This window comes from Lynx canadensis, chromosome A2, assembly GCF_007474595.2.
Source record: "Lynx canadensis isolate LIC74 chromosome A2, mLynCan4.pri.v2, whole genome shotgun sequence".
Lineage (NCBI taxonomy): Eukaryota > Metazoa > Chordata > Mammalia > Carnivora > Felidae > Lynx > Lynx canadensis.
The window spans coordinates 50,113,748-50,175,675 of record NC_044304.2 but is presented as its reverse complement, the minus strand read 5'-3'; the positions used below and the strand labels follow the sequence as shown (position 1 = coordinate 50,175,675).

At 48.4% G+C, this 61,928-nt stretch overlaps 1 protein-coding gene across 5 annotated transcripts; it reads left to right on the top strand.

Moving 5' to 3' along the window:
• Nucleotides 1-31,783: 31,783 nt before the first annotated feature.
• Nucleotides 31,784-60,021, top strand: SSUH2 (ssu-2 homolog). Of its 5 annotated transcripts, none has more exons than XM_030307297.1 (12): nucleotides 31,784-31,882; nucleotides 42,690-42,788; nucleotides 43,168-43,249; nucleotides 44,835-44,967; nucleotides 46,224-46,284; nucleotides 47,360-47,484; nucleotides 48,995-49,057; nucleotides 50,752-50,837; nucleotides 51,955-52,047; nucleotides 52,589-52,694; nucleotides 54,757-54,864; nucleotides 59,362-60,021. In XM_030307297.1, the coding sequence occupies exons 1-12, from the start codon at nucleotides 31,855-31,857 to the stop codon at nucleotides 59,506-59,508; spliced, it is 1,131 nt and encodes a 376-aa protein (XP_030163157.1). In that variant the 5' UTR covers nucleotides 31,784-31,854; the 3' UTR covers nucleotides 59,509-60,021. The 5 variants fall into 5 exon arrangements, with proteins under 5 accessions (XP_030163157.1, XP_030163156.1, XP_030163155.1 ...); XM_030307296.1 differs by lacking the exon at nucleotides 31,784-31,882 and adding an exon at nucleotides 39,296-39,875 and having other exon boundaries at nucleotides 44,838-44,967; XM_030307295.1 differs by lacking the exon at nucleotides 31,784-31,882 and adding an exon at nucleotides 39,296-39,875.
• Nucleotides 60,022-61,928: the final 1,907 nt, after the last annotated feature.

The window sequence follows — 61,928 nt, the reverse complement described above, 5'->3', positions numbered from 1 at the left end:
ACTGCCGAGTTAGAGTAGGGTGGACACACTTTTCAAGCCTGCCTGCTTGCTACTACTGAAAGTACCCCCATTCTACACCGTGGCTCCACTTTTGAATTTACTTTGAAATAAGGGGATCACATGTCACTGTACCTGTTTTACAGAAGAGGAAACTGAGGCCCAAAGCGACTTTCCCAGGGTCATCCAGCAAGAGGGAGGCAGAGTTGGGGCAAGAGCCCAGGCTGCTGATGCTTGGCCCAAGACCTTCCAGGGTGCATGCTGATTGATCTAAATCACTCTCACTCTCCTGCTGCTATGTTACTTCCTCAAAGATACCATCTCATCACTCACCAAAGCACCCAGCCAATAAGCTTTGATTTTCAGAGCTACCACTCTTAAATTCCTGTTTCTCCCACAGATGTAATGTTCATGTAGAACTAGCCCTAAAATGGGTTTCTCACATTCATAGCTATCCATCCCAAGCGCCGTGGTGAAATCGAAGGTGGGGGACTCCTCCAGTGGACAATGTGCACACAGCTGGAGAGGAGTCATGTTGACTGGGGAGGCTGGTGTGGGTTAGGGATGCTTACTTAGGCCGTCTGATTCAGTAGTTGACATGTTTGCTTCTTCCACTCCCTCCAGGTTGAAATCATGCAAAGGGTGTGATCACATCTTTTGCAGAGTCTCTTGTGCTCAAATCTTGTCCCTTGTCATGGAGATGATATTAACTTGGAGCCTGTCTCCACCAACCCTAGGGAAGTCTAAACCCTTGCTCCCAAATTATAACTCCAGGTTTCCTATTTGATAGCGTGACCAGGTAGTGTCTGTTTTGTGGTTTTCCTTTTTCTGTTTTAGAACAAAGCTTCTCTAACTTGCATTGATCACTAAGCAAACTCTCCAAACAATCCTACAGGCCGGCTACATGATTAAGTGCAATGTGGAGCATTATCTTGCTTCTGTGAGCTGGCAGGCCCAGCTCTGTCCCTACTCTTGTGCTGTCTCCCCACACAGCATAAATTTCTAAAGCTCTCTCACATGCTAACAAATTTAATCATTGAGATTGCCTATGAGGCAGGTAGGACAGGGACTAAAATCTTCACTTGATATGTGAGTGGGGGGTTTAGAGGGCTAAGAAATTTCCCTGAGTCTCAGGCTATGAGTGGAGCCCAGGACTGGGTGAGTAGCAAGGGGTCATGGCTGGCTTACCATTGACTGGGGCAAGTTCAGCCTTTGCTGAAGTTCCCAAACCTCCAGGCCACAGGGCTGTCTGGTTGGAAGATCAGCTCCTGCTCCTATGTGCTCCTCCCTTTGGGGATGCCCCAGCCCATTTATACCTCTAAATATGACCTTGAGTGTTAGAGAAGGATCAGAGTGCTGCAACCAGTGGTTGGCGACTTAGGGCTCTGCCCTTAGCCCTGTCTCCATGCTGCCTGCTGTGTGTCCTCAGGCAGGTCATTTCACCCCTAGGCACCTTGGGCAGTCAACATCTGGCTCAATCTTGTGCTAAATGAACTTGTGCTTTGGATCATTCTTGGCCCCCAGATTGCCTTGGTTTATGACTCTTTTGCTTTTAATAGCTGTTCCCTTTCTTTCCTCATTGTCAGCTGCCACTTCTTGTTACTATGAGCTACTTTTCCAATTTCTTCCCCCTCTTAATTCATTATTTCTCATTCTTTGTGATCTGGAATATTAGATAACTAACCTGCTTAAAATTGAGTCTCTAATATAAGTCCTAGCTATGGATGAGGGCTTTGGTGCATGAACTTGGTGATTACAATAACTTTGACTATGCCCAGGCCCTTTTGGCTTTTTTCTATATCCTTTCATATCTACAAACAAGTAAATACCTTCACTCTATGGACAATGACTTCAGGTCCTGACTCTTGGTGGTGGGCTATTAAGAAGCAGTAGCTATTGTAGCCAAGATCATAGGTCATGGATGCCACTGAAAGGGGACCAACGGTATTAATCCCAGAACTAGAGAGTTTAAAAGGGAGTATTCCAATTATCCAGTGTTCACATGCACATTTAAAAAAATCCAAATTTAAACATTTTTTAAAAGATCATCACAATTATTTATAATGACAAAAAGAAATAAATTAAGGTACACATATATTTACAATGGAATGCTGTAGAACAATGATAATATGTAAAGAATTTCTGATAATGTGGGAAACTGCTAATTACACAAAGCCAACTGAAAAAACACAAGTGAGGAAATTGTTAATATAAGATGATCTTGAACATCATCGAGAAAAAATTATTTGCACAAAGGACAGGAAAGCTATACCAAGTGATTATAAGTTTGATGACTGCAGGAACCCATGCTTGATAGAAATGGGTGGCTCAGAGCAGGTGTAAACAGTAGGGAGTGGTGAGTACTGAGGCAAATTGGGGATAAAAGGGGCTTTGGGCCAACTGTTGCCATGTATTGCTAGCTCTTTAAATTTTTAAAGGCAAGCTGGAAATCATGGTATTTATGTGACACTTTGATAAATAGCCATAATCTTATCTGTAACTATGAAATGCTGCACAATTGCTATGTGCTAATGCTCTGTTAAGCGCTTTGTATGCATTATACCTTTCTGAGCCTAATTCCTCATTTAAAAAAAAAGGGAGAATTATATTCTTTATCTCAAAATGTCCTTGTGAGGGTTTCAGAAAATCTAAGGAACGTGTAGAACAGAACCCAATAAACAGCAGTGCCCTTTGTAGTTCTGGGCTGGGTTTCAGCATTGGTAGAAGCTATTAAATTTCACCTGTTCCCATGAATTCAAGGAGACTGAATGGATGGTGAGGATGAATAGAACAGATTACCTATTCAAAATATCTCATTTCCTCCTTTCTAATGCTTACTCAAAATATGTAATTTTTCCTTTCTTGGTGTCTTAAAAGGAGGACGCTCATTCTATTCCCTGAAATGGTTTAGGAATGGGAAGTAAACTCCAGTCCACTGTCCTGCTTTGCTCCAGGTACACCCTGAGAACAATCGAGCCCCACCCACTGTTTTCTGTGGCCGCTGTGTGGCACCTGAGGCTTTTTTATGCATGTGGCTTCTACTTGTTTTTCTTAAAAAAATTTTTTTAACGTTTATTTATTTTTTGAGAGAGATTGACAGACTGTGAGCAGGGGAGGGGCAGAGAGAGGAAGACACAGAATCCGAAGCAGGCTCCAGGCTCTGAGCTGTCAGCATGGAGCCTGACGCAGGGCTTGAACCCATGAACCATGAGATCATGACCTGAGCTGAAGTCGGGCGCTCAACCGACTGAGCCACCCAGGCGCCCCTAAGATGGAGATTTTTAAAAGCCAAGTTCTGGTGTAGGCACTTGACACACATTAGCTCTGTAACTCTCATGGCAACCGTGAAAGGTGGATAATATTACCTTTTTACATATGAGGAAAATAGGCTCAGAGAGGGGAACTAATTTTTCCCACATCACACAGTGACTAAGTGGGAAGACTGAGATCCAGTGCCAGGACTGACTGGTGCCAAATAAATGTAGATTTTCTGTGGTTGCCACAATAAAATATCAAAAACAATTATTTTGGTGACATCGTCCTGTAAGTCAGAATATGCTCTACCTTTGCCCAAAAGAAATCGGCATAAGGGCCCACAAATCTGCCTTTTTTTTCTTCCAAATTTTTATTTAAATTTAAAATAAATTTTATTTAATAAATTATTTATTTTTATTTTATTATATATTTATTATTTATAAATTTAAAGTTTATTTGAAAAGTTAACATATAGTGTAATATTGGCTTCAGGAGTAGAATTTAGTGATTCATCACTTACATGTACCACCCAGTGCTCATCCCAACAAGTGCCTTCCTTAATGCCCCTCACCCCTGCCCACCTCCCTTCATCAACCCTCAGTTGTCTATTGTTAAGAGTCTCTTCTGGTTTGCTTCCCTCTTTCTCTTTTTTTCCCCTTCCCATATGTTCCTCTGTTTTGTTTCCTAAATTCCACATATGAATGAAATCATATGGTATTTGTCTTTCTCTGACTTATTTCACTTAACATAATACACTCTAGTTCCATCCACATCCTTGCAAATGGCAAGGTTTCATTATTTGTGATGGCTGAGTAATATTTCACTACATATACCACATCTTCTTTATCCATTCATCTGTCGATGGACACTTGGGCTCTTTCCACAGTTTGGCTATTGTTGATAGTTCTGCTATAAACATTGGGGTGCATATACCCCTTTGATTCTGTATTTTTGTATCCTTTGAGTAAATACCTAATAGTGCAATTGCTAGTTCTATTTTTAACTTTTTGAGGACCCTCCATGCTGTTTTCCGCAGTGGCTGCACCAGTTTGCATTCCCATCAGCAGTGCAACGGTGTTCCCCTTTCTCCACATCCTCACCAACATCTGTTGTTTTCTGTGTTATTAATTTTAGCCATTCTGATATGTGTGAGGCAGTATGTGGTTTTGATTTGTATTTCCCTGATGATGAGTGATGTTGAGCATCTTTTCATGTGTCTGTTGGCCATCGGGATGTCTTCTTTGGGAAAATGCCTATTCATGTCTTCTGCCCATTTCTTCACTGGATTATTTGTTTTTTGGGTGTTGAATTTAATAAGTTCTTTATACAAATCTGCCTTTATGCTCCATTAAGCGGTGAGATGGAATCACAGGCTGCCACTGTCTGTGTATAGGAAGACAAACAAGAATTGATCTCAAAGATTGCTGGATTCCTGGGACTGCTCTGCCCCCCACAGGTCATCACTAACGCTATTCGTCACCCTGAAAGTGCAACCAGTCCCTCTCCTCATTGTTGTGTTCCTCCCCTCTTTTCTTGGGGTGCTGCTTGCTGACTACGGCAGAAAATCCTCCTTTTCTCTAAATTCATATGGCTTGTATCAAGTATGGATGCACGTTGATTGCAAAGAATTGGGTGTAATTTCTTTGAGATGGGTTATGTGTAAAAATACTAACAATGCAACCATATAGCCCTCTTGACTTGACCTTTGCGTCAAATATAGTGTGGCAGTAATGAAGATACTGACATATTTGCAGCTTCCCTGCTATCTTGAAGTGTCCCTTGTTACTTGCTTTAGACTGTGGTGATGGAGCTCATGCTACCAAGTGGGTAGGAACATTTGCAGGAGCCAGCAAGGTTGAATTGGTTTCCATTGGAAAGGAAGGGAAGGAGCCACAGGGAATGGAATAAACTTAGTAGATTTAGAGGGCTGGAATATAGTGGAGAGACAGAGGAAAGTTTTTTGAGCAGGGAGAGACCCGGAAATAAATCAGGATCCATATGTTTTGTTGGACATCCTACAACAGAATGTCTCTTTGGAGCCTTTTTTTTTTTTTAATTTGTTTTTAACGTTTATTTATTTTTGAGACAGAGAGATACAGAGCATGAACGGGGGAGGGTCAGAGAGAGGGAGACACAGAATCTGAAATAGGCTCCAGGCTCTGAGCTGTCAGCACAGAGCCTGACACAGGGCTCGAACTCACGGACCGTGAAATCATGACCTGAGCTGAAGTTGGCCGCTTAACCAACTGAGCCACCCAGGTGCCCCTCTTTGGAGCCTTTTAAAGAGAGTTCTATAAAGGTTAAATCAGTAAATATTTACCTTCATCCCTACAATAACCCATTTTTTTTAAAACAGTCAAAAAACAAAGGGAAAACCTCAATAAATGTGTGTGTGTGTGTGTGTGTGTGTGTGTGTGTATAAAATGAGCAAAAAGAACCCATAAAATTAACACTGAACTGGTCAGTTCAAGGGGTGGGATGTTTGGGGAGTAAAGGCTAAATTTTTTCTCTATATCTCCTATTCAGTTTGACTTCTTATAATAATCATGTACTACTTAAGAACAGTTAAAAAAATAATAATTGTAGACTTACAGGAGAGTTGCAAAGAGAATTCTGAGATTGCCTTCATTCAGCTTTCCATAATGATAGCATGGTACATTTGTCCAAAACTAAGAATCAACACTGGCACAAGACAATGAAGTAGATTACAGACTTGGACTTTATTCGGATTTCCCCATAATGTCCTTACTCTGTTCTAGGATCCCATCCAGGGTCCTGAGTTATTCAACCATCATGTCTCCTTGGTCTTGTCCAATGTGGGATAGTTTCTCAGTCTTGTCTTTTATGACCTTGACAGTTTTCAAGAGTACTGGCCAGGTATTTTGTAGAGTGCCACTCAATTTGAGTCATAGGATATTTTCTTATGGTTAGATAGACTGAGGTTGTGGATTTGGGGGAAGAATGCCGGCAGCTGAGGTGCCCTTCTCAGTGTGTAGCATTAGTTACATGACATGGGTATGTCTGTAACTGCCACTGTTTACCATCATGTGGTGTCTGACAGATTTTGCACCAGCAAGTTGCCATTTCCCCTTTCCTAATAAAGAAATACTTGGAAGGAGGATTCTTTGAGGTTATCAAATACCTTGTTTCTCCTTGAACTATTCCCCACGAATGTTAGTATTCACTGGTGGATCTGGCATCAGTTATCATTATACTACTCAGATGGTGGTTTTCTATTTTTCCCTTCCCATTCTATTTGTTAGGAATCCTCCTGTCAGGAAGAGTTACCACTTCTCCCTTGTTTGCTTGTTTGTAGGTGTTTGTTTTTAAATTTTTCTTTCAGTGTTTATTTATTTTGGAGAGAGAGAGGCAGAGCGCTAGCAGGGGAGGGGCAGAGAGAGAAGGAGACACAGAATATGAAGCAGGCTTCAGGCTCCGAGCTGTCAGCACAGAGCCTGATGCAGGGCTCAAACCCACAAACCGTGAGATCATGACCTGAGCTGAAGTCGGACACTCAACCGACTGAGCCACCCAGGCACCCCTGTTTGTAGGTGTTTTTATTAAAACACTGGAACGGGACAGGCAGGAAGAGCTGCCCTCCCCTATTTATTTACTTATTTAATCGTTTAAAAATATTGGGCTCATGGATATTTCTTTTACTAATTTTTAATTAATTTAATTTATTTGGGGGTCCTAATAAAATATCATAGCTACTTATTTTATTGCTCACATTGTTCCAGCTTTGGCTAATGGGAGCTCTTTCAAGTCAGTTCTTGTGTCCTTTTGACATGATGTATGGCTTTTATCATTTAAACAGTGCAAATAAGTACAAATAATTAAAATTGCTGTTCACTGCTTTTTATTATCTTCTGCTGCTGTTTATTTGAATGGGAGAGGATGCTGAGATAGCCGTGAGGCAGCCTTGCCTTTACTTGAGTTACACAGACAAACCTTTAACAGATGGTGGATTATTTTTTCTTTCTTTTGTATCACAAGGTGCAATTCTCTTTGGCATTTGAGGCTGGATTGTACTCGAATTGAAAATCAGGACTCTAGGTTATGAACATCCGAATTCATTGGTTTTTTTTTTAATCACAAAGAATGACAAGCACTTCATGTTGAAGAGACTCATGAAAACCATGAACTCTGAGTGTTGCCAAAACTTCACATGGAGAGAAAATTACAAATCAATTCCAGAGTATTGTTTTGTCTGATTTGACAGTGAAAGGCAGAGAAGATGAGAAAATCAAATTTCAAGGTTAATTCATTACTAGTAAAGGAAAGCTGTGCTCACTGCTTGTTTATGCATGTTGCATTGGAGAGCCTGGGAGATGAGCCCTGAGGCTGACGATGTCTTTGAAGCACTGGTCAAAATTCTTTGAGGGTAATGAGCTTAAATAAAGAGAGAAAAAAAAAGTGGGTGTCCAATGATGCTATTTCAGCAATGCCTGGTTCAAGATCAGCATTTGGGACAAAACTCCAAGAGAAGATTTAACATTTTGAGGATGCCTTATCACTGCCAAGCATTGGATTGAACAATTCTGTGAGGGCAGCTCCATCTAGCTACCAAGATAGCCAGTGCATGGAAAATAGCATGTTAAAACATCAGGTCATTTCCCTTTTTTGTGTGAAGATTTGGGAACTGATCCCAGAATCCTGAGGTTTGTAGGGAAGTTAACCTGGCTGGGATCTGTCATTCTATTTGGGGGATACCTGGTGAAAGACTTTTTCAAACTTTCAAACATGTTAACTCTCCACATACCTTGGTACAGCAAACATTCTCAGTGCTTCACCTGGAGCCCTTGGGTCTCTTTTCCAGGTTTGAGCACTCATGTCACAGTTTCTTTGTGCTTTGCTTCCATGACTTGTACCTGCTATTTTCTTCCAGGGCCACCCTTGGGCAGGTGCAGGGAGCCTAAGTGCCTCTGGGAGCTTGTAGCCCCTGGGAGTTTGTAGACAGTGACTGTAGGGCTGGGTATGAAAGTCTTTCTCCCTTGTGTTGGGGTGGGGGCAAATTTGGGGTGTAACTCATCCTCCAGAGTTCCCCAAGGGACCAGGCCATAGTTGGGACCTTGAAAGGCCTCATTGCCTATCCTCACTCCATTACATGTTTCTTCTTAATAAATACCTTGAACATGCATCCTCACCTAGGGTCTACTTCTTGGGAGCCTGACTTAAGATACTTGGCATACTTAACAGATACATTTGAAGCTTTGAATACAGTAATCATGCAACTTTAAGAGATAAGCACCCACCTCATTTGTCAGTATTTTGTATGTCAAGAAATTATAGCCAAAGTTTATAGATACATTATATTGGTGTTAATTTTTCTTTTGAGTGTTTGGATTGGGTGATATTCTTGCCTTCAAGGAAAAAAAAATATTTCATCTAATGTGTCTGGGTGAATTCAGGATATACGCTTTTTTCTGCCTGGTATTGTGGCTGAAAAGCACATTTATAACTTTGTAAGGAACCCCTTTCTCATAAGTGCTGTCTTTGTCAGATCTCTTACAGGTGTTATTGGAAGTCAAACTTGATTTAGTGGCCAAGACACCTTATATCAGATTGACTTTAAACACTTGCAGGAGTAAATTATTTCTCTCATTTCCTAAAAAAAAGTAAGCATTGGTTGTAAATTATTTTCCATTTTCATCAAGTATGCAAAAAAAAAGGTATGCAACAGCCTTGATGTTGAAAATGATCTTGGGTTTATTTTAGCTGCCATTCTTGACTAAAGAGAGAAAAGCTGGTAGGCAAGTAGATTGATACCATGTGAATAAATAAAGATTTGGTTTCCCTTGCAGAGAAAACCAAATTATTTTCATCTACAATTGCCATAGTCTTGCTTTGTTTTTAGTGATGATATTTGATCTGTTTATACCTTCCAGATGACATTAAAGGAAACCGGTGTTTTTTGTTTGTTTTTTGGCTTAATGGCAAGGAGAGAAGCATTGAAGGTTGTAAGAAAGAACTCCTGTGGGCATCTCTCCAGTCTTGCCCTGCTCTGACATCCTTTGATAATAAGATCCTCTTTTTTCTTAGCTAAGATTTGTCTCTGAGTCAGAATGCCCTTCCCCCCAATTAGGGGATGCTGTGGAAGTTCCATTAAACTTTGGTTTCAAGCCCAAGCACTGAGGAGAAGAGATTGCACAGTGAAGTCCCTCCTGTTTCAACAGACATTACCAGTAAACACTGCCATCTTTGCCTCTTGTGGTTCCCTCCAGTGGGGAACTTAGTAGATGAGCATGGTCCTAATTATCAACTCATTCTCCCTGCCTCCTTTCATCCCTGCCCCTCCTTCACTCCTTTTTTCCTTCACCCCCTTTTCCTCTCTTCATCTTCCCTCTCTTCCAATGGCTTTCCCTCCTTGATTTATTTTTCTTTCTTCCTCTTTTCCCTGCCCCCGCCTCTTTCTGTTGTGGCAACTGAAATGCACCCATACCGGAGTGATTGCAGTCAGCTTCTTACCCTTTTGACAAGAAACATTCCAGAGAATTGACACAAAAGACCCCCTACAACTGGACATTAAAGCAGAATATCTGCAGAAAAATGGTAGACAGTGGGGTGGGTGTAGATGGCAGGGACCCTGTGTGAGGACTGTTCTTTTTTTTTTTTTAATTTTTTTTTCAACGTTTATTTATTTTTGGGACAGAGAGAGACAGAGCATGAACGGGGGAGGGGCAGAGAGAGAGGGAGACACAGAATCAGAAACAGGCTCCAGGCTCTGAGCCATCAGCCCAGGGCCCGACGCGGGGCTCGAACTCACGGACCGCGAGATCGTGACCTGGCTGAAGTCGGACGCTTAACCGACTGCGCCACCCAGGCACCCCGTGTGAGGACTGTTCTTAAAGAAGGCACTTGTAAAGGTGGGGTCGTAGGTGCTAGATGCTAGAGAGAGTACAAGCTCAGTGTTTTTGTGATCCTCTTTCAGATAAGACTTGCAGGAATCCAAAGATGTCTTTCTTGAGGAATGTTCAAGAGTCAAATGGATGTTGATGTAATAACCAGTGCAGGTTGTCTTCTAGACGGTTTAATCTGCTGCTCTGTGAGATGGGAACAGTGGTCTTGGCTCCTTTCCATATGTTAGAAATATTATGAGGACTGATGGCATGGGAGGTCTAGGAGGGCATCATGGTGAGGAGGCCAGAGGCCTGGACTGAGGAGCCAGGACACTTGGGTTTTAGTCCCAGCTTTGCTATTTCTTGGTTTGTCATTATCAGTATGCAAATAGCTTCTGAAGATCTCAATTTCCTCATGGTGAAATGGGAAAGCTGGGTGTCTCAAAATGGGATGCATTTCCTCAATTCAAAGCTACCTCGCCCCCACCCCACTGGCACTCTTGGCTATGTGTTTCTCAAAAGCAGGGCTTACCATAGAATCTGGCAAGAAGCAGTTACTTGGAAATGTTGTTGAATGAAGGGATGAATAGTCACAGTTGGGGAGCCTGAGTATGGTTGTACACAGGTCCAAGGGAAGGGGGACACCACTCATGAAGGCTATGATGGGAATCATGTCCCTGCAGTTGGGGAACATGGTGGCCTGCTTCCAGTGGACAAGCATTCAGTGACTGGAGTTGCCAAGATGAGTGTGAGGCTCTTGGAAGATGTAACGTACCTTATGCCCCTGGGCCTAGTTTCATTTCCTGGGAGCTGCCAAACAACCCACGTGGGTCTTCATCTCTCTCACCTTACAGAAACACAGGCCCGTGAACGCCTTCTGGAATAGCAGCAGTCATGGGACTCCATGACCTGCAAAGAGCCTCCGGCGGGACAGCCAAATGAGCAGACCCCTTTTATTGATAAGCCAGAAGAATTTATGAAATAATCCGACTCTTCAGTTCCTTCTGTTAGAAGCTGTATTTTGGAAGTTAAAGGGTCAAAGAATCCCTCACTTTCTAACCGAGGAAAAAATTAATAGCCTCGTCAGAAAGCAAATCCTTTTTTTTTTTTTACCGAGTACATTTAAAAGAAAACTAAATTTTCTTAGAAAATACATAATAATTAATTTTAATTAAATGTTTCAATGTCTATAATTTAGTTTTGAGAAAGAGGCAGAGTGTGACTGGGGGAGGGGCAGAGAGAGAGGGAGTCACAGATTCTGAAAGCAGGCTCCAGGCTCTGCGCTGTCAGCATGTAGCCCAATGCGGGGCTCAAACTCATAAACTGCAAGATAATGACCTGAACCGAAGTTGGACACTTAACCGACTGAGCCACCCAGGCGTCCCAGTAATTAATTTTTCTATAAATTAATCTGTGTGTCTTTTCCATAAGTTCATCTGGGTCCATCGGTGTGGTACCCATGGAAGCCTCTCTCTGGGAAACCCTCTTAAAGCAAGGCCTCCTGCAGAATTTTGTATTGAGGCTTAGTTGATCAGTTAACAAATTCATAGCGCCCCCTGGTGGAAGTCGCTGCTCTAATTGACCATGGGATTCTTGGATTTGGCTGAATGGGAACTAGAGCATTCCCAGTCACACTGCTGTGGTTCCCGCTCCCCCTCCGCCCCCACCTTCTTAATTTTCTCTGCATTTTTACGTCCTTTTTGTGTTCATTTCTCACAAAGTCACGGTGATGCTATCAGAGAACAAAGGATAGGGGTACAGAGGCCTGGACCCAGAATTAGCATTCATTGAAGGTACTTTCTCAGACTCGGCATGTGCCATTGCTATTCTGAGGCCTTCCATTCCTCTGTCAAACGTGAGGGAGAAGGTGATTTCCAAGGCTCTTTGTAGCAGTGTAATGCAGTTTGTTAAAGCTTGGGCTTTGGGGTCAGGCTGGTCTGGGTTTTCGGCTGAGCTTGGAACTTGAGGCAAATTACTTCATCTCCATGACCTTTAGCTTCTGATTTGTACAGTGGAGCTGATGATAATGGCAGTCTTGGGGGTTATGTTGAGCGTCAAACAGGAGCATCTTTGCAGAGGCCTGGCTCAGGGCCTGGCATGTTCATTAGCACACTCAGTGGCTATCTTCATTAATGCCCTCGTGATCCTCCAAAGGTTTGGTCCATGGGATGGCTACGGAAGGGAGCAGATCAATCTCTAACTGAGAGCTGAAATAGTGGCACGGATGTTGTCTCAGTACACATTTTGCATTTGGAAAGATTCCCAAATGATTTCGTTTATACCTGTTTTTCAGTGGGCAATAATTGGTCCCAAGCCAGCACCCCCAGAGCCTGGGGCCATCCTCAGCCACGTGGATTTCATCAAGTCCTGTCTGTGAATGAAAAGGCAGGACGGAGACCAGAGTCAATGGTGGAGGAAATTATATCCTGCCTGAGTGCACAGTCGGAGCCTGGGGAAGGGAGGTGGGTGGGTAATAATGTTTTCTCCTTTCACAGCCATGATTCTGCTCCCTGTTCAGGAGCTGGGCCAGGCCATTCTGGTCCATGCGCTCAGCCTTCTCCTTGTGCACACCTGTTCCTTTTTCCTTCTTTCTTTTTTGCTAATACATGGAGCACTTACTGTGTGTCAGCCTGAGTACCTCACAGGAATGTATTCATTTCATCCTCCCAGCCACCCTGTGAGCTAGTTACTGTTACTAAGCCCCTTTTTACAGATGGGGAAAGTGAGGCTCAAAAGTGAATTCCATGACTTGCCATGGCCACCCAGCTGGTAAGAGGCAAGGTTGGACCAGAGCAGGCTTCTCTGGGTCTTCACACTCTACTGCCTTTTCTTGATCCTGTCTCCACCTCCTGTGTGTGTCTGAGAGCCAGACCAGTCAGGTTCTTTATTACCTGGAAACTCTCTCCCAGTATGGATTATAATATCACCATGAATCCTGGCATCCACTGGAAGAGAACCACCAAGAGGGACCAGGTTGGGGCTCTGACTGGATACTCAGCTGTGATGTTTGTTATTAGGAGGGCAGAATGAGACCAAAGATGTGTGTGTCATATTCATTGGGTACCCGCCAGGTTCTGTTGTGGGCCAGTTCTCCATGGGCCTCTGGTGTTTCTGCATGGTTTGCCAGCAGAGGCCCTGTTTGTGCTTTATTTGGAAGTATCTTTTCCAGGATGTTTGTACAGTAGACATCCTTGAGAGACAGAGCTAGTGTCTTCCTCTGGAACAGATTACTTACTAGCCACTATAAAATATTTGGGTTTCTTAAGCATGGTGGTGCTCTCCTGTAATGCAACCCATGGCATGAATGGGGGTTACCTGGCCCTCTTTATGTGGTCCTGTGGGAATTGGAGCTCTGGGAACTGGGGCAAAAATGCTGATTGTCTGGCTACCACTATTTGTGGAAGTAATAAAGTCCTTTGTCTCTGATCCAGGAATCTTGTGTCTTCTGCCAGCAGCCATGAAACTGGCATGCTAATTGAGGCGCCTGGGTGGCTCAGTCTGTTAAGCGTCCGACTTCTGCTCAGGTCATGATCTCGCAGTTCATGAGTTTGAACCCCAAATTGGGCTCTCTGCTGACAGCTCAGAGCCTGCAGCCTGCTTTGGATTCTGTGTCTCCCCCTGTCTCTTTTCCTCTCCTGCTTGCTCTCTCTCTCTCTCCCTCTCTCTTTTGAAGATAAAAAAAAAAAAAAACTGGTATGCTAACCTGTCAGCTTGCAGGTAGGGTATGCTTCACAGTTCTTGAGAGATTTTAGGTTCATTAGTTGGAGGAGGCAAAGATTTAGGGTTTCAGAGATGAGTCAGCCACAGCCTCTGTCCTTAAAGAGGTGGAGAGTAAAAGACACATGAGAGAATGATACAGGTCCTAGAAGGTGAATGCTTTCTGAGTAGAGAAGGGAAAGACTCTTGGGGACACCACCTGTGAGTGTGGCCTGAAGGAGGCGTGGGATTTTGATGGGTTCAGAAGCTGGGCAAGGGAGTTCCAGGCAGAGGGAACAGAAGGAGCAAAGGCACAGAGGTGTGAAGGCCAAGGGTGGGTTCAGGGGATAGCAATCATTCCAAGTGTGCTTGAGGCAGGGACGCTGGGCTGGATGCTTTGTCGGTCCCTCTGGAGTCACCTCCACCCTCTCTCCCTGGCTGTCTGCTCTGGTTGGGTTGGTCCATGGGAGGTACCAGCAGAAGATCAGCAGGTAGAAGAAATGTGAGGTCAGGGTGTGGCTCCTCTTTGCTCCCTGCCTGTGAGGTTACCTTGGGCCACTCGTGCCCATCGACAAGGTTGCTGTTCCTCTTTGGGGCCTTTACCCAAGTCTCTGCTTCTAGATTTTTACAGACTTTCCCTGTCCTCACCCTTTCAGGTCTAGTGGGTTGTGATAGCTCTGTTACCACTAGCCAGGTGACCACACGGAAACTACCTGCCTCTTTCTGTGTGCTTGTCCCTATTAAAATAAACACTTGTTGCATGATTCTGACTCAAGTGAGCCAGGCTGCCCTGTTGGGACCTGACTAATACAGTGGCTGACAGGGGCTGAGATGTGGGGTCAGCCTCTGGAAGGAGTACCGAAAACCTGTAAGATTGGTCTAATGTCACCTAATGAGCCTGCTCCATTCTTCCTGTGAGACCCAACTCAGGTGTCCCGTCCCTGGCAAGACTCCCAGGATCTCCATGCCTCCCCTTCCAGGGCACTGACCCACTAACTCTGTTTCACTTTCCTGTCTCTATCCCCTCTGACTGTGGGTATCTAACTGACTTCTGTGTCATTCATTCAGTGAATGAATAAATATGTGGGTGGATGATGCCTGGAGAGAGGGATGAATATGATCCTGTGCCATGGAAGGTTTGGGGACCGGGGAGTGATGTGAACAGCCAGAAGCACAGACATAGCCCCTGACCTCCAACAGCTTCTAGCCCAAAAGGTGAAATACAGCATGGATGTGTGAAGTCTCTAATCTTAAAAGGCCACATCTGCAGAGGTACTCCAGGCACTCATACAGTGGGATAGGAGGTCAGACAGGAGGGAGCTCACTCTGCTCTGGGCAGGGAGATCAGGGAAGGCTGCCTGGAGGAGGTGAGGTGGAGCTGGCCACCAAAAAATGGTGTCTCAGTCTGCTCAGGCTGCTATAACAAAAACATAGACTGGGTGGCTTAAACAATTGATATTTATTTCTCACAGTTCTGGACGGTGGAAAGTCCAAGATCAAGGCACTTGCAGATCTGGTGAGACCCATGGCAGAGAGCAGAGAGAGGAAGTTGTGGTGTCTCTTATAAGGGCATTAATACTATGGCCAAATCAGTTTCCAAAGGCCCTACCTCCTAACACCATGTTGTTGGGGGTTAGGATTTTAACCTGTGAATTTTGGAGAGATACAAACTAGGTAGGAGGGGCCAGACTTCAAGTGGCCTTGAAGGCCACACTAAGGAGTTTGGAATTTACCTTGAAGGTGCCAGAAAGCCAGTGAAAATACCCCAGTGGGGTTTCTTACTTAAAACAAAAGGGAAAACCAATGGAAGAATCATGTTTTCTTTTAGTAAGGCATCAGGAGAAGTGTCTGTAGGAAAGAACATAGATTTCAGAGTCAGGTAGCCCTGGGCTTGAATCCCAGCCTCCCTGCTTGCTACCTGTGTGACTGTTTTTTTTTTTTTTTAATATATGAAATTTATTGTCAAATTGGTTTCCATACAACACCCAGTGCTCATCCCAAAAAATGCCCTCTTCAATACCCATCACCTCCCCTCCCCTCCCTCCCACCCCCCCATCAACCCTCAGTTTGTTCTCAGTTTTTAAGAGTCTCTTATGCTTTGTCTCTCTCCCACTCTAACCTCTTTTTTTTTCCTTCCCCTCCCCCATGGGTTTCTGTTAAGTTTCTCAGGATCCACATAAGAGTGAAACCATATGGTATCTGTCTTTCTCTGTATGGCTTATTTCACTTAGCATCACACTCTCCAGTTCCATCCACGTTGCTACAAAAGGCCATATTTCATTCTTTCTCATTGCCACGTAGTACCCCATTGTATATATAAACCACAGTTTCTTTATCCATTCATCAGTTGATGGACATTTAGGCTCGTTCCACAATTTGGCTATTGTTGAAAGTGCTGCTATATACATTGGGGTACAAGTGCCCCTCTGCATTAGCACTCCTGTATCCCTTGGGTAAATTCCTAGCAGTGCTACTGCTGTGTCATAGGGTAGGTCTATTTTTAATTTTTTGAGGAACGTCCACACTGTTTTCCAGAGCGGCTGCACCAGTTTGCATTCCGACCAACAGTGCAAGAGGGTTCCCGTTTCTCCACATCCTCGCCAGCATCTATAGTCTCCTGATTTGTTCATTTTGGCCACTCTGACGGGCGTGAGGTGGTATCTGAGTGTGGTTTTGATTTGTATTTCCCTGATGAGGAGCAACGTTGAGCATCTTTTCATGTGCCTGTTGGCCATCTGGATGTCTTCTTTAGAGAAGTGTCTATTCATGTTTTCTGCCCATTTCTTCACGGATTATTGGTTTTTCGGGTGTGGAGTTTGGTGAGCTCTTTATAGATTTTGGATACTAGCCCTTTGTCCGATATGTCATTTGCAAATATCTTTTTCCATTCCGTTGGTTGCCTTTTAGTTTTGTTGATTGTTTCCTTTGCTGTGCAGAAACTTTTTATCTTCATGAGGTCCCAATAGTTCATTTTTGCTACCTGTGTGACTTTGGACAAGTTACTTCACCTCTCTGAGCCTCAATTTCCTTTTCTAGAGAATGGGGCTTGTAATAGGTACCTCCTGGGGCTGCTGTGAATGGATGATCAAATGAAGGCAGCATGACTGTCCTACTGCTTTTTGTATGGTAAGTGCTCTAATATTATCGTCATTATTAATTAGTATTCCTACTGCAGCCTTTTGGGTTTTTTGTTTGAGAGAACTTGGCCTTGAGGGTCACGTGCATTGTCTGTGGTGGTGTTGGCAGCTGTGTTTGTGGGTAACAGAAGGAGGAATCATGCAGCCACGGAGCTTTTTTTTTCTTTCTTTTTTTTTTTTCTTTTTGGCCTGAAAGAATGAGATAGTGGAATATTAATACCGCTATCTGGGGGCTTGACGCTGGGGCCTGGCGGGGGCTTGTTTTTACAGCCTGAAATAGTCTGGCATTTGCCTTTCCAGCCGGCAGGCTGCCAGGCCCAGGAGTGTGTAACCACCCAGCCTAACAAAGCAAAACTATTTTTACCTTGGGGGGGCCCAAGAATGCAGCCCCACCCCGCCCGGCGGCCTGAGTCAGTCGCCAGCAAAGGCTGGTCTCCTGTAGGCGGCAAAGGGAAGCAAACAGCTGGGTCCCTGGGGGACCAGTGTCCCTGGCAGGCAGGCCAGGTGTCCCAGAGAGTCCTGGAGTGCCCCGCCCCCCGCCTTCTTCTCTCAGCTGGGAACTAGGAGACCAGAATTCTCACTCAGAGAGTTTCTGAAGTCATCGCACAAGAAGCAATAGGGTTTAGTTTAATCCTCTACTAGGATCTGCATAAATGCAGTACTGCTAACAGTAATGACCCACTGTCTGAGATTCTACTGGATGTCGGACACTGTGCTGCCTACTTTACATGCACCATCTCCTAACGTCGTACCTCTGTGAGGAATGGCCCCATTTTTCAGATATGGAAACTGAGGCTCAGGGAGGTTAAGTGACTTGCTCAGGGTTAACCAGCTGGGAAGTGGTTTGGCCTCAGACTTATTGGCTGCACCCTGGATGCCCCTGTCCAGGCAGGAGAACAAGAACAGGGAGGAGTCAGGGGGCCTGCCTTGGTCCTGATGTTACCCTTGACCTGGACAGTGAATCTGTGGCTTCTTCATGCCTTGGAGTTCCTATGGGGGTAATCATGCCTGTGCTCCTGACCATGAAAACAAGGAGGATGGAAACAAGGCCTATGAAAACAAGGAGGATGGAAAGAGACTTTGGAGAGCCACAACAGCATATTAATGCCAGCCCATGATGCCCACACACTCGAGGTTGAGTTGTCACCACACCAATTCTCCCCTGAGTAAGGGGGAGGTGAGGGGTCAGAATCCTGCAGAGCTGAATCCTCCGCAGGTTACCTTAGAGGAAGCTTATGTTCCCTGCTTCTCTCCCTGCCCCTGTCCCCACCTCTCTCTGTATAATTCTCCTCTCTCTCTTCCTTCCTTCTGTACTCACCTCTTGGTAGGATGTAGCAGAAAGAGCCTGGTTGATGTAGCAGAAAGAGCCTGGTCTTTGGAGTCTACCTTTGTTCCCTCCTCTTCTCCATCTGTCTAACTCTCCCTGTCCTCCAGTGTCCAGCTCCAGCCCCACCTACTCCAGAAAGCCTTCCCTGACTTCCTTTGCTGCCCAGAGCAGTGTGGGGGTACTTTTCATCTGACCTCCTGTCTCACCTCCTCTATCTGTAAATACGGGGTCTCTCGGGCGAATTGGATTGTCAATGTTAGAGACATTTCAAGGGTCCAAGCCAAGCCTTCCCAACTGGATCAAAAACTTCTTGAGGGTAGGGGCTGAATCTTGTGCTTGTCTACATCACTTTCTATCCCTCCCCTGCCCTCAGATCTTCGGTGACATCCTCCTGTACACAGGATCCAGTATCCATCCGCCCACCCATTCAGCAAATACTCAAGTGCAATGTTAAGGGTGTGGCGACACAGTGGCCAGGACCCAGAAGTCTGGCTAAGGAGGGAAGCAGTCACAGCTACCACGGGATGGTAAATCCTATGAAGGAGGAGGCAGAAAGGTTTGGGGCACCAGAGAAATCCATAGTCAGGTCATGGCTCTGCCACTTCCCAGCTGGGGGAGCTTGGGTCAAGTCTGTTCCCTCCCTGTGCCTCAGTTTCCCCATCTACAAAGTGGAGACAGTCATAATTCGCGGTCACAAGGTTGTAGTGAGGACTAGATGAGACGGTGTGTGTCAGGCACCTGGCCCTTTCCCCTTTCTATCACACTTCTACTCAGGCAGGGCGACTTTGTGGAAAGGCTGTTTCTGCACCTCTGGGTACCTGTTGCTGGTTGTGGGGAGCTTGGAGCCTGGGAGTTGAAATGATCAGGTTGTGTACCAGTTTGGTCCTAAATATGCTCTGAATCACCCTTCCAATCAGTCGACCCTTTTCGTTTCTCTCCTGCCTCTGGTCTGTACCGTACATTTTGGTAAGGGGGCAGTTTCTAGCAGTCTGCCTTCCCTGGTCCAGCCTCCAGCCTCACCCCGCGAGCGGACAAACCACAGCCCAGAGAAAGGGCACAGAGCCAGCCAGGTCACATTTAATGTTTGGATCCAAACTCTGGTTCAACTGATTGCTTTTGTTCTCCTGATGGCAAGATTGCATGGGGCCTGACTGCTCGTATCCCCTGACCGCCCTCCCCCCCAGATTTCCAAAGGACCCCCACCCCTCCCCTGGCCTGCACACACTATTCCAAGAGGTCTCATTTCCCATGTGTAGTCGGAATACAAATACTAGAACTTGTCCTGGGCCAGACCTTTTGTTCCCTTTCCTGCAGACTTGTTGATGGGAAAATTAGCTGTTTAGTAGGAGACAAAAAAAGAGGGAGGGTGTGTTGCCAGATTTGGGGTTTCTCGGTCCTGAGCCTAAATACGAAGCTTTTTGAGTTGTGTGTTCTGCTTGCACTCTGTCTTTCTCGTAAAATCTTATTTCCTTGACCATTGTTGAAGTGGGACACATATTATGATTAAAAACAAAAACAAAACCTTGTTTTCATAGCAGCAAAGGCTTATATTTAGTTAGAAAAATATCCTTTTGAAATTCAATTTCCCCTGCTCCCCGGTGGTGCAAGGGGAAGGAAAAAAGTGGAGAAATCTGAAACATTTCCCTGGTGTCCTGAACTTGAAAAAGAGCAGAGTGGGCTTTCCGAATCCAGGTCTGTGTCTGTTTCCCTCCCCCGGCCCCAACGTGCGCCAGAGATCCAGATCTTCGGCTTCAGAAACCATCAAGAGTTACCTCGGAAAAACGCTGTGTGGTTCTGAGGCTGTATGAGTAGGCTGCCTGATTTGCTGTGAACAAAAAAAATGGGCAGTGTTTTTTCTCCACGCAGTCAGCTTGAAATGTCAGTCAGGAAACCTGCCTGAGGCGTGTTGGGGATTCTAAGGAGTTTGCGTGTATAACTAACTCCAAGGGAATATTTTCAATGTAAAGACAGGTAGTGTGGACTGATGGGGCAGGTGGGGCAAGTCAGGGAGGATGTCCCTGGCACTACCTCTGCTACCCACTCACTGTGACCTTGAGGTGGACACTCAGTGTGACCTTGAAGAGAGCATTCACTTAGTGTGACCTTGGGAAGCCCATTCATTGTGACCGTCAGAGACCGTTCACTGTTAACTTGGGGAGACCATTCAGTGTAACATTGGAGGGACTGCTCACTGTGACTTTGGGGAGACCATTCATTCATGTCACCCACTGTGAACCTGGGGAAGTCCTGGACTGAAACACTGAGGTGTTCACATTTTCCCCTGAGCCCAGCATCTGTCCGTAAAATGAGGCAGTTATAGCACTTCTGTTTTTCCTAATCTACCCTGTGGAAAAATGCATACATGTGCAGGCATGTGTCAAGGACTTTTTTTTTTTTTTTTGTAAATCACGATGCTTTTTGTAATTGCAAAAAATAGGAAACAATTTGGGAGTCCATCAAGAGAAGCGTGGTTGTTGGGGTGCCTGGGTGGCTCAGTCGGTTAAGCGTCCGACTTCAGCCAGGTCACGATCTCGCGGTCCGTGAGTTTGAGCCCCGCGTTGGGCTCTGGGATGATGGCTCAGAGCCTGGAACCTGCTCCCGATTCTGTGTCTCCCTCTCTCTCTGCCCCTCCCCCATTCATGCTCTGTCTCAAAAATAAACGTTAAAAAAAAAAAAAGAGAGAGAGAGAGAGAGAAGCGTGGTTGAATACATCACAGCACATTCCTACCATGGAAAGCTGTGACATATTGGAAATGGATTGGGCTGGGATGCCATGGGCATTTCCCACAAACGTAATGTTGAATGAAAGAAGCCAGGCACAAGAGAGGCTTGCCGTGCTCTACGCTATAGCTGCCCCCCTGTCGTGCCCTCCCCGCCTCAAATCCAGCCACTATAGCCTTAACCAGGGCTTGGTATAATGCCATGGTAGTTGGGGGTGGTGCCTTGAGGAGGTGATTAGCATTAGATGAGGTCATAAGGGTGGGGGCCCCCATCATGGGATTAGTGCCCTTATAAGACCAGAGAGCACCCTTGCACTTGCTCTCCGCGCCCCCGCCCCTCACCATGTGAAGACACAGCGAGTAGCTGGCTGTCTGCAAGCCAAGGAAAGCACTCTCCCAGAGCCCACCATGCTGGCGCCCTGATCTCAGACTTTCAGCCTCCAGAAGGGTGAGCAAATAAACTTCTCTTGTTTAAGCCACCTGCCTATTGTCATGGCAACGCCAGCTGGCTAATGTAAGTACCTAGTATAAGAAGTTCAACAACTTCCAAGTATATCAAGCTTAACAACATACAAAACCAAGCTGTGGCCAAGTTAAGGGAGCAGTTACCCTTGGGGCAGGGGCAGGGCCAGGGGTAGGGGGTGAGTACTGGAGAGAGGCTTTGGGATCTGGTTGTGTTCTGTCCTTGATCTTACTGTTGATCACACGAGTGCCTTTACCTTGTGAAAAGTTATCATTCATGCTTGATATTTGTGCATTTTTATGATATGTGTTATATTTCGGTAAAATTTACAAGAGAAAAGAACTCATCCAAAAAAAAAAAAAGAATGATTTTCAATAAAAAGAAAGGCTCATGACTCATATTTCAGTCATTCTCTGTGATTGGTATCTACCCCAGTGCCTGGACTCATAAGTGTACAGTAAAAGAAAAATTTGCTACAAAATTTACAAAAATGAACAGAGTAAAAACAGAAAGCTATGTGATACATTTTGTGTTTACTAAAAGGTATGAAGTAATATTTATAATATAATCTCATTTATGGTTTAAAAAATTCTAAGTGTATGTACAGAGATGTGCAGATCTAGATATAAATTTTTACATGGACATTTTAGCTGGGGAGTCACTAATTTTTAACTTTTAATCTTTTGTGGGTTTGATTTTTTTTCACAGCATTAAGGTATTTCTTTAGTAGATATAAAAAAGAATAGTGATGAGAAACAAAAGGGGAAAGGAAGTGAACAGTTTGGAGCAGATGATGTCTGAGATGTCATGGAGCAGATGATGTCCCCTCTTCACGCTTTGGGGTCTATGATTAATGTACACCTTTGCACCCAGCAATACTGATGGTTTCCGTTGTGTGGCACTGAATCTCCATTTATGTGTGTGTGCATGTGTGCGTGTGCGTGTGTGTGTGTGTGTGTGTGTGTGTGTGTGTGTTTAATCTAGATCCAAGGCATTCAGCCTTGTCCATTCATGTAGCTGTTGTTCTGCGTTTTTGCTGTACATTCTTTCTGTAAGTCAAGTTTGACATCTGGAAGCAAGGTGTAATGGATGTGCCGTAGGATGGCCATTCAGGGAGCAATTCCCAGCCCGCGCCCCTCCCACCTCAGGAGATGCCAGTCACAAGCTCATATCCATCACTATGCTCATATCCATATCCACCCTGTGGAGAGTGGTGTGGAAATATGGGGGAGAGAACAATTGGTTCTGCCCAGGGAAATCAGGGAGGGCCTCCCGCAGGAGAAGGCATCTGGAAGTGGTCCTTGGAGGATAAGTAGGAGTTTGACAGCAGATAATTGAGGAGGAGGATGTTCCAAGTGAAGGGTACGGCACACGCAAAGGCTTGGGGTCATGATGGCTTGGATGTTGGGGGCAGGTAGGAGGGTAGTGTGACCAAGAACTCATGACATGGGTCAGTAGAAAGTGTGAGGGTTAAGGCTGGGAAAGCTGGGAGCCACACCGAAGATTTGGACTTCATGGTGATGATAATAGGGACCCATAGATGGTCTGAAGCAGAAGATTTATGCACATTGAAATGAGGCAGGAGGGAGCTTTTGATCCTTCTGTTCTTTTCTCTCTCTTACCCTCCCTTCTAGAGAGGGAGCCTCTGACCAGTAGGAATAAAGACAGTCTTGGTAGACATTATAAGTTGGCAGGATTATGTTGGGAGAGGCAGTTGACACAAAGGTTTGCCGCCTTGTGGATGTTTTATGTGGAGGAATGGAGGGCCGGTGAAGCCATGCACATTCTGAGTCCAGAAGCTACGCCTGTGACTCAGGGAGACCTTGAGACCCTGGGGTGAGTGTGAACAGGTGGAGCAGAGGCAGGAGAGCAGAGAGAAGGGGCCCACGTGGGCTCCGTATGGTGAAGACTCACCGGGAGAAAAGAGTGTCCCCTTGTAGCATCCTGTGGACGCTGAGTGTGCTCATGCTTGGCTGGTCATCGATTCCCCCCACTGTGACCTGGCCGTGGCTGGTCCCCGCAGAGCACGTGCGGGGTTGGAGCTCCTCCCCCTGGGCACTGACGCTGCGCAGCAGGTGAGAGGAGGCGGGGCACAGCGTGGGGGCTGGTGGGGGAGGGACAGAACCGGGCAGTCCCTGCAAAGATTCTGGAGAGATCGGCAGGAGGCATCCACAGTGAGGAGAGGCAGGAATTGAGGATAACTAGAGGGTTCCAGTTTGTGGCTGGCGGCGGTTGTGCGGTGGGCCAAACAGAGGCCAAGGAAGGGAGGGGCTGGCCAGGGAGGAAGGTAATTATTCAGAGTCATGGCAGCACATCTAGCATAGGGCTGTGTCTCCAACTGACAACAGACAGGAGGCCCAACATCAGGGCAGAGAGGAGAAATCATTTCCGCCATTTTTGCCTTCACTGGGAGGCCCCTTAATGGGGCTATGTCTGTTATCACTTGTGGCTCCAGTACCCATCAAGGTCTCTACAGGGAGTTAAAGCTTGTTGATGATGATGATGAGTGAAAAAATGCCCACTTCCTAGTCCCAATCAGCTCCTAGCTCCCTGTGTGGCCTTCAGAAGTCACTTCACATCTGGGGACCTCAGTGCAAAGCATGAAGCACATCTTTCCTAGAAGAAATCCTAGACTATGACTTGCCGCTCACTGCCATGTGACCGTGGGCAAATCCCTTCCCTTAGCCTGGCCTCAGTTTCCCCATGTGTTCGGTGAGGAGGTAGGGCAAGGGGATTTCAGAGGTGCCAGCACAAGTTCATGACCCATGATGATGACCCCCTCCTGGCTGCTTCCCTTCCTTGCTGGGTGGTGGAGGGAGGCACAGGCTGGACCCTGAAGCACTGATGACAGAAGCATCCCTCTGTGTCCGAGTGCTGGGGATTAGTGCTGTCCCCAGACCTGGGAAGGCTGGTGGTGCCTCACAAAGCAAACTGAATTTGTGGTTGAAAATTTAAGTGACCAAGAGGACTGGCCTTTTCAAATTCCAAATTGGGTTTGGAGACCAACAGATTGGATTAGTAGGAAGGGACGGAGAAATGGACAGATAGCTCCATGTGTGTGGACTAGCTGGTGGGCAGCCTTGCTCAGAATGAGATGAGCATTTCTGACTTTTGCTGAAAACAGACCACTCTGTTCTCCTTGCCTGCCAGGAACCAGGAATGAAAACCTCCCCCAGTTTTTAGCCCAGATAGGACAACAGCCAGGCCACAGAAACTGGTCCTCGGCTGTATCTGAAGCAGTCTGGCTGGTCATCACCTTGGTCCTGCTGAAGAGCCCTGTGAGTTACGTCTTTTAGAGTCATGCCACAGACTGGATCTTGAGCTGTCATCAGCCAGTTTTCCGGCCCCATGGGGACAGAGCTTTCCTTATTTCCAGCTTCTGGAAGCCTTAGTTCAGCATTTGAGCCTCAGGGTCAAGTGAATTCTCTCCTGCCGTCCCTTAATGAGGCGCTCAGAGACTGGGCTCTTCTGTTGTTGAAAATGTGAAAGTCTAAAAACAGAAACTGATATTTAAAAAAATTTTTTTTTAGTTTATTTTTGAGAGAAAGAGAGAGAACAGGGGAGGGGCAGAGAGAAAGAGGGAGAGAGAGAATCTCAAGCAGGGTCTGCTGTGTCAGCACAGAGCCCCACATGGGGCCTGAACTCATGAACCGTGAGATCATGACCTGAGCAGAAATCAAGAGTCAGAAGCTCAACTGACTGAGACACCAGGGTGCCTCTGATATTTAAAAATTATTCATGGCTCTCTCTCTCTCTCTCTCTCTCTCTCTCCCTTTCTCCCTCCCCAGATGATGGAACAAACTCATCTTTGGAGAAATCTGCTCAGAAGTCCAGAAATAGGATGATAAAGTCCCTTCATGATAATGGAGACTGTGATTTCCCCAGCTGGGTTCTGGGAAGTCAGTCTGCCTGGTTCTAGAGACCTACAGACAGGGCCTCGCTAATGTCCATGAGGGGAGGGGTGAGGAGCCGAGGCCTAGAGGAGGTGAAGGAAGGGGAGAGCATCAGACCAGGGTGGCACAAGTGTGTACCCAGCATATTAGTGCAATGGTGAGCATTCCTTGGCCACTTCCAGAAAGACCTGGGCGGGATGCTTGTTGAAGTGTGACTTTCCTGTTGTCAAGGTGACAGAGGTTCAGACGATTATCACTCAGCCAGAAAAGGGCAGGGTGGAAGGGTGACCTTCTAGAAGGCCGAAGAATTTCAGGAATCGCTCCTCCATTGTTTTCCTAGTCAGCGAGGAAGAACACCAGGTAGCCAGACTTCCAGGGACCAAGCTGTTTTCTGATGGGAAGACCACATCACGGTGGTCACCTTCCCCCCAGCTTCTTACAGTGACACATCACAATGCGCACAAGTGTTCGTAGTTTCTACCTTAGGGCCTTAGTGCCAACAGATCTTGCTCGAATCCTGGGTTTACTGCATGTGAGCTGTGTGACCTTAGTTAAGTCACTCACCTTCTCTGAGTCCCTTTTTTTTTTTATCTATAAAGAGAATATTATCTACCTTATGGGTTGTTGTGAGGGTTTAGGCGGGAAAGCACCCATGAAAGCGTACCCCTTCATCGCTGTCATTTGGGAGGCATCAGAAGACCTCAGTGTCACTGTCTCTGCAGTCAGGTGCCTGTGACTTGAACCCAAAGGGATGTGCCAGCTTCCCTGGCTTTCAGGGAGAGGGGGGTGCTTGGGTGCAGCGTTCCAGGAACCTCCCGCTTGGGCAGACTTCTTATTTGTGTCAAGACCATTCTCTTCCACTCCATCCTTGGTTCCGGCCGTGGGCACTGCTGGTCTCCATCCAGCCAGCCTGCAGATAAGCCAGGAACAATGTTATCGCAGCTGCCAGGCCCTTTGGGCAGAATTCCTTTGTTGGGCAGTCTTGGCTCCTGCGGGGGGTTCTGGGTGGATCCGGGTTTAGACAAAGTGCTGAGAGGGTCTGGGGCAGGGCCTGGCTCCTAGTAGATGCTCAGTGAGTGTTCACTGGATGACTAAGTGATGGAGAGCCCTATCAGATGGGGGGCGAGACCTTCATCTGGAAAGGGCAAGACTGGTTTTGGAACCAGTGCTCGAGTGTCACCGTGTGGCAGGGGGGCAAGGCAGGACGGGAGTTAGGAGGCCCCAGGCTGCCTCCTGACTTTGTGGTCCTGGACAGCGCACTTCATCTCTGCAAGCCTTTTGAAAACATAAATAAGATGTTTTCTTATTATGTTAACATAAATCTGCTTCTGGGCATATACCCAAAAGGTCTGAAGGCAGGGTCTTGAAGAGATATTTGCACACCACCCCTGTTCACAGCAGTGTGATTCACAGTAGCCCAGAGGTAGAAGCAACCCGGATGTCTGTCAGTGGGTGAACGGATAAAGGAAACGTGGTCTGTACATACAAAGGAACATTATTCAGCCTTAAAAAGGCAGAAAACTCTACTATGTGCTACCGTGTAGATGAACCTTGGTGAAATGAGTCAGGCACAAGAGGACAAATACTTTATGATTCCGCCCTATATCTGACGTACCGGGGTCCTCAAATTCCTAGAGACAGAAAGTAGAACGGTGGTCACCAGGGGTTGGCGCAGAGGGGAATGAGGAGTTGGTGTTCGAAGGGGACAGAATTTCAGCTGAACATGAAGGAAAAGTTCTCAATATGGATGGTGGTGATGGTTGTAGAGTGTGAATATACTTCATGGCACTGAACCATACACTTAAAAATGGTAAATGGGGTAGATTCCCTGTTACGAGAAGTTTTCCACAATAACCTTTTTAAAGTGCTTTACGACCATCACCACCATTGTGACAATACCTTGTCTTGACTGGAGTTGAGCCTTTGCGCTTGCCTACCTGTAAAAAATGGCCGCATCCTGAATAATTTAAAATTCTGGGTGAACTCCTGATGCCATCAACTCGTCAGCAGATGGTTACGCATCTGTATTTGAGTGTCCTAGGGTTACTCAGCCTGGGGCTGCCACCAACTGAGGCAACAGCTGTAACTCTAAAATGCTTTCCCAATTCTCATTGTGGTTATTGCTCTCACCCCCATAGCACTGGTGCCCTTGAAGGAGGAAAATGAAAACCCATGGGTTGATAAGAGAATGACCCCTCTACAGTACCTAGCTCACTCTTATGTCTTCATCTTGAGCCCAAGAAAGTGCCCCATCCCCCCCATGAAAAGAAAAATCTAAGACAGATGGTGAGGTAATCACATTAAACATGTAGTGGTTGTATCTTAAAATGACTCTTGTATGAAAGAAGTTGGGATGCTGGATTTACCCTGAGTGGGTTCCTTATGTCGGTGTTTTTAAAAATGTAGGCAACCTGAATTGGACTTACTTGGGGCTCTGGTAAAAAGAGACACACAATCCAGGGTTCTACCTCACACATACTTGATGCGGATTTCTGGGGGTGGAGCCTGGGAATTTATATTATTTACAGACCATTTCCTACCGACTAAACTAAGAAACGAGCCCAGGGCCAGCCCAAGTGAGTTTATTAGGAAGCCTGGGAGACACAGCAGAGACCCCATTTTGGTGGGAGAAAAACAGTGGTGGCCAGCAGGGGCCTGAGGTTTAGTAGTAGGGAATTGGCAAGCAGGGGGCTTGGCTAAACCGATAGTTTCTGATAATTTCTTTAGTCTCAGAAGACGCAGCTTCTGCTCCCTTTTTCTTAGAATCTACAGATGGTAGTTTCTTTCTCTCTCTCTCTCTCTTTTTTTTTTTAACATTTGGAGAGAGAGAAAAAAAATAAAACAGAGTGTGACTGGGGGAGGGGCAGAGAGAGAGAGGGAGACACAGAATCCAAAGCAGGCTCCAGGCTCCAAGCTGTCAGCAGCACAGAATCCGATGCGGGGCTTGAACTCACAAACCGGGAGACCATGACCTCAACTGAAGTCGGACCCTTAACCAAGTGAGCCACCCAGGCCCCCAGAGATGGTAGTTTCGATAGACGTACTGTATGCTAGGAAGGCAAAGCTGTATTCAGAGTATCTGTTTGTTTCAGAAGAGCAAAGCGCTACTCCTTCCATGATGGAAGTGGTTAAATGTAATCAACTGGCCACCAGCCAGCTGGCTAATCACCTCAGAGAGTGGTGCCATATTGGGACCAGTGTTGCTCTTTGCTGCTGGCAGACTGAGCATTTAGCTGTAGCCAGGCCAGCACTGCTGAGTGGAAGCCCACGCACAACCTCCAGCCCTGTCACTCTGACCCTCCAGGCAATGACAGCAGTGGCTGGTGCCCACAATTGGGTCATGTCATCAACTTGATTACTGAAGTCCCCCTCTGCTGAAGTTGGTGAGCAGCATCATGGGACATGGGATATAAATCTCTTCATATTCCTTATCCATTCAGAGAAATCTATCAGTATACCTCTTCCTCAAACCTCCTGTCACCAATTTTCTGGTGATGTTCCTCCCAGAGTTCCTGACCATCCCGTTAAACCCTTTTCCATAGCCCCTTGGTGTAGACCCTTCCCTTGTGGCCCTTTCTTCTTGCAGGCAAAATGCACAGCCAGGTGCATTGTTAACAGTTCTTCCCCGTCACCTGTCCACAGAATTTCCCATCACCTGTCCTCCAGGGATGCTCCAAAAAGGGTCATTTGGGCTTTGAACACAGTTATACCAGCTCTGAAGCCATTTCTGTTAACATTGTATTACTGCCCACTTTGTGTAACTGTCATGCTTCTGCTTGAATCTTCAGAGAGGCTCAATCAAACAGAAGGAAGCTTTACAGTTTACTCACTAGACAGATACTCCTTTTGGTAAGTTGCAGATGGTCCCCCATTGTGGACCAGCTCTCAGCACGCCTGCTCATCAGTGAGTATCCTGAGAGTCAATTCTGCCACCTTCTCCCCCATGACAGCTGTTTAAACACTCGAAGGTATTTGTTAAACCCTTCTATTTCTCTTGCCATCATATTCAACTGCAGTCATACAAGGTGACTTCTTGACTTCCTTCTAAAGCCTCTACCACCCTGACATGTTTCCCTGAGCCACAACATACCCTCCAGACCCAGAGACCATCCAGTAAGGTTACATAGACTTTGTTTCCAAGAATAAACAAGGTTCACAGTCAGAAATGAATGGGTGGAGTCAACTCTTGGACAGCTCTGTTCGTCCAGCGAATGTTTCATGAGTACTTACCATGAGTAGAAGGGACAGTGATGGATCATACCCATGGACCGCTGAGGACTGGTTCAGGAAGAAGAGCTCTAAGGAACCCACTTCCTGACATCAATGGCAGTGCTACAGAATGACTGTAAGAAGCCTGTCTTCATGCACACAGTTCATGCCTGTCTTCTCCTACCCAAAGCCCCTTTGATACAAGCAGGAGGTGGGAACCAGTATTAGCTTTATGCTGGCCTGGGTCCTAGAATTAGTGAAGCCTGTTCCCGCTGACACCACGAATACTAGGTGGCAATGGGTATATTATTTGCCGTCAGTCACTCTAGCACATGGTTACAGACAGCTTTCCTGCCTTGATGGTTAAGCAAGATTAGAAAGGTCTAGTAGTTGCTTTATTCATCTTCCATGTATTTTAAGAGATGTTTATTAACATGTGCAGCAAGGGACTATCACCCTCTTTGGTCTGCTCTCTCATTCTTAAGATACAACTCATGGTTATCTGCATTTCTGCAGGCTCCAGATTTCTGGTGTCTTTAATACTCAACTCTATTTAACATTCTGTTCCTTCTGTTTGCCATTTAAATAATTTCCTATAGTTTCTTTCAAATGCTGCAGAGGGATTTAGGCAAGCATATATTGCTGCTCATAAAGTACTTGAGGTGTAATAGTGGTATATTATTTTAGTTAAGCCATGAGTAGTCTATCTATCTATCTATCTATCTATCTATCTACTTATCTATCTATCCATCCATCCATCCATCCATCCATCTATCCATGTATCCATCGTCTATCTATTGTGTTTAGGCTCAAATACACACACACACACACACACACACACACACACACAGACACAGACACAGACATAGATACACATACACAATATGTTTAGAGTAAAATATATGCACACCCAGGCACACACATTCATGGTAATCCTGTTACTATGGAGTCAGTTCTACAAGCACTTAAAAACTGCTTACTGTATAAAGGTATTAAAAGACTATATCCAGTAGGGCACATACAGTGTCCATAAAAAAAAAAGACTATATTTATTTTTCAGGATCTGGGTCTTTCTCATGCACATGCAGTAATGAAACTTACATAACTCTCAAATTTAAGAAATTCAGTGCCCCTGCCAACCATAAAAACCTATTTGAGTCATCTGCCTGTGTTTAAGAAGCATTTGCCAAGTTGTTGCTACTGCTTCTTTACTTTTATTACTGCCACTAGCATTCTGTTGGGGGTAGGCAGTGCGTGATGAGGGTGAAAGAGGCACAGAGAGAGACCAAAGGTACTTTGTGGGGTCCCTTTAAGCCATCAGTGTGTACATTGTGGCCATCCAAGACAGGCCGCTGACAAGTTGGTGACAATGTATCCCTTGGTGAATGCAGTAGTCAGTCTTCAGTGAGGAGAATCATGGTACAACCCCACAGCCATTGCTGGCCTGGGCAAGCGGGGTATGGGGTGCTTGCTTTGCCCTACGGAGCAAGGCCTCCCTGGCCAGAGGTGTGGGGGGTCATTGCCAAGGATGCGGGGCAGGTGGCTCCAGCTTACAGCTGTCTGCTTCCACCTCCAGGAGACCCAGTCGAGGTGTTCATTGTTTAGACTCATCCAGAAGAGAGGAGTGATCCTCTAAGCATTGGGTTCAAGCGGTTTCAAACTCCAGTGCAAAAGGCTCTGGAAGAGACTTTGAAAAACCCACAGATGCTTCACAGGGGGCTAGGCTGGTGTGGTGAGAGCAGTGGCCATGCAGCCTGGGTTGGAAGCTGGCTCTGTCTGCTACGTACTGCATGGCTCCACCTCATGATCCGAGCCTCACTGCTTCCCCAGTGAGAGGAGGAGGTCAGAGCTGGAGACTTCAGAGACCCCACCCGTATCTTCTCTCCCCCTAGGGGAGGTAACCTCTGTGTGCTCTTACATTTCTCTGTATCCCTTCCCCTGTCACCCCACGACACTTAGAAGCCTGCCTCCAACACATGAGTAAGCTAGCAGAGTGGTCAAGATCTCTGACTTGAGAGTCACACAGATGAGGGTTTGAATCCCAGCTCAGAAAAATGGGCACCAGTGGCTAGAGGCACCACGTAAGAGCCTGGCAAGTAGAAGTTCTTGTGAGTAGGAGCTGCAAGGACCCCTGCAGATTGGGTCCAGAGCAGCAGCTCGGAGGGACACTGTGCTTCCCTGAGATGTTTCCCTCTGTTGTATTCAAATCGGGTAACAATGGGCCCGGCATTCTGGGAGGGCCCGAGGGTGGTCCCTCAGATCCCAGCGGCCTGAGCCCACTGGGAGGGCAGACACCTCCTTGGCTGGACATCTGCACCATGGACAGGGATCTGAGTGAGGATGACAGTAAGTACAGCCGGGAGACCTGGGGCGCCAACTTCTGTGGCCAGCGCTGACCAAAACTTTCCCTCTGGCCTCCGTGCTGTGTCGGGTTCTGGGTCTGTGTTGCTGAGGGCATCCTTCCTTCCTTCCTTTTGCTTGTAAGGCTTATTTGCAGCCTGTTGGCTGTTCTTCCATTATGTGCCTCTCTCTGGACAGTGGGGGAGGATGGTAACAACCAGGAGAACTCTTCTCCCTGATCGCGGTCCAAGTCTCGTGTTCTTCAATCTTCCTTTCTCTGGCTGACAGGCCCCCCACCCCCGCCCCCAGCTACATGTAAGCCAGAATACCTCACTTGGGCTCCGTTCTGAGATGAAGTTAATTTTAAAGAAATGTCATGGATTGTCTTTACTTGTGATCTTCCTCTAGCAAAGAGCTGCTTATTCATTACTGCTTAAGGAACACAGTCCTCATGACCCCAAGGCTGTCATTCCTGGGACAGAAACACAATGCAATCTAAGGACTATTTAAATAGATGAAGAAGGAAATGGCATTTTAGGAAGAAATGTGGTGTGTTTTAAAAATAAGAGGTTTTTGCTCCTGATCTGGAAGGAGCAGTGTGGTAGAGTATCAGATTGGGGGTTGGGAAGGTAGGGTTCAGGTCCTGACTCTGCTGTGTGATCTCAGGCAAGTCATTTAGCCTCAGTTTCCCCATCTATAAAAGGAGATGGGTCAGGAGTTCTTAATTTGAGGAACATGACGGTGAGGGCAAAATGTTGTATGAATGTACTTTTCTGGGGGGGGTGGAAAAGTATTCTCACAATTCATTTGAATCCTGGAGAGGCCTGTGACACTAGTAAGTACGTTTTCACAGTTCCTGAACTTGCTGACTTTGAATGTCCTGCACAGGTCCAACACTGCTGTCTTTAACGTAGGCATCTCAAAGCTTTAAGTTTCAGAGCTGAGGTGGGGTATGAAATAAACCCATGTGAAATCTTAGAATTTAAATTTTTGTTGGAATCCCTTTTCCCATTGAAGTTGGAGACCGTACAGAGATATTTTAGCATGTATTTGGGCAGGATCTGATCTCTGATATATTGGAAATCGTGTATCCATAGTCTTATAAGCTTCTACTAATATTAAAATGCAATTTTTCCTCTTTAAAACACTGCTCATTAGCAGTCTTGCAATTTATAATCAGAGTTTCTCTTAGTAGCAGTGGGCTGGCTGATTTTGCTCAAGTCACTTAACCTCTCTGAGCTACATTTCCCACAATAAAAATGGAGATCATGTCATCTTGAAGAATTGTAGAAGATTAATTGGATGAAAAGTGCCTACAACATTGCTCAGAATAGAGTAGGCACGGAATAAATGTTGACTCTAGAAAAATTATCAGATTATGTGTCCCAGGGCTTTAAAATTAAACTTGCTATTAATGAAAAATATTATCATCTGTAGTGTTTCTGTTCTGGCATCATGACTTTTGGCAAGCCAGGTGAGAGTAGGGTAAACTCTTCAGTTCCCTTAAAATTCTAAACACTCTGATTCTGTCGTAGGGTCCAAACCTCCGTGCTGGTTTCCAATATAATTGAAACTTTAGGTCTACTGCAAGGTATGGGATTATCCAGAAAAGTTTTTATTTTTTAATTTTGAAATGTTTATTTATTTTTGAGAGAGAGAGAGAGAGAGAGAGAGAGAGAGAGAGAGAGAGAGAACAAGTGCTCAAGTGGGGTAGGGGCAGAGAGAGAGGGAGACACAATCAGAAGCAGGCTCCAGGCTCTGAGCCATCAGCACAGAGCCAGATTCGGGGCTTAAACTCATGAACTGTGAGATCATCACCTGAGCCAAAGTCAGATGCTTAATCAGCTGAGCCACGCAGGTGCCCCCAGAAAAGTTTTTAGAAGCAACACTGATGAAATCTGAAACTAGGTCAATATTTGCCCAGGTTTCAGAAAAGGAGACTGCTATGGGACTTATGCAATTTAAATGTCCCTTCTTAGGTAAGAGACGGCTGCCCATTTATCCCAATTGAGTTACCCTCCCCAGTCATGAAAATGTTGTCCCCTCAGTTTTTGAGTCTGTAATGTGGGCAGCTTCAGAGAAAGAATATCTTCTAACAGTGACACACTTTGGGACCAAAGTGGGCATGGATAGAGACGTTCTGGGATGTGGCACCCGTGTGGCAGTCACCATGAAGACCTCTTAGCACTGCCACCGTCGGCTGCTGAGACACCTCTGACAGCATTCTTGGCTGGAGGCAGCACCTCCCACCATTGGTTGGGACACCTCCAGTGATGGGCTGGTCCCCCTTCCATAGCCGAGGCCATCATGAATTCTTCCGTACATTGAGTTGACATCTCTTTCCTTGTAACTTTTACTCTTTGGTCTGCATTCTACCCCCCAAGGCTACTTAGAACATGTCTCTTCCCTGTTTAAAATAAGAAGTCTTCAGAGTCTTTTCTTTTCTAGCCTGACCAGGTCCTGTTTTTCCGATGGTCCCAGATGTAATTGTGGTTTCAATCTCTCTTCTCTTAGAGGGAGACATCCCAGACCAGGGATGAAGAAGAAAAATCCCCTCCCTTATTCTAAAAACCATATCTCTTATAATAGAACTTATTTTATTACATACCGAGCTCCCTCCCAGATTTGGTATGCAAGAGCCTCTTCAAGTAAGATAAGGTCCCCATAATTTGAGGAGGGGACTGCTGTGATTCTGGACAATAGGACCTAGGTGGCACCTCCTTTCTTCTGGGCACTGATAGCTGGGGAGTGCTCGGAGCAGTGATCTGAGGCCATCAGTGGCCCACTTCCCTTGGTACCCAGGCCAGCTCTGCTCCCCAAAGGCTTATTCCTTAGTGTTCCCCCCACCCCAGCTCTGAGTTGGAGACTAGAGACTGGGTTAAGCTCTCAGGATACCTTGGTGGGAAAGATGCTGGACTCCTGGCAGGGGCCCAGCTTCTAGGAGCTTTGGTGACTGACTGTGGGGCCTTAGCGTATGTCACCCATCCCTTAGGATAGAGGCACGGCCACCAGGAGTGCAGGTGCTCCCTGCCAAGTTGGCCCTGTCCTCACAGGGCCCATCTGGTCTTTCTTGTAGGCTGTCCTGTTTCTGGAAGGGGCTTGTGGTTCCCACAACTCCTAATGGAAAGATAGGGTGTCCCCTTTGGGGAACAAGGAATAAAAATCTTTAATGAAATCATACTGCAGCTGAGAAAGGGTCCCAAGGACCCTCCCAAATCATTGGCAGAGCCTTCTCTTATCCATCTTCCCAAGTGCTCCTGTCAGCAACCAGATTCCCTGAACCCTCTTGTAGGGAAAGAAGACCAGGGCCATAAAAAATAAAGTGACTTCCCCCCCAGACCACACAGTAGGCTAGCTATTTGTTGCTGCGCTCATGGCTGGGGGAATAAGGATGATTCATTGATTTGCCTTCCAAGTGTTTAAAGCCTCGTGGAGGAGGCAGACCCCAGATGGACGTTCTGCAAATAACTCTTGGAAAGCCATTTGGCAGAAACAATGGTAGAGAGTGGAACAGAGTACTGAGGGGCATGGGGAGGGGGAACCACACCCGGGCAGGCTTTGCAGGAGGTCAGGTCTGGGCTGAGCCCAGCCAAAGGGGGTGAGGGGTGTGTGTGTCACAGGCAGGAACAGTCAGAACAAGAGCTGGGAGAAATGGCACGCTGCCTGTGCCAGGGGGGAATGCACACATCAGTGTCCCCAGGGGACGAGGCTGCACTTACAAATCCCACCCCCACGTGGCCCTATCTTGGCATGATGACACTTCGACAAAGCAAGAGTTCCACATCCCAGCTAATCGAAAATTCGTTGTAACGTTTGCCGGGGTCTCTCCTGATGCACCAGAGGGCCCTGCAGAACACCAAGGACAACTTCTCCCGGCCTTCTCCCTGTTTCTCTCGATGCTGGCCTCGCTCCCATGGTGGGCTCTGTGTTTGATCTCCCAAATGTGTTCTCAGTGGCTCCCACCTCAAAGCTCCCACACCCCTGACTCCTCTCTGGAGCCCCAAGCAGGCTCTTCTTTTCGCTTCCCCTTTCTGCTCTGTTCTTTATCCCCACCCTCTCCCCTTCCGCAGCAACTGTTTTCCTTCCTCTCACCCTGCTCTGGGCTGTGTGGGGAGGCTTTTCCCCTCAGGACTGAAGAGACTAGAATCTTTTCTTCCTGTCCGTGGGTACTCTAGGGCCATTTAACACAGGACCTTCTCTGCTAAAGGCAGGAGCTTAGACATTAGCTGTGGGCAGTAGTGAGCCACTGCAGTGTTTAAGAGATGGCATGGCCCAGTCACGCCCTCCAGTCTTGCTACAAAGACTTTTATTTTTTATTTTTTTTATTAAATATTTTTTAAGTTATTTTTGAGAGAGAGACAAAGTGAGAGAGAGAGGGAGAGAGAGAGTCCCAAGCAGGCTCCACGCTGTCAGCACAGAGCCCTATTCGGGGCCCGAACCCACGAACCGTGAGATCATGACCTGAGCTGAAACCAAGAGTCAGATGCTTAACCGACTGAGCCACCAGGCACCCCCACTATGAAGGCTTTTAAATAATAGAGCCAAGTATTTGTTCTTCTTGGCAAAGCAGGATTTTTTTTTCTTTCCTTTCTCTTGTGATCACCTGACTCTCCTGTTTTTATTATTTTCAATTGTGATAAAAGACACATCACATGAAAGTTGCCATCCTAAGCATCTTTAATTGTGCTGTCCAGCAACATTAAATACAGTCCCATTCTTGTGGGAATATGATCACCACCATGCATCTCTCAAGTCCTTTCATCTCTAACCCCTTTAAACAACAGGCCCCCACATACCTCTCCTCTTTGCTGCCAGCCAACCCCATTCCATTTCATGTCTGTGTGGATTTGACCACCTGAGTCTCTCCTGTCCCATCTCAAGTGTACAGATCACAATGTAATTTTGTGCGTCGACTGTATACAGGAAGGGGGGCGTTCCCTGTCTTAAAGGGTCTCCCGCCCCTGTTGGAGGCGGCAAGGGCTGAAACAAACTAAAGCAAGTTGGCAGTAGGGAGGCGTGTGAGTGGAGACATGGCATGATTTCAGTGCTTTTAAGATGATTAGTACTGGAATCTAAGGCAGAAGATGTGGACTCCTTTTTTCCTCTGGAATAAAGGGAATGGCATTTTACAAAGTGGAAGTTAAAGAGGTTGTCCACTAATTGTAACTTGCTCCACAAGAAAAATTCCTTTTGACACAAAAGAAAAATAGCTGGCAGCTGGTGAGCACTACCTTAGAGATGCTTTGTAAAGCTTTCTCAGCAACCACTTGATGGCATTTGCACAGAGCAATAGGGTGTTCAGCTAGGTGGAAAGGACATTGGCTTAGCATTAGACTCTAAGTTTTTGTTTTTAATTTTTTTAACATTTATTTATTTTTCAGAGATAGAGTGTGAGTGGGGGAGGGGCAGAGAGAAGGAGACACAGAATCCGAAGCAGGCTCCAGGCCCTGAGCTGTCAGCACAGAGCCTGACACGGGGCTCGAACTCACAAACTGTGAGATCATGACCTGAGCTGAAGTCAGACACTTAACTGATTGAGCCACCCAGGTACCCCAATGGTTGTTTATTTTTGAGAGAGAGAAAGAGAATGAGCGGAGAAGGGTCAGAGAGAGAGGGAGACCCAGGATCCGAAGCGGGCTCCAGGCCCTGAGCTGTCAGCACAGAGCCTGACACGGGGCTCAAACTCACAAACTGTGAGATCAGGACCTGAGCCGAGGTCGGAGGCTTAATTGACTGAGCCACCCAGGCATCCCAGGATCTCAGTTTTAAGTACTCTTTATTTCTGGCTCTGCTATGAGTGTGTGAGCTCGTTGCCCCATAATCACATTTTTGAGTCTCACCTCGGTTTTCTATGAAGCAGGGAAAACAGTGGTTGTCATGAAATGCAAAAGAGATCATGCCCGCACCATCCCTTTGTGAGCCACGGGACACAATGCATGTATTAGGGTGGGGTGGCTGCGCTGGAACTCGACTCTGACCCCATGGAAACAGTGACACGGCTGGGGACCCCCTTCGAAGTGCCCCACGCTGGGCGTCACACAATGACCTGTGACGTCCACGTTCCTGTTGTGCCCGTTGAGATCTGCACAGGAAATGACACATCTGCCTGTAGGTCAGCCGGAGTCCTTTATTTTTGTACATAACATAATGGTGAGATTAATTTAGCTCTGACGAATTACTACTGCCCTGAGAGGTCAGGGTGGCTCCTGGTTGATGGATGGAGCTGTGAGTTTCCCACCTCTCATTCTTCCCCTCTTCCTGCCTCTTTGTTTGGTTTCCAGCTGGACATAGCAGCCATATGGCATTTTTCTGTCTTCTAGCACTGGAGAGTATGGATGCCCCAGCAGACCCCAGACTTCCGGGTGGGCGGGGGGCCTTCCCCGGGGAGAGAGCTATGAAGGTCTTGCCTTTCTTTCTGTGCTCGACATTTTCACCTCTTGTCCCCTGGCTTAAAGGAGCACAAAGAAAGAGGAAGACTCGCCCTCCTCAGGTCCAAGGCATTGATGAAGCATTTATTAAATGCCAGGCTCGGGGCCATGAGCTGTGTGCACACTGTCTCATTAGATGGGCACTAATATTGTCTGCCCTGGTTCACAGCCGGGGGTGGGGGGGGCGTTGATTTCTGCAAGGATGGGTGGCTGGCACAGAGTCATGTAGTGCATGACTCAGACATATCAGAGCCCAGGTGTCCAACCACCAATTCTGACTCCAGACACTCTTGGCTACAGTCCAACCCTGACCTTCACCCTTAATTCTGACAACTGGGCTCACAGGAGCTGCAATGACATGCATGGGCCCTGATGCCAGACAGGTTGAAATTCCAGCCTCCTTCTTTCTGACCCCCTCAAACGTACCCACACAGGTGAGTGTCAAGGGCAGCTCAAGGGCCAAGTCTGACCCGCTGCCTGTTTTTGTAAAGTTTTATTGGAACAAAGCCATGCTTACTCAATTGTGCATTATCTATGGCTGCTTTCGCCCGAGTTGAGTAATTGAAACAGGCCGTATGGCCCACAAAATCTACAGTATTTACTCCCCAGCTATTTGCAGAAAATATTTGCAGATCCCTGGTGGCGAAAATAGCTTAAAATGCTAATAAACTTAGTAGGAGCAAATACTGAGAACCAAGGTATGAATATAATAGTTCCTGATGAATTATCATGTTGGGGATTTCAGACACGTTGGCATACACCATTGTGCAGGCCTGGGATGGTGTCTCCTTGCGTCACACCCACAACTGTCCAAGGTCTCTCACTGGTTTCTGTGCAGAATCATTTGCTTACAAAGTTTAGCTTTCTTGCTCAGAAAGACACTCTCCGTATCTGGAAACACTCTCCTTTCTCAGCTTCCTTTGTAAATTTCCGGCAAGGAGAAACCTTACAGATACATATGCATTTCTTATTGTCAGAGGGCTGAGACGTACTCTGAGGGGAGTGGTAGAATGAGATGCTTCATTTGTCTTAATGACACCCCTCCTCCCTCCATTGTTCTCAGCCCACTTCCAAATAGCCTCTGCTGCTCGAATTTACAAGATCTGTTTCTTCTTCTGGACTCTGTTTTTATTAAACTTGAAAGGACAGGACATATTATTTTTATTTTTGTAGAGGGAAAGAGCTATTAGGCTTTCAAGAGCTGAAAAAAAAAAAAAAAAAGGAGGGATCTAGGGGGTAAAACAGATCAGCTGTTGACCTGAGTGTGTTCAGTGACTTCATGCAGAGCGAATTTCTTTCCACAGACCACTTATCAACTTACCCTTTTAAAGTCAACTTCCCGTAATCAAATTGGCCACTGGAAAGACAGAGCTGAGTGGTTCTTGTCCGCCAGCATGAGAGCTTCAGGGAATAGGTTTGAGGGGTGGCCAGGTGTGCTGGAGCTGGAGCAAGGAGCGTTTATCCTGCTCTGGTTTCACTGCTGTGTATCCTACGAATACTGGAGTAACCTCTCTGAGCCTCAGACTCCTCATGTCAAATGGAGTTAGAAGTCCTGCCTTCTGTATCTCCAGGTGAGAGAGTGGGTGTAGCAACAGGTATGGGGAGGTGCTTTCTGAGTTGTCTAGCATTTCTTGGAGTCAGTGCTTATATTATGCTTTCTTCCGTACAGTCTCAGGACTATGTGTGTCTCTGCCATAGCCTGGCAGATCAAGCTGAGGTGTTTGGTTTTTTTTTTTTTTTAGTTTACTTAAATTTAAATTGGGGCACCTGCGTGGCTCAGGTGGTTAAGTGTCAGACTCTTGATCTCAGCTCAGGTCATATCTCACGGTTTCTAAGACTGAGCCCCGCATCGGGCTCTGTGCCGACAGTGTGGAGCCTGCTTGGGATTCTCTCTGCCTCTCAGCCCCCACCTCAAAATAAATTTAAATTTAAATTTTGAGAATTGAAATGCAATTAACATACAGTGTTATATTAGTTTCAGGTGTATAAGGTGAGGTTTTAAAAGCAGATATGTAGTGAGTGATTCTTCCACAGGGGTCGCCTCATGGGAAGTAGGTGGGAAGGATGTGGGCTTTGGAGAGCAACGAGCCTTCGTTTGAATCCAGCTGCATCACTCACTGGCTGTGTGATCTGAGGCGAGCCACAGCCTTTCTAAGTCCATTTCCTCATTGGGAGTAATGGATAATATTCTGTGTCGGTTTGGGTCACTCAAGAAGCAAATACTAAGATGGCAGATGTGTCCGAGGTCCCTGGGAAACGTATGTGGAAGGAAAAGAGGAGAGGAGAGAGCAGGTGTGGGCAGGGACCGTCTGCAGGCTAACCGCAGGTTGGACCCCTGTGAGAGGAGAGAAGGAGGGAAGGAAGGAGCCTCAGACCATGGTGTAGCTCTCGGAAAGTTTTGTGAGGTTTGTGGGGAATCCCAGAGCACAGATTGCCTGATGTGGGAAAAAAAGGCAGAAGGAAACTGTTGTGGGAAAAAAAGGCAGAAGGAAATGGCAGGTAAAATTGAATTTCCTGATAATCTGCAGCCCATTGATGAGTACTTGAGGCAGGCAGAGTATGGCATTTCTCTAGGAACTCCCTACTGTCTTGGTGTTGATGCTTTGCTAGCGGGGAAAACAACCTTGGCCTGGAGGTAGTTAGACCTCCCACACCCTGTGAGTCTTCTTTGGCATGTGAAAATTCTTTTCGAAATTCCCCTTTGACTTTACCTTTCCCAACTCCCAAGTATGTGATCAGTCTCTCCTCATCATCCCGGGGCAGCTCTTCCTGCCCACGGGTCCTGTCCCCATGCTTTAATAAAATCACCTTTTTGCACCGAAGACATCCCAAGAATTCTTTCTTGGCTGTCGGCTCTGGACCCCACCATGACTCCACTGCCCGTTAGAGGAAGCTGCACAGAAAACAAGTCTACACCCCAGCGCCTTAAAACAACAACGATGTTATTATAGTTCATGATTTTGTGGGTCAGGAATTTGGGCAGAGTCAGCTGGCTTATTCATCTCCTCCTTGTATCATCCATTAGGGTCAGTTTAGGCTGCTGTGACAAAACACCATAGACTTCCTGGCTTAAACAATATGTATTTCTCTAGTTCTGGAAGCTGGGAATTCTAAGACCAAGGCACCCTTAGACCCGGTGTCTGGTGAGAGTCCACTTCTGGCTTGTAAACAGCCACCTTCTCACTGCATGCTCACTGGGGAGAGAAAGAAAGATCCTTGGCCTCTGGGCTCTGTCTTTTCCTGGCAGGGCACTAATCCCACCACATGACCTCATCTCAACCTAATCACTTCCCAAAGGCCCTACCTTGTAATACCATTCAGGGTTTCAACATATGAATTTGGGGGGACATGCAATCCATGACAGGGTCACTCAGTGGTATTCAGCGGGAAGCTGGTCTGGCCTGGCGGGTCTGTGATGGCTTTGCTCGGATGCCTGGTGGCTCGGTAGGATGGTGGAGTGGCTGGCAGGCTGGGCTCCACTGGGCCCCTCTGCGTGTGGGCTTATAGTCTGCCTGTAGTCCATGTGGTCTCCCCAGGACGGTAGCTGATATATACATGGAAGTTCAGGGCTCATGAGGGAGTGCTCCAAGAGGGATGCTCCAAGAGAGTGCTCCAAGAGGGAATGCTCCAAGACAGTGCTCCAGGAGGGAGTGCTCCAAGAGAGTGCTCCAAGAGGGAGTGCTCCAAGAGAGTGCTCCAAGGGGGAGTGCTCCGAGAGGGAGTGCTCCAAGAGGGAGTGCTCCAAGAGGGACTGCTCTGAGGGAGTGCTCCAAGAGAGAGTGCTCCAAGAGGGAGTGCCCCAAGAAGGAGTACCCCAAGAGAGTGCTCTGAGAGGAGGTGCTCCAAGAGGGAGTGCTCCAAAAGGGAGTGCTCCGAGAGGGAGTGCTCCGAGAGGAGTACTCCAAGAGACAAGAAGTAGAAGCTGTGGTCTCTTCATGTTTCCCCCATGTTCCCTTGCTTGAAGCAGCCTCAAGCCTGTGAAGGTTCAGGGGGAGGAGATAACAGATACACCACTTGAAGACAGAAGCAACAAAGAAGTGTGGCCATCTCTAATTCAGTACCTGTCTCCTAGGGTCGTGGAATATGATCATGTTTCTATATGATCATCTGTCATGGGGGACTGGCACAGAGTAGGTACCCAGCAAACAGGAGCTGCCATTCTGAAAGTTTTTCTCATCATTATTATTATTGCTGCTACTATCACACCCCCACCCCATCCCCACCTGCCCTACAGATGTGTTGTGTGTCCCATGGTGCCAGAGTGAGATTGGCTTAGTTAAACTGTCAGCCTTTTTGTAACACGCCCACCCTGGCTTGTCAGCTTCCAGTGAAGTCACCACTGACTCCCCTCCTCCCAGAAGCTCAGGACTGCCTTCCTTCCACAGGTGTGGTGGACCTCAGTTTTGAGGCCGAGAGTCCTTTGGCGCCGCCAGCTGAACTCCTGGAGAGACTGCCCAGCTATGACTGGCTTTTTCAAAGTGGTGGTAAGTCTGTCGGGTCTTGGTTCCTACAGCCTCTTCCTGGGGCTTATGCTGGTTGCGGAGACCTATCTGGAACAGGCCAGCGCCGGGATACCGCCCCTTTCCCCTGGGGCCCTGGGAAGCCTCTTATCACCATTGGGAGGGACAAGGAGCACATAGGGACATCAGCCCTGTGTCCACGAACATTCCATGACCATATCCACAGGTATTTAAGACTGGAATCATGCTGGTTTGAGAACCACTCTTCTTGCATTAGATACATTAGCATTTCCCTTTGTCTCATTCAACCTCCCTTTCAACCATTCTATTCTTCCTTCACCCTGCAAATACCTGTGCCTTTGAGCTAGGCTGTGGAGCCCCTGACTCCTCCCCTCTCCTCCAGGACAGCAGATAATGTTCCCACCTTTGGAGGCTCCAGGGAGACCCCTGGAGCAAAGGTGCTGGTCCTCGTTCCTGGAGCACAGGTGAGCTGTGGTGCCATCACACAGGATCATGTGCAGTGACCCTCACATCACCCCCACCCCCACTGTGCCAAGAGCCCTCCTCACGGATTTTAGGGTCTACAGATCTCAACCCTGACAGTGCATCAGGATCCCAGACCTACTGGATCAGATCCTCCAGGGACAGAGGCCAGGAATGTGTACTTTACCAAGCAAGCTCTTCAGGCTGTTTGGCTATCAAGCTGCGGTCGAGAAGCACAGTGTCGACCAGGGGTTGGGAACTGCAGCTCCCTGGGCCAAATCCAGCCGCTGCTTGCTTTTGTAAATCAAGTCTTATTGGAGCAGAGCCATGCCATTTATTCACATACTGTCCTTGGCTGCTTTTGTTCTACAACAGCACAGGTGAGTGATTGAGGCAGACTCTATGGTCCATGAAGCCTAAACTATTTAGTCTCTAGTCCTTTGCAGAAGGAGTTTGCTGACTCCCTGGACCCAGGACTCTGGACAGAGCTCTGGCTTTCCAGCCAGCTTTGTGCAGAGAGAAGGTGGAACCCCCTGCTTTCTGGGTCTGGCCACTTGGCTGGGTGGCTGTATCCTGCCTTCAAGGAATCTCCTGGGTGCTCCTGGCCACACTGCTGCCTAGAGTGCCTCCCCTTCCCCTCCCTGGCCGCCCACCTTCCATGCCCAGGGCAGACCCCACTTCCTCAATGGAGTGCTCTTGGCCATTCTGGGCCCCACACCTCCTGCATGTGCGCAGGCCCCTCTGTGCACCAGACCAGAGATGCTGGAGACATCGCTGTGCATGAGAGGGGCTTACTGTTTGGAGTCAGGCTGCTGTGGAGAAGTAAATGAAGATATGAGGGAGGAAGAAGGAGGGGACTTCTGCTTCCTGGAGGTCTTGGTGGGGGAGGGCTTTGCTAGGAGGGGGCATGGCAGCTGGGCCTCAGGGAAGAGCTTTCTAGGAGGAGAGGGAGGCATCCAGAGACAAGGGCAAGGAAGGGGCCATTTGTTGTCTTCCTTCCCACCCACTGCTGCGCTGGCCCAGCAGGCTCATGGTGGGTCCCTGTGGGCACCACGGCCTGGTAGTTCTTGGCAGGGGCTTTCTCATGAACACTGCTCATAGCTCCTCTAGCTGAGGGGGCAAGGTCCCCAAGGATAGGAACATGGGAACGTGGTCTGGCCTAACTTTGCCTCCTCCTAGCTGTGTGACATCGTCTCCAGACCTCAGTTTTCCTCATCTGTAAAATGGCGTGATTCGTCTTTAAGTACATCTTTAAGTGTGTGTGTGTGTGTGTGTGTGTGTGTGTGTGCATGCTAAGATTCTCTAAGCTCTTCTCCTGAGCCCTGCACTTCAGCCACAGCAGTGTTGCTGTCCTGTCCTCTAGAAAGAACTGCCTTGCTCCCGCCGTGGGCATCTGTTCACACAGTTCCCTCTGCCAGAGGTTCCTTCCCCAGATGGACCCCCGAGTGCCTCACCACTACCATGGCCCACGGCCTGGCCCTTCCCTTCTCCTGACCTCCATTTCCATCTGCATCAAGAGGGAGCTGGCTGGCCCTGATGAGCCTGCAGGCCCTTTCCAGAGACCCTGCTTCTGTGCTCTGTCCCCAGCAGAGTCCCCTTGGTGACAGAGGAAGTGGCCCGCGAAGCCCTCCTCAGCTTTGTGAGCTCCAAATGCTGCTATGGCAGCACAGCTGCTGGTGACCTCATCATCCAGGAGCTGAAGCAGCAGACGTTGTGCAGGGTAAGGGGGCCTGGGCCTGGCGGTCGCCTGGGAGGGCTTTAGGCTTTGGGGCGGGGGGTGGCTCGTGTGAGGTCGAACAGGAGAAAGGAGTCTTGGGGGGGTCAGTGCATGTGAATAGCGGTGACAATGAAGTGCCTTTTGCCACTCCTCTAGTCTGTAGTTGTGAATGATGACACAAGGAGTCCTTATTACCAGTCTTCACTGCAAAGCTCAACTGTGTTCAGCATCATGGGTGGCACATTACACGTATGTCTTATGAAGTCCCACAACTGCCCTGCACAGTAGATCTTACTGTCACCAGTTAAAGGGGAGGAATTGAAGTTTAGAGAGGTAAAGTTACTTGCCCCAAATTTACAGCTAGAAGTGACAGAGCTAGGATGTAAATTGGGTTCGCCGTCGCCAAAGTCCGTGTCTTTAAATACATGAGTAACCCGCTTCCGGGAGAGGTGGGCCAAGAAAGGCCCATCTACTCCCCTTGATCCCGCCAGTCACATCTGTGCCAAGGAATCATTTATTCATGACCCCTGGGCCTGAAGCTCCAAGGAAATCTTATGTCTGTTACTGAGACCACAGTGGGCACTTATGTCCCCTTCTGCATCGACAGGGCCAAGGAACAGCTTTTAAGTTCACATTTTCTAGTGCCACTGGCACAGCCATCCTCTGGTGAGTGCACCATCACACAGAAAGCATAGAAGCCTCACAGGGAGTGGTTAGAGCAGGAGCCTAGGGGAAGAGGCCCCTGTGTAGCTGTGTGATCTTGGTCAAGGCAACTGACCTCTCTGAGCCTCTGTTTTCTCCAGTGTCAAAGGAGGAGCCAGGTGATGTCCAAGATCCCTTCTTGTTTTGTGATTTTGTGGATGAGATCAAGAGGGAGGACCTTGACATCAGGCAGAAAAATTCCTCCAAAGGGGACGTTTGAGGCAGCAGATTCGACTGGCCTCCATCTGTTAAAGGGCAATTGCTGTCCCACAGCTTGCCTTATAGAGCATTTCTGGGTGTAAAGAAATGGGAGCTGAAATCAGCCTGTGAGCCCATTGGGGGAGATTTCCTGGGACTGACTGACCTCCCTGCAGGTGTCCAGGGGCATCTGGAGCAGAAATCATCTTTGCCAGCTGTTCAAAGCAGCCTGTGGTGCTGGGTGTGGGGCCTTTCAATTTCCCGGGGAGCCTCGGCAGGTGGAAAGCTTCGTCTTTTTTCACAATGCTGTCTTCCTAAAGGGCGTGACTGTGAACATGCTGGTTTTTTTTTCTCTATAGTATCGACTAGAGACTTTTAGTGAATCCAGGATAAGTGAATGGACATTTCAACCCTTTACTAGTAAGTGAAATCAGTTTACTTGGGAACAGATATGGCAGGGGCTGGTGGAAAATATCAGGATATGTCTTATCCACTAACCCTGAGTGAGATGCTCTTTTGCTTGGAGCCCTGGTTTCCCCATCCTCTGTAAAATGAGAGGGTGGGCTTTTATCCAGACTTTCCAGTGTGGAACTTGGGAAATAAATCCTTCCTGTCTGGAAGTGGTTTGCAGAAGGGACTGAAAAAGTCTAGGGTTTGCCTTTGGCCACACACTGGTGCCACCACACGGGGCTAGATCACAAAGGCAGCCTGTGTGGTTGGGTTTCCGCTTGCCTTCTAGGCCATCCCTAGTGCCTCCCTGAGTCTTGAGGACCCCATTCACTGTGCCATCCTGCCTGCTGCTGAACCCCACTAGCTGCTGAAGGTTCTCTCTGGGAAGCCCTAAGCGCTTCCTTCTCTGCTGACTACTGGTTCATCCTTTAAGACTCAGCTCCTGTGTCACCTCTTTTACGAAGCCTTTCAGGATTTCTTCACCTGCTGACCCCTTATCCAACAGGAGTCAGTCTTCTGAGTTTGCAGAGGCTTTATGCAACTCTTGTCCCAAGCACTTTCCATATCCTATTACATTGTATCATCATTGTAGCTGTGCCTTATCTCCTTGAATAGAGGAGGGGAAGGAGAAAGGACAAGAAGGTGGGGAATAGTCACCACAGTGATGACAGTTCTTGCTTTTGATCCCTCTATCATGTGCCACCCCTGTGCTAAGCATTGCTATGCCTTCTGTTTAATTTCACTACCATCCTATATGGTAGGTGCCATGTATTCCCCCCATTTTGGAGATGAGAGAATTGCAGGTCAGAGAGGTAAATTAACTTGTCTGGAGTTGCGCAGCTGGGAAGCAGAAGAGTCAGGAGTCAAACCAGGTCTGTTCGACTTCAACGCTTGGGTGCTTAACCACAGACTCTGAGGGGGCCCTTAGCGCAGGATCTTGCCTAATGCCTGGCATCAGGTGAAGGCTCCATACTGTTTGGTAAATAAATGAAAGCTTGTTCTTGTAGCTGTTCACTGGCCTTACAATGATCCCTTTCTGTGTCAGACCAGTCAGTGGATGGGCCACAGAGAGGGACCTCTCCCAGGCTTTGGGACATCAAGGTCCAGGTCCCCCCGATGTTTCAGGAAGACACGAGGAAGTTCCAAGTCCCTCATTCGTCACTAGTCAAGGTAAAGTGATTGTTGGAATCTTTGCCCTTCTCTCTGAGTTGGTTTCAGACTTCATAGTGCTGATCTTAGGAAGTCACTGGGTATTTCCTCAAACTTTATTTATTTATTTATTAAAAAAAATTTTTTTTTAACATTTATTTATTTTTGAGACAGAGAGAGAGCATGAACAAGGGAGGGTCAGAGAAAGAGGGAGACACAGAATCTGAAACAGGCTCCAGGCTCTGAGCTGTCAGCACAGAGCCCGACGCGGGGCTCGAACCCACGGACAACGAGATCATGACCTGAGCCGAAGTCAGACGCTTAACCGACTGAGCCACCCAGGTGCCCCTAAACTTTATTTTTTAAGAAAAGAAAATCCAGAATGCAGACTGGTGGTTCATTCCTTGGCTATTAATCGGGCTAATTCTAAGGAAACCCAGTGCAAGGAATATAGACCCATCCAAAATTCCATACAAATTAGGGGCACCTGCCTGGGTGGCTCTGTGGGTTGTGAGGCCAACTTCGGCTCGGGTCATCAGCTCATGGTTCGCTGCTGTCATCAGAGAGCCTGCTTTGGATTCTCTGTCCCTCTCTCTCTCTGCCCCTCCCCTGCTCACTCTCTCTCTCTCTCTCAAAAATAAGTAAACATTAAAACATTTTTTTAATTCATGCAGATTAGAGAATAGTCACATAGTGAAAGGATGATTCCATTTACTAACCTGTCACCAGCTTTAAACAGTGAACATTCACATTCCTAGACCCTCAGTGTGTTTTTATTTTTGCCCGACCGGTAAACAGTAAACGGCTGAAGTGCTGAATGAAACTGATACAAAATAAAGTTCAAACTGTTTGGATTTTCAGCAGAGTCATTAAAGGGACAGAATTGGACTTCCGTCCTGTCCTATGAAAATGTAATTGAGACCTGCAATGAGGCCAACATTGTAACATATTTTGTAACATATTACAAAACCACACACGTGATATTTCCTATTCTGTTCTCATCTCTTTACCTGCCTTATTTTCACCTTAGAACTTGATTCAAGCACGTAACCTATGAGTTTTCATAGTGTCACGTGATGACCAGGACTTTGAGAGGTCAGGAGGAGGTTCCATTCTTTTCTCAGGAGTGGAAAAGCTATTTTGATTTGGTGATTAAATTCCAATAGCCAGCTCTTTGCCTTGCACAGAAATGCTGTACAATTTTTATGGCTTCTGTTCCAAAAGACCTCTCAGCTACCCAGTGGGCCAAGGATGTCGGCCTTTGTGGTGTAGCCTGGGAGCACGGAGTTCAGAGAACAGACTGGGCTGGGGCTCTGAGGAAATGGTAACATGACCTCCTTGGCTTGGCATTCAAGGCCCTTTGATAAGGATTCAATCCTCATCAAGTGAGAATGGCTACCTTCCCTCGCTGGGCCTTACTGGCTGCACCTCTGTTTGGGCTGGTGACATCGTGGAGTGGGTGTGGGGCAGGTGAAATCAGGAGGTGCTGGGGCTTGGGAAACTGGAGCCCAGGAGAGGTTTTCACTTTCAGGAATGCCACAAATGCCATGGGCGCGGGCGTTACAAATGCAGCGGCTGCCACGGGGCCGGCATGGTGAGTCCTGTGTGGCCTCTGGTGAGTAAGTGATGATGTGGGAGGAGGCACCACGCAGGGACAGAGGGCTCTGCCCCGGATATGGGGCTCCCCCACTAACAGTGCGACCTGAGGCAAGTTGTCCTCCCTTTCTGGGCCTCCATTTGCTCACCTGCAAAATGGGTAAGTTGGATTGGGTGTCTGCTACAGGCCTTTGTTCACTGCAGTGGTTTATGGTTTATGATTTCAATTCTTTTCCTTTTTTCTCATTCATTTACAAACATTTGTTGAGACTGAGTACACGCTTTGTGCTGGGCCCTGTAAGAGGACCCCGTAAGAGGTGGGCCTTCCCACTGGGAACCCTCTGTCTTTGGGTGAGACCGACAAGCGACCAGCACTTGCAGGATGGGGAGATGAGTCTGAAAAAGTGACATTCATGGGAGCTTCTAGAGGCAAAATATAGATGGGGGCCTTGTGTTCGTGTCCTAGAGAGCATGATACATTACCACAAACTGGGGGTGGGGGGGCTAAGACAACCGATTTTTATTCTCTCACATTTCTGGAGGCTGGAAATCCAAAGTCAAGGTATCCATGGGGTTGGTTCTTTCTGGAGGCCCTGAGCCACATTTCCAGCTACTGGCAGCTGCCCCCCAGTCCAGTGCACCCTGGCCGGTAGGTGCACCACTCCATTCTCCGCGTGTGTCCTGGGGCTCCCTCAGAATGTGAGGACACCAGGCGCTAGATTTAGGCCCCACCCTCGTCCAGCATGACCTCATCTGGACTAATTCTATCTTCAAAGACTATTTCCAAATAAAGGCACATTCGGAGGTTCTGGTAGCTATAAATTTTGGGGGGTGGTGGTGAGGGAGATACTGGTCAACCTAGTACAGGTCCGTAAGCACACTGCCAGGCTCTGGTGCCATCAGCCTTCGGGGCTGCTCACCACACTGGGAGTCAGGTCATGCCCCTTATGTGTCCTCAGCTCTCCCCATTTGCTCCTGATCTTTTGGACACATATTGACCACTCGCCACGTTAAGCCATGCCTTCCTCCATCCTTCCCTCTGCCCACCTGCCTTCCACCGTCTGGATGCCCACCTTCCACCTGCTGTGTGCCTTCCTCTGCCTACTCACAGGCCACCTGTGGGGCCCGCCTATGCCCTCCCACCCGTCTCTGTCTCCTGTGCCCTTGCTCCTGCCATGCACCCCCTTGCAGACTTCGTGGAGCCCCTCCCTGTGATCTTTTGTGTTCCTCCCTCCACCCCTGCTCCCCTTCTTCCCTTCCCTCTTCCCTGGAATGTCTCCAGAGGCCTTTGTGAGCCAACTGTGGGAACGAAGCCTGGGGGCCTCTCCAAGACTGAGCTCCCCATTCCCAACTCCAGACTCCTCAGCCAGCCCGCCCCTCTTCCCAGTCCCTCTGGCCATGGCTGTTTGGTCAGGGCAGAGTCTCAGGAGTCATGGGAATCAGAGAGGAGCAGGAGAGGATGATGTCTCAGGAGACACACAGATGTAAGGCTGTAGCATCTTTGAAGGCAACAGCTGGTGGGGCCCAAAGGTACAGTGTTCCCCTTCCATCTTACAGATGAAGGGGCTGAGGCCCAGGGAGACAAGCGGCTTGTTCAAGATCACCGGGTTGGGATTTGAACCAGGTCTCAGGATGCCCTTTGCCCCCTTCCCTGGGAGGCCAGCAGGGGCTGAGGCCGTGGTGTGTCCGCAGGTGAGGTGTCCCTCCTGCAGTGGAGCCAAGCGCAAAGCCAAGCAGTCCCGGAGATGTCAGATGTGCTCGGGGTCTGGCAGGCGGAGGTATGAGTGGGTCTCCCAGGCACCGAGGTGAAGAGCGCTCCCTTACCAGCTCTCTTGCTTTTCATTGTCTGCCCTTCTGGAGGGCAGTCGCGTACCCTGTCTTGTCGCCCCTGTGCCCCAGAGCTGTGTGTGTAGTAGGTGCTCAGTAAATATTTGTGGAGTGGGTGAGCCTTCCTCCAGGCTTGATACTTCAAGAAGAGACTAGAACTCGTCCAGCAGTCTGTGGGTAGAGATGTAAAGAATGAAGTGCTGCAGAGAGGAAGGGAGGGAGGGTTTTAGGAGGGCAGACTTCTTCCCGCCCACATGGTGGGGAAATGAATACAGGAAACCACTCGAACCAGATATCCTTAACTCTCTGAGGATCGGGGCCTAGGCAAATTCTTATTTATAACTCACTGCAGGGCCTGAGTGCAGGAGTCAAGGGAGGTTGCTTGATTGACTGAACAATCAACAGAGTTCCATCTCTGTTCGCTCAGGTTTCTTTTATTTACATGTGAAAGAATCCTAATTCAAACGAGCTTAACAAAAAACCCTGCCCTTGTGAAAGAAAAGTCCAGGATTATATTTCTGGGATGGCTTCAGGTACAGCTGGATCCAGGTGCTTAAGCAATGTCACCAGGACTCTCAGTCCCTCACCTGGCGTGTCTTTGTGTTGACTTCATTCTCAGGCAAGCTGTCTCTTGTGGTAAAAGAGGGGACAGCCAACAGCTCCAAGCGTAGTAGCCTCAGTAGATAGGGATATCCCTCTCCTGATAGTTTCAGAAACAGTTACAGGGCAGATCTCATTGCACTCAACTGGGTCATGTGCTCATATCTGTGTCAGCCACTGTGGACATAGAGATGGACTGAACTGACTGGCCACGCCCAGGTCCGAAGCTAGTCATAGAAGGGGTGGGGGAAAGCCCACAATCCATGTGGGCTGGGTGGGGAAAGGGTGGTCTCCAAAGGGAAACTGGGGCACTGCCACCAGAAGCAGGAGGTCTAGATGGTGGGGAGTGGAAGCCAGTGGTGTTCACCTTAGTCCACCTCTATGAGGAAGGATTTGGGGGTGGGCGTGCTGGAAGCCGCCAGGACCCCGTGACTTACGTGAGTGGTGCCGACCATGTGCCCCTCTCAGGTGCAGCACGTGCTCAGGGAGGGGAAGCAAGACCTGTGCCACCTGCAAGGGGGAGAAGAGACTGTTGCACTTCATCCAGCTGGTCATCATGTGGTATGTGGCTGTGGCCCCATGGGGGAGGCCAGGGGACATGGCCTGGACTGGTTTCTGCAGAGAAACTCCACTTGGTTGGGGCTTTCACAACGCAGGGTTCTGCGCTGGGAGAAAAGGGCTTTAGGCCACTTGGGAGGGGGAGGTCCCTGGGGAGAGGCAGGGTGGGTGGCTGGATGCTGGCATGCTCCACAATGGACAGACCCGAGTTCAAATTCTGACGTTGCCAGTTTCTAGTGCAGCAGCCACTCAGTGCCTGGGCCTTCCCTTCTGGGACTAGAGTCCCTGTGTCTTAAGTTCCCATGTCAGGGAAGGCTCCTCATGCGCTATGGGTTTCCCTTGTTGGGCGCCATGCTAAGGGCTTCACAGGCAAGGACAGAATGAGGTAATAGAACAGAACTGTCAGTACTTCAGTTTCCCACTGTACAGATGAGGATGCTGAGACTCAAAGAGGCTAAAGAACTTTCCCAAGGCCCCACCGGTAGTCATGCAAGCCCTCCAGCCCACGCCTGTCCGATTCCAAACCTATCCTCTACACTTCCAGGAAAAACAGCCTGTTTGAGTTTGTATCTGAGCACCGGCTGAATTGTCCCAGGGAGCTCCTTGCCAAAGCCAAAGGAGAAAGCCTCTTTAAGGACGAAAACACTGCGGTAAGGAGGGATTCGAAGACCGTCGCATGGCAGCTGGGTTTGCCCTCCCCTCCTGTGTGTGCTGCGTTCACTCGGAAAGACAAAGACGGGCTGGGTGACGATGGTGCTTGCTGCCAAGCAGGAGAGTGACTGCTGGGGCCTGTGGGGCCAGTTCTCTCCTGAATTTCACATGCTCGACCCTGCGTTTCCTCCTCCTCCCCCCACACCCTCACACAAGCCTTGAGACCCTCTGCCCATACTAGGCACTATTCTAGGCCCCGGGGATACCGTGGAACAAAATGCTCACCCTTGTAGATCTCTAATAGTCCGGTGAGGGAGAAGATAATAGTATTCCACCCCAATGTCAGATGGTTGTAAGGGCCACTGAAAATATGCAGGCAGGGAAAAGAGACATGGAGGGGTGTGGTTTCAGCTGGTGGCCGGGAAGTGACCCTGGGCAAAGACCAGAACGGTGTGGTGGGGGAGTGGACCATGTGGACTCGAGCCAAGGGGTCCAGCAGAGGGAGCAGCAGAGGGCAGTGGGATAGGAGGGACTTGAGTCGGGCAGAGCAAGCAGCTAAGACGTGAGAGGTGTCAGCAACCAAATCAGGGAGAGTCCGGTAGGACAGGGGTTGGCAAAATCTGGCCCTGGCCTTGCTTTTATAAATAAAGTTTTATTGAAACACAGCCATGCCTGTCTGTTTACTTATTGTCTGTGGCTGCTTTCGTGCTGCAAGGGCAGAATTGAGTAGCTGAGACAGAGGCCCTATGGCCTACAAAGCCTAAAATATTTACTGTGTGGCCGTTTGCAAAACAGATTTGCCAACCTCTGCTGTAGGTCTTGGCAGGGAACTTGGCCTTTATGGGATATCTGAGCAGGGTCATCCTGTTTTCTCTGAGAGAGACCAGGTGCTCAGCCTTTTTCTCTTCTCTCTCTCTCTCTCTCTCTCTCTCTCTCTCTTTCATTCATAGTAAGTAGCCTTTTCAGATTGGCTTCTTTCACTTTATAGTATGGATTATTTTTTATTTATTTTTTTTAACATTTATTTATTATTGAGAGACAGAGAGACACAGAGCATGAGCAGGGAAGGGGCAGAGAGAGGGGGAGACACAGAATCTGAAGCAGGGTCCAGGCTCCGAGCCGTCAGCACGGAGCCTGATGCGGGGCTCGAACCCACGAACTGCGAGTCCATGACCTGAGCTGAAGTCGGATGCCCAACCGACTGAGCCACCCAGGTGCCCCTGTAGTACGGATTTTTAAAAGTTGAGGCACAAGTGACATACATCATATTCGTTTCAGCTGTATAACACAGTGATTCAATATTTGTATGTATGGTGAAGTGATCATCACAATGTCTAGTTAACATCTCTCACCACAGTTACAGTTTTTATTTTCTCACGATTAGCACTTTTAAGATCTAGTGCTTTAGCGGCTTTCAAATATACAACACAGTATTATTAACTATCGTCACCATGTTACATCCTCAGGACTTACTTATTTTATACCTAAGTTTGTACCTTTTTACCACCTTCTCCCATCTCACCTTCCCCCGCCCCGGCAACCACCAGTCTGTTCTCTATCTAGGAGTTTGTTTTTTAGATTCCACGTATAAATGAGATCATATGGTATTTGTCTCTCTCTGAATGATTGATCTCATTTAGCATAATGCCCGCGACGTCCATCGATGTTGTCTCCCACGGCAAGGTTTCCTTCTTGTTTATGGTGGCATAGTATTCCTCACCCGCCTTTCTTCGCCCCAATCTGACTTCCTATGGGCTCAGTTCAGGCATGACCCTTCAGGAAGCCCCACCCCAAGCCCTAGTCAGCAGCAAAGGTGTTCTGGGTGAGTGTGGGCTGCAGGAGAAGGATTGCTGTCTGTCCCACAGCCCCGCTTTCTTGGTTGGAATTCCCCAGGAGGTCAGGGGCACCTGGAGGTTCAACAATTCCCACCCACTCACTTCTTGGCCTCGGGGGCCCTTCCCTGTCTGGAATTGCTTTCTACCCCGTGTGAATCAGAGCTGTAAGGCTCCAGGTGCTCTCACCCTGGGTCAGGGCAGCAGGTCGGCTGTGTCTCTCCCGCAGGTGTACCCCATTGTGGATTTCCCGCTGCGGGAGATCTCTCTGGCCTCCCAGAGGGGCATTGCGGAGCACAGCGCTGCCCTGTCCCCCCGGGCCCGAGTCCTGCAGCAGGTGAGTGGGGTAGGGGTCGGGGGCTGTGGGGAGGCCAGGCTTCTGGGGCCAGGCTGGGGCTCCTGCTGGGGGGGGGGGCCCTTCCAGACAAGGGCGGGAAGGCGTCAGTTAGGGGAAGGGTGGAGGACAGGAGCCCCAGTTTAGGAAGGGGGTCAGTACTGGAGACTGGCCTGAGACTCGTGTGGCTGGAGGGAAGAGAGCAGAGCACTGTGGGGCCTCCACAGAAGGTGGGACCACTGGAAATTGTGTAAGATTAGGATTCTTATCTTGAGAGCAACTGGAAGCTATTGTAGGGTCTCAAGCAGGAGTGTGGCAGCAAGATCTTGATTTTAACCTCGTGGGTTAGAATCTTCAGAGAGGGGCAGGTGGGGAAGTTCAGGATTCAGGGCTTACGCAAGTCTGGCACCTAGAGTTCTGCCCTTCAGGGCACTTTCTAAATCCAAGGCCTGTCTTCTCCCGCTTCCCTTGGGGAGCGGTGGAGGGCCCCAGGGTTAGGTTGCTTTCCTGCTGTGTTGGAATGGCCACTAGGTGGCGATGTTGCCTCTTGCAGCTTTGAATGGTCCCTGCAGCCAGCTGCTTGATGGGGGTCCCTGGAGGAGATGGGGGTTTGGCCCCGGAATGGCCAGGGCTGAGCTCTCTGAGTCTAATAGGCTTAGATCCAGGTTCTTCTGTGTCCTGACATTCTCCTGGGCCAGCTACTTCCTCCTCCTCGAAGTCTGGTTTCTCACCAGTGAAAAAGAGACGTTAACACTCCTTCAGAGGGTTTGCTTTAAGTGCTTGGAAACTGCCGCTCAAAATGTCCCTTTTCCTTCTGGTCCCTCTGCACTGAGTATCTCCCCTTCCCTTTCTGCACATCTCCCCTGTTTGCAGGGGAGAGAAGGATGCATTTAATTAAACAGTAATGAATCCCATCTCGGAGCTGGATTGGGGGCACCTCAAACTCAGAGACCTGCCACGGCCGGGTGGTAACATGAGTGAGAGAGCCGTCTTCTCCAAAGGAGCCAGCCACGACTCATCTTTGTGCAGGCACAGGGGCAGAGATTTTGGACCCTCTGAAAGCCAGACTTTTATAGAAAACCTTCCAACTTTTCAAGATTGAGAACAAATCTTTAAAAATGCTAGGAATACCATATGGGCTGATGGGCTGGCTTTGGCCTGTGGGGTGATGTCAGCTACCCCTTAGTCTAGCCTGAACCCACGAGTTTTCCACTAAATCAAAGGAAGCTCAGAGAGTGGAAGCAATTTACCTAAAATCACACAGCTTCTTAGTGCAAGAACCCAGGAGTAGAACCCACTTCCTAGCTCCAAGTCAAATGTTATTACTCACTGCACTTAAGGCACACCAGCGGCTCTTTGAAAGCCAGTGCAGGTTTACGGGGCTATCAGCGAAGGGGGATCTGGGGCCAGACACTGCAGGGATGGGACCTGCTTGTCATCTCTGGCACATACACGTGGCTCTGAGCCACGCTCTCCCCTCCTGAAGGCCTTGGTGTCCTCATCTTTCAAATGAGCTGGGTTGGACCCTGCCTTAGGTTGGGCTCTGCAGAAGCAGCTTCAAGACGACAGCTTGTGTGCAGGACATTTGTCAAGGAAGGGCTCCCAGGAGGAACCTGTAAAGGACTAGGGGGGCCAGCATAGGAGGGGCAGGGGTCACACAAGGGTGAGGTGTGGTGAGGGCCCAGCCACCACCCTGTCCCAGGGGACCTCTGTGCGCTCGTTACACCTCAGCAACTCTGTGCCTGGAGACGAGGGAACTGGCCTCTTGCTGTTTAGCACCGTCCAAACATCGGGCACAGCTTCGCAGGCACTTTGTGCATTCTCTGTGAGACATGGGCTCCGTAACTCAAGGACAGGGCTCTGAGGAAGGACAATGGGCTGTGAGCAGCAGAGAAGAGGCAGATTTGCAGGAGCATGGGTGGGACAAGAACCTTGTTCATGGAAGACCCAGAACATCGTCTCTGTGGGACTTTGCTCTTGTGGAGCTCATATTCACGGTGTAGGTCACATGGAGAGCCCCCAGGATTGAGGTGTCTACTCTAGGAATGGGCCTGTCAGCTTGTGACACTCGTGATTATCCTGAGATTCTTTTATTTCTGAGACTGATAATTTGAATCCTTTCTGGGCCCTTAATTTTGACAGCTGGGGAAACTGAGGCCTGAAGAGGGGAAGTGACCTGCCCGAGATCACACAGGATGTTGGTGGCAGGCCTGGGTCTCCTGCGGCCTTCCCCTAGAGCGTAGTCTTGTCTTGGGCAACACAAGCCCTCTGTGAACCAGTCCCGGAGCAGGGAAATGTAAGCCAGGGGCAGACGGGTGTGTCGTGTTAAAAGGGATTAGCACTGAGAGAAAAGGGCTCTTGTGAATCCCTTCCTCGAATTGTCCTTTGGTCCTGCATCTGGAGACAAAGGTGTCCGAGGATAGTTTGTTCAGGTTTGAGAAGTTAGCGAGTGGAGTCAGCCCGAGGACACACCCCTCATGACACTGTACCCCGTGCCCCACTCTTGCTCTCAGACTTGGAATCTGCTCATCCTGGGGGCATGACCAAGGCGTGTCAACAGATCCGTGGCTGATTACAAGGTAGCCACCTGATGGCAGCTGATGTCTTAACCAATCAGTAGCCTCAAACCTGAAGACCTTTTGCATCAGAAGCCAAGGGAGGCAGGAGAGGGTGGTATTGGTGTTGCTCTCCATTTGGTTCTGGTAGAAAAGCCTGGAAATGAGAGCGGCCCTGACCATACTGCCCAGGCATTTGGAGCAGTGATATGGGTTCCCACCTCCTCTTGCCTGTTGGTTCTCATTTTGTGTCCTCCATACCAAAACGTCAAAGAGGGGTCTTCTACCTTTTATTTCCAAAACTACCACTCAGAGACAACTTTCTGGCTTCCGGGAAGTCTCTGGATCTCATTCGGTTATCTCAACAACCCTGTGGCATAGGAGCTCTCACCCCCATTTCCTAGAGAAAGGAAGTTAAGATGGCACAGAAAACTTCATGGAAGATGCGCTCCTTGACTCTGAGTCCCCTCTTCCTGCCGCAATATCACACTGCCCTTCAGCCACCCCTCCAGTGGAACAGGGGTCCTTTTTTTCACAGCCCCTCTCCCTGGCCTGTTTCTCCTTCCCTGAAGGCCTCTGGACCTTCACCTACAGTGAGAGAGCTGGAGCTGTTCCCAAAGAATGGAACATCCTGAAGGAGGAAGGTCTAACCCTGGGCCATCCACACCACTTCCCTCTGGGTTTGGGATCCCCCAAGATGTGAGTCTGGGACAAAGAAGCAGCTTGTGCTGGAGAACGTTGGGGTTTTGACACAGAGCCTGGCCTGCAGTGTACATCCCCAAGGAAGCTTAGCTTGAGTGATGAGGAGTGACTTTGCTGTGTCCCCTGTATGGAGCTGTCCCAACACAGCAGCACCTAGCGCTAGTGGGGGTGGATGTTTCAGCTGGACGCCCGTGTTCTCTCCCAAGGTGGTCTCTCACGTTCTATGCAGGGCCCTGCAATTCTGGAAGGTTGTAGAGTAACTGCTCAGCAGAGGGGCCAGAGAATGGGACACTTCAGGACCGCTCTGCTGGGGGAAGTGAGTGCCCCAGGCTCTCAGGTACAGGCCACGTGCTGGGAGGAGTGTAGAGCACTACCCACACGGACCTTGACCTGGATGATGTTCCCAACCTGAAATTCCGTGAGCCCATGGGCCTCAGTTTCCCTGTTTGTAAAGGGAGGGGGGGTGTTTGAGAAGGACCGCTTTCAAAGGGAGGTCAGAGCAAAACCATGATGGGAGAGGGAGGGTCCTATGAAAATAGCCTGAAGCAGACTAGCAGACTTTGGAATTTCTTTGGTGTCAACGTTTAACCTTATATTTTAGTTCAGATTGTGTCATGGACTCCCTAACATCTCCATGGTTGTTTTTTTAAATTAAACTTATTTATTTACAGAGCATGGGGGAGGGGCAGAGAAAGATGGAGAGAGAATCCTAAGCAGGCTCTGCGATGCCAGCACAGAGCCTGACATGGGGCTCAAACTCACAAACTGGGAGGTCATGACTTGAATGGACATCAAGAGTTGACCGTGGAACCGACTGAGTCACCCAGGCACCCCTCCATGGTTGTTTTAATACAAAAATGTTTAAAATGACTTTCTCTTTCACCTTTCTCTGCCCTTCCTCCCCATCTAAAAATTAATGCTTCTGGAAGATGTCCTGTTTGGCTGGTGGCTTTCCATACACCCTGGGACGTCCCTGGGGATGACTCCCTCCTCCCCCCCCCCCCCCCCCACTTTCTGAAACATAGAATCAGATAGTGGCTAAAGCTGAGAAGTCGGTTTGGGCCAGAGCTCAGTGTGTTTGAAGGAGTGTAGTATGAGGTACATCTAGAAAGGCATATGGGAGCCAAAACGCCAACTCCAGAGCATAAACTTCATCCCACAGAGTAGTAGGGAGCTACTGAAGATTCTTGAGCAGGCAAGTGACTCGAACACTGAAGTTTTTCTCGGCCCGTTGTTTCCCCAGCGCCAGACCATTGAGCTGATCCCCGTCACGGAAGTCCATTACTGGTACCGGGGACAGACATATGTCTACTACCTCTATGGCACTGACCACAGGGTACATGTGGTGGACTACCCGGACCGGTACTGCTTTGGCTGCACCATCATCTGACAGGGCACAGCTGTCTCCACGGCCTGCCAGTCTCGTTTGCCACGGAGCACAGCCGAGGTCCCCGAGCTCACTCATCGCTGGCTCCATTGAACCATCTTGTATAAACCCTGGTGTGTCCTTTCAGACAGTTCGGCTTATCATCTGTCAAGCCACAAGTCTTCCCCAGAGCTCGCCTGGTGGAATCCAGCACACGTTTAACCTACACACGTTTCTTCACAACACATCATTGAAATGGCCGGGGCCACGCCTCTGGTCTCGAAGCCAGCGCCCCGATCGAGCGTGCAGTTTGATTTTGCTTCTTCCTTGACTTGCTTGCCTCAGTTCTTTTGTGCCACTGTCAGTGCCTTTGGCCCAGCTGAGCGTTACTGAGATGTTTAAAGGTCTCCTACAGATTGGCTGCCTCTTAATGCATACCAAAGAGTGCTCTCGAAGCATCAAGAACAAAATTTAGGGGTGCCTGGGCGGCTCAGTTGCGGAAGCATCCAATTCTTGATCTCAGCTCACGTCTCGACATCAAGGTCGTGAGTTCAAGCTCTGCGCTGGGCGTGAAGCCTACTTAAAAAAAAAGAGAAGAGAAGAACATTTACACCCCGTTCTGTGGGCTAGGAATTCAGCTACCGTCACAGCGGAGATGGTTTATCTCTGCTCTGTGATGTCTGAAGCCTCACGGGGAAGATTTGAACACTCTGGTGCCTCAAAAGCAGGGGACTGAAATCATCTGAAAGCTGGTTCACCGAGGGGTCTGGCTGCTGATGGTGGCCGTTGGCTGGGACGTCCGCGAGGGGCCATGAGCTGGACACCTACATGTGACCTCTCCGTGCAGCCTGGGCTTCCTCTCCACGTGGCAGCTCCAGGGGTAGGCGCCCCGCACACACACCCCAACTGAAAAACTAGAGATGTTTCCAGGCCAGGGGACAAAGCTGCTGTATTGGATGGTGACACGGTGCATATGCGAGGGTCGGCTTTGGAGGGCGATTTGGGGTATATGTGGGTTCTTACATCACCTGCCTACCTTAGAACCTGCTCACGTGGCAGGGTGTCCTGTGAACCCAGTCACGTGCAGCAAGGCTGGGTGGGTACGGAAGATGCTCTGAAGACTGAACGCCCAGGCTGTTTTGGGGGCCAGGCAGGCCGCTGTGCAGCTGGTTGGGGGTAACCAGAGGCCCCTGTCATACTGTTCCACCCACACCCTACCCAGAAGGGAATCGCTACACACCGAGAGGGTCAGTCCGCGCCCTCTTGATCCCCAGGCCCCTGCTGGCCTGCAGCCCTTGTCCACCTCGGTGTGCGAGGATGTGGACATAACAGGCCGGGTTAGAAGAAGCTTGGGATGTCTGAGACCACCTCCCCAGGGCACTGCTGACAGATGGTATGCAGATGAGCACTTCACCTTCACCTGTTACACCCCACCCCCCGGGACTCGCTATGTCCTGTTCAGTTACTCCTGTCGCCCCTTCCCCACCAAGCCTGGCTGAACTACGTACCAGTGGGGGTCTTGCTAACAGGGAGCCGCAGCCCTGGGAGGGGTGTCCTGCTCGCTTGGGACCACCTGGCAGACAAGGGGAAATGCAGAAGCAAAGGGCCGTGAGCTGGGAGACCCTGAGTCACCTGAGCTGGCAAACCTTCCCGGCTCAGACTTGGCCCCTGGATCCAGCTGCCCCCCGCCAATGCCACAGGCTCCGCCTATAGGGGAGGCTGAGGCCAGGATGAGGTGCACCCCTGGGTGGTGGTGCATTCTGCCCCTGTGGACGGACTACTACAGGAGAGTATTACAAGCCTCCCTTCCTCCTCTTCCTCCTGTAGCTCTGTCACGCTCAAGTCTGGGAGGCCATCACCTCTAACCCTGCGGTTCCTCCAGCTTACCTCTGTGGGCCTCAGAGGGGATGCTTCTGGGGGAGTTTGTACCAATGGAGGGCACGGGCTTTGTTTGTTGCAGTGATTGGAAGGGACACGGTTGGCATTTGGTAGACGGAGTCCAGGAAGGCAGGATGTCTAGCAATCCGTATGACAAAGCCTGTATCACATCTTACACAACTTGCAGATACCCCACTGACATTCACAGAGAACCTGGTTACACAAAATCTCAGCAGTGGCTGAGATTGATGCAGTGGTAATTCTTATTTAGCGTTCGGCTCTGTTCTTTGATTTTCCTGCATGTCTTGTTTGAAGTTGCTTCTGGATCTCTTATTACCCTGAAGTCCAAAGGAGTAATTCCCTGACGACCCCATTACTGCTCCTCGTGCAGTCTTGCCTGAGCGTCCACAAATTCACATAACGTGCATTAAAATATTACTTTCTTCTCATTCCTCTGCAATAGTTCAGTTTGTGCATTCAATTGTTTTTTTGTTTTCTGTTTTTAAAAACAGGGTAGGTAAGTGGTCTATACATGAGTGTCCCTTTTAGGATAAAAAAAAAAGTGT

What these genes read in the sequence shown, in the direction of transcription:
- SSUH2 (XM_030307295.1), top strand. Translation starts at nt 39,842, where the DNA reads ATGGAGTTAGAAGTCCTGCCTTCTGTATCTCCAG. An exon ending in CTGGCTTTTTCAAAGTGGTG is followed by an intron (nt 42,789 to 43,167) that starts GTAAGTCTGTCG and finishes CCTCTCCTCCAG; the next exon opens with GACAGCAGATAATGTTCCCA. An exon ending in GGGCCCGAGTCCTGCAGCAG is followed by an intron (nt 54,865 to 59,361) that starts GTGAGTGGGGTA and finishes TTGTTTCCCCAG; the next exon opens with CGCCAGACCATTGAGCTGAT.